The sequence below is a fragment of the Papaver somniferum genome, chromosome 4 (assembly GCF_003573695.1).
Source record: "Papaver somniferum cultivar HN1 chromosome 4, ASM357369v1, whole genome shotgun sequence".
Lineage (NCBI taxonomy): Eukaryota > Viridiplantae > Streptophyta > Magnoliopsida > Ranunculales > Papaveraceae > Papaver > Papaver somniferum.
The window spans coordinates 40,224,100-40,296,188 of record NC_039361.1 but is presented as its reverse complement, the minus strand read 5'-3'; the positions used below and the strand labels follow the sequence as shown (position 1 = coordinate 40,296,188).

The 72,089-nt window shown below is 37.2% G+C and overlaps 4 protein-coding genes and 2 pseudogenes across 4 annotated transcripts; all 6 read left to right on the top strand.

Moving 5' to 3' along the window:
* The first annotated feature begins 16,735 nt into the window (after positions 1-16,735).
* On the top strand, positions 16,736-20,450 carry LOC113275225. The gene is made up of 3 exons (XM_026524680.1): positions 16,736-16,878; positions 17,717-19,392; positions 19,980-20,450. The coding sequence occupies exons 2-3, from the start codon at positions 17,721-17,723 to the stop codon at positions 20,345-20,347; spliced, it is 2,040 nt and encodes a 679-aa protein (XP_026380465.1). The 5' UTR covers positions 16,736-16,878; positions 17,717-17,720; the 3' UTR covers positions 20,348-20,450.
* Positions 20,451-21,060: 610 nt separating this feature from the next.
* On the top strand, positions 21,061-23,468 carry LOC113275226 (flavonoid 3'-monooxygenase-like). The gene is made up of 3 exons (XM_026524681.1): positions 21,061-21,705; positions 22,073-22,507; positions 22,605-23,468. Exons 1-3 carry the CDS (start codon positions 21,172-21,174, stop codon positions 23,223-23,225), a joined length of 1,590 nt encoding a protein of 529 aa, XP_026380466.1. The 5' UTR covers positions 21,061-21,171; the 3' UTR covers positions 23,226-23,468.
* Positions 23,469-29,851: 6,383 nt separating this feature from the next.
* On the top strand, positions 29,852-32,370 carry LOC113275227 (annotated as a pseudogene).
* A 176-nt stretch (positions 32,371-32,546) lies between these two features.
* On the top strand, positions 32,547-33,818 carry LOC113275228. Its single transcript, XM_026524682.1, has 2 exons — positions 32,547-32,604; positions 33,217-33,818. The coding sequence occupies exon 2, from the start codon at positions 33,238-33,240 to the stop codon at positions 33,655-33,657; it is 420 nt and encodes a 139-aa protein (XP_026380467.1). The 5' UTR covers positions 32,547-32,604; positions 33,217-33,237; the 3' UTR covers positions 33,658-33,818.
* Positions 33,819-43,621: 9,803 nt separating this feature from the next.
* LOC113273765 (pentatricopeptide repeat-containing protein At1g62910-like) lies at positions 43,622-46,174 on the top strand. Its single transcript, XM_026523380.1, has 3 exons — positions 43,622-45,307; positions 45,387-45,751; positions 45,856-46,174. The coding sequence occupies exon 1, from the start codon at positions 43,832-43,834 to the stop codon at positions 45,245-45,247; it is 1,416 nt and encodes a 471-aa protein (XP_026379165.1). The 5' UTR covers positions 43,622-43,831; the 3' UTR covers positions 45,248-45,307; positions 45,387-45,751; positions 45,856-46,174.
* A 1,253-nt stretch (positions 46,175-47,427) lies between these two features.
* LOC113272396 lies at positions 47,428-50,219 on the top strand (annotated as a pseudogene).
* Positions 50,220-72,089: the final 21,870 nt, after the last annotated feature.

The following is a 72,089-nucleotide window of genomic DNA, read 5'->3' as shown; positions in this document are numbered from 1 at the left end:
TAGGTGCTCGAAATCAAATGCCACAAACTATTATTCAATTTGTTGAGGTTTTTGATGTATGGGGAATTGTTTTTATGGGCCCTTTGTCAATTCTAATGGGAATTATTATATCTTGCTTGTTTTTGATTATGTCTCGAAATGGGTGGAAGCTAAGGCCACCCCAACTAATGATTATAAAGTGGTTTCAGATTTTGTGCAAGCAAACGTTTTTGCAAGGTTTGGAATTCCAAGAGCCATAATTAGCGATGGGGGTTCACACTTCAAAAACAGGTTCTTTCAAAACTTGTTAAGGAAGTATAATGTATTGCATAGGATTGCAACACCTTACCATCCACAAACAAATGGACAAGCCGAGGTTTCCAACCGAGAGGTGAAATCCATTCTAGAGAAGACGGTGAATCCAACAAGGAATGATTGGAGTTTGAGACTCAATGATGCTTTGTGGGCTTATAGAACCGCATACAAGACACCTATCGGGATGTCTCCCTTTAGGCTTGTGTATGGTAAACCTTGTCACTTACCCGTGGAAATTGAGCATAAGTCGTTTTGGGCTATTAAGCAATGCAATATGGAGTTGGATGGTGATGGAAGGCAAAGGAAGTTACAACTTCAAGAGCTCGAAGAGATTCGTAATGATGCATTTGAAAGCTCGCGAATTTACAAAGAAAAGACGAAAGAATTTCATGATAGTATGATCACTAAGAAACAATTCTGCATTGGGCAGAAAGTGCTTTTGTTTAATTCCCGTTTGCAATTATTTCCGGATAAATTAAGGTCACGCTGGATTTGACCTTTTATTGTGACTAATGTGTTTTCTTATGGTGCAGTGGAAATTCGTAGTTAGATACAGGAAATGAGCTTAAAGTAAATGGGCACCGGTTGAAACCATATTATGAGAACTTCTCTTCGGAAGTCTTGGAAGGAGTTAACCTTGTGGAAGTACTCCCTCTGGAGGAGCCTTAGCATGCGAGGAGATAGTCGGGATGACAACTTTAAACCAAGTGCTAAGTGAGAGGCAACCCATCAGTTTTGTATCTTTATCTTTTTATTTTTAAGCATTATATCTTTGTTTTTGCATATCATTTGCGGAATTTCCCACCTTGAACTTTGTTTTGAATGACTAAATTTTACATTGAGGACAATGTAAAGTTTAAGTGTGGGGGAGCATTTATATGTTTGTATAGTTAGTTGATTTGATGCCTTTAGTGAAAAACAAAATTAGAAAAATAGGAAAAAGAATTTTTTTTTTATAAACTCCGAAATCTAGCAACGTGTGCCTTACACTAATGAAAACATAGGAGTTGAGGAACCCATTAGTAGAGTCTATTCATATGAAAACGAACAAAATATAAAAAAATAAATAACATGTTAGTTGTCACCATACCTAGGAGTCGTCACCATATCACGTTCTATTTTTACTTTTCCATATTTATCTATTGTTTCTCTAAGTGATTTGGTGTTGCTCCAGCATCGAATTGTTATCACTGCTAGGATGAAATAAAGTGATTGAGTTACTACAAAAAAAAAAAAGACCAGACCAATTTGACCAAACGGTGTACATAAAAAAAATGACACTTGGATAGCAATATGTGTGTGTTCTCCCTGTCTCCGTCGCCTAAACAAGCGTGGAATGCAGGATCCATGCGAATTACCATGTAATCTGCTGACAAGTATCATGCGCTTGGATTCAAAAAGATCCAATCATGTCGTCGATTTGATTAAAAAATAATAAAAAAAATTATTATTGTGTTGAATAAAATCGATCACTGGTTCCCTTGTATATGCCAGTGAATTTATCTAGAATTAAGTTTGTCGACGTTGGTTCCCTTGTAATGCCAGCTGTGTTGATATTAGAATTCAGACCATTAGCTCAATCCAATAGGATTTTTAGGTTTGTTTTGGCAGTGACCTTCAGACAGATATGGGAAATACCGTTCACCTTAGTCAACAGTCCGCCACCATCTACTTTCTATATCCATCTTTTTAATCTTTTCATGTGATTGTGGTTGATTTGATTCTGAGTATTGTGGTTGTGTTCAACTTTCTGATAAAGCTGTATTACTAATTTATGAATTGGATTTGAAAGTGGGTACTTCCTCCTGTAATCATTGATAGTATGCCAATTACAAAATGTTTACTGTCATTTTCAGACTTTTCACAGGTAGCTGGATTTTGGAAGTAAAGGTTTTGTAGGTACACCTCTTGTAAACCTCCACGAGACTAAAACTCGTCCACTAGGGACACCTAGAGGTTTAAAGGCTTGTTATTTATTCTAAGAGTAACTGTAGACTCTACGAGACGGAGTTGTATGTATGTTTTTAGAATTATTTTAGTTTGATTTGCTCGAGGACTAGCAAAGTCTAAGTGTGGGGGAATTTGATAGGTGTTTAAAACACCTTAATATCTATCTATTGTTTATACTTTCTTTGCTAAGTTTTCTTGTAAATTATGTATCTTATGTTTGCTTTTGAGTATTTAGGTACTTTGGAGTTATTTGGAACAAAAGAAGAAGAAACAGCGCAAAAATCTCATCTCATGTGCAACTTCTCTTGGAGGCGGATTATTTCTCACTATTTGCTTTTGTTTCTTCATCTCTGTCTGAAAAGCATATCAACTTTAGTGATGCAAATTATTGTCTGAAAAGCATGGCAGCTTTAGTGATGAATTGAAATTCAAGAGAAGAAGTGAATCTGAGAAGTAAGCGATGTATGCTGTGGGTGCAAGAATTAGAAGAAAAGAAAGCGCTCAATTGGGAGCATAAAGTGCAGAATCATCATTTCACAGGCGAGTGACATGGGAGTCGATCCAAGTCAACAAAAGGCTATTTATGAGTGCTTAGAATCATTCTGGGTACCCCTTATCTACCTCACCAGGGTGGATGTATCCAGTTCACTTACTACACAACCCTAAAATTCAGAGAGTAATCATTCTCTCTTATCATTAGCTTTTATTCCTATCTACCTGAAACCAATGGCGGCATCTAAAACCCAGAGAAATCGAGAAATTTTGAGATGAAATAGAGGAATTCAGAAGAACATGGAGCTTGTAAGAAGATTGATGGGGGTTTTCTGACTCCTGAATCTGAGAAGGACATGGAAGAATGAGAAGACGATGTTATCTAAAGATCGAGAAATCATTGTTCATTGTTGAAGATGGAAGCTAAATATGTATCTTGAGCTAAATGAAGAACAAGAGAAATTAGGGTTTGAAGATATGTGGGTTTGTACTCAAGATTGAAGTTCTGAGAAGATTTGATGAGTTTTGAAGCCAGGGAAGCTAGAAATGGAGATTTAGGGTTTGTAATCAAGGAAATGAATCTGCTGCTTCTGTTACTACGAATCGAAGATTGATTGAAATGATTTTTCCAGAGGTCAGGCGAGTGGAATTGAAAGGATGAGTGGTTGAGATGGTGAATTTGGGTTTGTCTTGAAGTTCTGAGTTTTAGCACTGAGAAGAGATAGAGAATCTGGTAAATGTATGAACCACAATAGATGTTGATACTTAATATGATGGAAGTAGAAGAATAAGAAGTCGAAAGAAACTGAGAATCAACAAAGGAAGAGATGAAGCCACTGCTATTGATTTTAAGAAGGTTATATTGGTAAAATTAAAGTCAAAACAAAGAATACATTGTGCTGGTGATTGAGAAGCTGAGAAGAAACTGAAATCTGGGGTTGTCTCTGCTGTTGAGTTGGTATAGTTGCAGGTGATGATCTTATGGTTGGTGGGTGCAGGACTGGAAGTTGAGTCTGTGTTGCAGCATTGAGACTGACCTAAAATGTGGATTGAGATTCTCTGGTGGTGCTGAGTTCAAATGGTGAAGCTGAACTGGAGTACAGTGGCTGAGATTGCAGGGTTTGGTGTAAGGATGGACTGGTGTTGAACTGGATGGTTCAGGTGCAGTCTGAATGATTGCAGATGGGTATGAAGTTGCTGTAATGGAGATGCTAGAAGTAGACTAGAGGGAATCTGAGTATTGTAGCAGTAAATTACGTTGCAGGTGGCCTGTAATGACACAAAGTCGCTGGTGTTAACTTAAGTGGTGATTGTGTTTCCATGGTCATAATGGCTGTGTTGGTGTTGATCATTGAGCTGAGCTGAGTTGCTGCTGTATATGAATGGTGACTGCTATTTAAATGGACTATGAAGGTTGTGCGGCTGAGACGAAGATGGTAAGGAGCTAATGATGCTGGTGCTGACTTAGTGGTAGCTGATAGCTATGGAGGTAGCTAATACAACTACGAGAAAGTAGTATCGGTCTGTCTTCACAATACCAATGAAGTCTTTAAGTCGTTAACCTGGTTTACAAGAAGAAACCTAAGGTTAAAGGAGAATCGACTCTAGATAATACAACTAGTATCACACAAGAGGTGTGGGGATTAGGTTTCCCAGTTGCTAGAGTTCTCCCTTATATAGTCTTTCAAATCAGGGGTTGCAATCAATGTTAGCTTGGTAACAAAGCATTCAATGTTCACCGTTAGATGAAAATCTGATTAGATTCAAACTAATATCTTTCAACCGTTGGATCGAAAACTTAGCTTGTTACACACAAATGAAATGCACTATTTTATGTTTGTGTAACCGTACCCAAACATGTATATTTGTTGGATCAAAACTAATTAACCAAATGGTTAGCCATATGAGCACTTTCATATCAACCATACTCTTCTTCACCAAAACTAGTTCAAATGACTCAAATGAACTAGTTAGAGAGTTGTCCAACTTCAAGGAAATCTTATGTAACTACGCAAGACACAATCGAAGCAAAAACGATTTGATTCACTCGAATCGGTTCATGAACTTTATAGCCACGGTTTGCATTTTACATTCCTTAATATAAATATAAGTTCACACACAATCGTTTTTAGATACAACCAACTTAAGTTCGCAGACTTAGTTCGCGGACTTAAGTTCCCGGAAGGACTACTCAAACTCCCGCAGATTTTCTCGGGTCGAGAACTTCCACCAGTTCGCGAACTGGTTTCGCGGACTGAGTTCACAACTCTTGTTACGGTTCTCTTGATCAACAAAGTTCACAAACTTCGGTTCAAGGAAAAAGGACTTATACATATATGTGTTACCATACAATGCTTATATCCATCACTGGTTATATAATCTAAACTCTCATTTCAATCATTGAAACATTCTTAGAGGACGTTATTATATAGTTGTTATTCACAAACTATTTTTCGTCAAAGTAAGCAATTTTCAAAGTGATTGAAACATAACATGACTTTCGTCACTAGGTAAAGATGAACTTGGCCAAAGCAAAAGCTTACCAACACATATTTCGAGAAATAGATAGGCGAGATTGAAAAAACGGGGGTCTAACAACACCAACCAATATTTCGCTTAGCAATCTATATGGACTAACTACGAAATACTTTGCTAGAGAATCAACTAGACAGTTAGACTCAATCTAGATTAAAGTATCTCAAGGAGTTAATATCTCTCTCTTGATTTTATTTTTACTCAAGCTAAAAACAATAGCGAGTCTTTATCAAATACAAGGAATAACTTGGACGGTAACAAAGAAAAATATCCAAGGATCAATCAATATCAATCAACAACCAAAGGTTGGATTTCCAATTTATGATCTTAACGCACAACCTGTATTATTTCAATTATATGAAATATAATGCGGAAAAGAAATAACACAGACACCAGAAGTTTTGTTAACGAGGAAACCGCAAATGCAGAAAAACCCCGGGACCTAGTCCAGATTGAATACGCACTGTATTAAGCCGCTGCAGACACTAGCCTACTACAAGCTAACTTCGGACTGGACTATAGTTGAACCCCAATCAGTCTCCCACTAATTCAAGGTACAGTTGTACTCCTACGCCTCTGATCCCAGCAGGATACTGCTCACTTGATTCCCTTAGCTGATCTCACCCACAACTAAGAGTTGTTGCAAACCAAAATCGCAGACTTGATAATAAACAAATCTGTCTCACACAGAAAAGTTTATCAAAGGATAAATCTGTCTCTCACAGGAAAACCCTAGGTTTTTGTTCCGTCTTAAGATATAAAATCAAGGTGAACAGGAACCAATTGATAATCCGGTCTTATATTCCCGAAGAACATCCTAGATTAATCAATCAACTCTCTATAATCCTTCCTGACTATACCGGCGGTTTGTCGAGGAATCACAAACAGTGAGACGAAGATGTTTGTGACTTCTTTATCTTTCCAATCGGAGAACTCTCACGATCTCAAGCCAATCAAAGATTGTATTCGTATGATAGAAGATGCAAGATCAGATCACACAACTATGATAAAAGTAGTATCGGTCTGGCTTCACAATCCCAATGAAGTATTTAAGTCGTTATCCTGGTTTTAGAGAAGAAAACCAAAGGTTAAAGGAGAATCGACTCTAGCGAGCGCACTAGTATCACACAGACGTGTGGGGATTATTTTTGCACAGTACTAGATGTCTCCTTTATATAGCCTTCAAATCAGGGTTTTTCTTTAGTTACAAAGAAATCCATATTCACCGTTAGATGAAAACCTGATTTAAATTCAAGATAATATTTCTCAATCGTTAGATCGAAAACTTAGCTTGTCACACACACTTGGGTAGACATTTACTGGGTTTTTGAAAACTATGCCCAAACGTGTACGTGTATGTTGGTTCAACATAGTAACCCAAAAGTTTAACCATATGATCAATTCATATTAACCTAGTTCTTCTTCACCATAACTAGTTCAATTGACTCAAATGAACTAGTTAGAGAGTTGTTCAATTGCTATGAGATCTTATGTGACTACACAGGACACAATTGAAACACAGATGATTCGATTTGATTGAATCGGCTCATGAACTTTATAGTCACGGTTTGCATAAAACATTCCTTAGTAATTTAAGTTTCATGTTCAGAGCACATCTTTAGATCATAACCACTTAAGCTCACAAACAAGTTCGCGGACTTAAGGCAACCGGCAGAGTTTTCCAAACTCAGCAGAAAATCTCGGCAAAGAGACTTCCGCCAGTTCGCGGGCTATGTTCGTGGACTGAGTTCGCGGACTAAACATGCAAAAGAGTTTTTGGAAAATCCCAGCAGAAATTCTCGGTAAGAGAACTTCCGTCAGTTCGCGGACTGAGTTCGCAAACTGAGTTCGCAAACTGAGTTCGCGGACTTGGCAAAGCCAATTCCTCCGGTTTCTCTCAATCAACAAAGTTCGAAAACTTAGGATTAAGGAATACATGGTTATGTAATCTAAACTCTCATTCCAATCATTGAGACATTATCAGAGGACGTTATATAGTCGTTATTCACAGACTGTTTCATGTCAGAGCAATTCTCAAAGTAATTGAAACTTTTCATGACTTTCGTCACTAGGTGAAGATAAACTTGATCAAAGCGAAACGCTTTACCAACACACGATTTCGAGAAAAAAGATAAGTAGTGGATACTTAGCTCGAAATGTCATATGTGTATGATCCAGTCTATATAGCATACGTCTCATAAGAAGTAGGAGATAAAATAGATTGACTTTTGAGTGATAGATAAGTTCAAGTCTCCACATACCTTTTTGTTGATGAAGTTCCACGGTTCCTTGAATAGATCTTCGTCGTTGTATGATGAATCGCCATGAATTCCTTGGGGTCAACTACACTTTTCTATCTTAGTCCGAGACTTAGCTATAATAGACTAGAAATCAAGACTCATAGTTTTGATCACTAACATTGACAAACATGCTTGATATAGCAACGCATGCGAGGTCGACCGATCTATGCTCTAACAATCTCCCCCTTTGTCAATTTTAATGACAAAACTATCAATACATATGGAATACAAAAAAGATAAACTTTAGTGGCTCCTATTCCATAGTCTAATCTTCAACGTTCCTTGAAATCTTCGTCCTTCCAAGTACTTCAATGATCCCAAAGGTTGTAAGTTTAGCACCACCGTTGTTGAAGATCCGTAGCTATAACAATGAGAGAAATCGAGATTCTTGATCATTATTATACAGTGTCATAGTATCATTATGTAACATCAAAGTCCAATTGCTTCACGACTTTAACAACAATACTATGGTGATATGTATCACTCCCCCTTAGTCAATACTTCATCTCGATCATGGAAACCACTCCCCCTACACAATGATCCGAAAACCATATGTATTTGTAGTGTGAACTACATTATTTCTCCCCCTTTTTGTCAATAAAATTGGCAAATGTAAAAGAACGGGATCATAATGAAATTTCCACAAGAGACATTTCATAGACTAAAATAAAAAAAATACATACCAACTTAATTTAGATGCAATCATAAAGCCGAAGCTAAATGCATTCATCAAGGAGTTTTAAGATACAAGATAACCCCTATAAAATTCCACAGCCGCACACCCCGCTAGATATTACCATTAATCACAAGTTCAAAAGAACTCTCCCCCATTTGATGTCATTCCCGAAAGAACAACAAGAGCGACCTTAATTTCGAAAGAAAAGAAGGATTTTTTAATTGGACACTAAAAACCATGGAAATGATTTTTATATCCAAAACTCAACCAAATTAATCACAAGTAAACCCATGATTAATTTAATCGGAAGACGCAACTAAATCAAACCACAAAAGTGATCAATTTAATTGATTGTGCTCAACATAAGAAAACTCACGGAGCTATGACTAAGATAACCACATGGAGATGACTACCTTAATCGTTCAAATACTTAACATAAGGAAAACCTTACGGAATATACGACTACATCAACCAAAAGAACATGATTAGTATAGCCGTTCATATACTCAACACAAGAACTTGTGGAATATATGAAAAACTCAACTAGATTAATTACAAGAGAACTTTTAATTAATCTAATTAGAATACACAACCAAACTAATCACTGAAGCAATCAATTTAATTGTCAAAAGATTTTGCTCGACAAAAGAAGACTTTCGGAGCAAATAACTAAATAACCAATCAAGATTATTAATTTAGTTCAAGAATGCTCAACATATATCATCTCATGGAACAACCAACAAGGCCAATATTAATCGACATGGTTGTAAGGTGCTCAACATAAGATACACAATGGAGCCTTCACGGTAAAACATAACAAAATGAATCAATGAAGATCAATACCGTGGATAACATACAAGGATCTATTCTATTTTCCATCACTATTTGCATAACGACATAATAGACTTTATCCTTGTCAAACAAAAGATTTCATCATATTTTCCATCAAATAAATGACTGCATAGGCATAAATTTTGTAATTGTCAAAAGTTCATTCGTCTTTTCATCAATACGAATATCAATTTATGAACGACTTTATTTTTGACACAATGTGGGACCTTCAAGTTCACGGACGCAAACAATACATATCCCATAAAAATATTGCAATACTTCAAAACATATTAATACTGCAATAATATCATCCTCCAAATATTGTTAGAATTTAAAACCAATAAACCTAAAAAAATAAACATAAGAAGATGAAAACAAAAATAGCTATGTGTAGTCACAATCTTCGCTATTCAAAACGCTAGTTATTCTTCCAACTAAACCAAAAAGAAGATGTACTAGGCATTAATGAACTTTTCCAAAGTTTCTTCAGAGAACTCCTTCTCGTTATTGAAGAGTCCATTGACAAAAGGATCATTCAACTCCTCCAAATCTTTTGAAAACACTGTCAACTTACTAAGTTCTTTTTCTAGTTTTCGTACAGTGTTTGTAGATTGAGACATCATTCGTTCATAGTGAATTATATCTTCTAAGGATGAAGTGATCCGAGATTTTAAGCTGTTTCTTTTGCTGATGAAATCTTTTACCAGGTTCCTGAAATTTTCATCACTTTGATAAGAAGACAAGAACCAGTTTAAGGAAAGATTTTTACCATTAATTGTAGCCTTCACTTTCTTCAAACTTGTGGAGGGAATTCCAGTACACCGACGTACATTAGCTGCCAGAGTTACATTCCTGCTTGTGCTGCATCTAGTAACAGGTGCCATGGAACAAAAACTTTTGAGACTCACCGTTTGCGAACGACTAAAAACCTGGACAAACAAAAGCTTTTGTGTTTTTAGAGATTTATATAGATAAAAACAAAAAATAACCAAAAATACACTCCTTGAGCCGAAAGACGCAAATCCCCATTTTTCTCAAGACAAACATGGGGACGCGAATGTCTAGGGTTAGGTAGAAACGATGGGACCAAAAAGATCCCCTTGTTTATCCCATAGTGACTTTCTAAGGTAAGACACATGAGCAGAGATTCTTCTTCTTTTGTTCCTGGAAGCGCTTGTCACATAGGACTTGCTATAGTTATAAGTAGGTTGAAAGGACAAGGAGAATTTCGTAGTAACAAACGTTTCTTTAGACTCAAATTCTTTAACTTGTGAGTGTCCTTGAGGAATGAGCCTGAGATTATCTCTGAAAATTTCTAAATAATCTTTCCTATTCCTGGATACACATATAGAACCAATATTATAGACCTTGAACTTGCACGGTACAAGATTCCACACAACGTGTCTATGAAGTTGATCTAACTCATCATTCATTGTCTTTTCCTAAGAGAGGTTGTTTAGAGTTATGTCAATATTTTCTGGTTCTAGTTGGGAAAAATAACAATCAAACGGAAGTTCTCCTCTTGTTCTGATTGGAGAGTCTTCTCCACTTTTAGAAACGATAGATGACACACAAAATTGAGAATCGCCTAGCACATGTAGAAAAGAACCACAATGACTGTCACTACATCATCGAAGGGAAGAGGAAGAACACAAGGCAAGATTACCCATATTGTCAGTACTTTTCTGTTTGGAATCTCCTGACAGAATTGTATGTCCTTTTTGAGTAACACAAGGTTGCAAAGTATTCTTGCAAGAATCACTCGCAACCTCCAGACTCTTTAAAGAATACATACAGGCTTGTTGAGGATGATTGGATGAGCATCCATTTAAGCCAGACCTTGGAATTTTTATGAGTGGTTCCTAGTCACATCAGTTTTCTCAACAAACAATCGTTGAACATTATCTGAATGGTGACAATTCTTTAGAAAGGAACAACTGGATTCTCTCAGATTCAACGAGAGATTCTTACTAGATATCAAATCCTTAAGAGTTGCAATTTCTGCAACAAGACCAGAATAGATCCAAATTTGTTCTTCCAATCTCTTTTGAAGAGTAACCAATTTATCAGACCTTTTCCTACGGTTGTTTTTTAAACCTGGTGAAGCGTTGGTTGAGACTTTATGGTCCATATAGTCAGATCGCCACAAAACACAGACTTTTGAGGTCTTTAAAAGTGTTTGCCTTCTCTGATACCAATTGAAAAAGCGGGGGGTCTAACAACACCACCCAATATTTCGCTTAGAAATCTGTATGGACTAACTCCGAAATACTTTGCTAGAGAATCAACTAGACAGTAAGACTCAATCTAGATTAAAGTATCTCAAGGAGTTAATATCTCTCTCTTGATTTGATTTTTACTCAAGCTAAAAACAATAGCGAGTCTTTATCAAATACAAGGAATAACTTGGACGGTACCAAAGACCAATATCCAAGGATCAACCAATATCAATCAACAACCAAAGGTTGGATTACCAATTGATGATCTTAACGCACAACCTGTATTATTTCAATTATATAAAATATAATGCGGAAAAGAAATAACACAGACACCAGAAGTTTTGTTAACGAGGAAACCGCAAATGCAGAAAAACCCGGGGACCTAGTCCAGATTGAATACACATTGTATTAAGCCGCTACAGACACTAGCCTACTACAAGCTAACTTCAGAATGGACTATAGTTGAACCTCAATCAGTCTCCTACTAATTCAAGGTACAACTGTACTCCTACGCCTCTGATCCCAGCAGGATACTGCGCACTTGATTCCCTTGGCTGATCTCACCCACAACTAAGAGTTGCTGCAACCCAAAATCGCAGACTTGATAATAAACAAATTTGTCTCACACAGAAAAGTCTATCAAAGGATAAATCTATCTCCCACAGAAAAACCCTAGGTTTTTGTTCCGTCTTAAGATATAAAATCAAGGTGAACAGGAACCAATTGATAATCCGGTTTTATAATCCCAAAGAGCATCCTAGATTAATTAATCACCTCTCAACAATCCTTCTTGACTACACAAGTGGTTTGTCGAGGAATCACAAACAGTGAGACGAAGATGTTTGTGACTTCTTTATCTTGCCTATCGGATAACTCTCACGATCTCAAGCCAATCAAAGATTGTACTCGTATGATAGAAGATGCAAGATCAGATCACACAACTACGATAAAAGTAGTATCGGTCTGGCTTCACAATCCCAATGAAGTCTTCAAGTCGTTAACCTGGTTTTAGAGAAGAAAACCAAAGGTTAAAGGAGAATCGACTCTAACGAGCGTGCTAGTATCACACAGACGTGTGGGGATTAGTTTTGCACAATGCTAGATGTCTCCTTTATATAGCCTTCAAATCAGGGTTTTGCATTAGTTACAAAGCAATCCATATTTGCCGTTAGATGAAAACCTGATTTAGATTCAAGCTAATATTTCTCAACCGTTAGATCAAAAACTTAGCTTGTCACACACACTTGGGTAGACGTTTACTGTTTGTGAAAACCATGCCCAAACGTGTACGTGTATGTTGGTTCAACATAGTAACCCAAAAGGTTAACCATATGAGCTTGAGTCCCATATCGGTTACGGAGGCTATTCCTATAATTGTAAAACCCATATGAGATACGGAAGAGTAGGCTATAACCTAGTTCTTCTTCACCATAACTAGTTCAATTGACTCAAATAAACTAGTTAGAGAGTTGTTCAATTGCTATGGGATCTTATGTAACTACACAAGACACAATTGAAACAAAGATGATTCAATTCGATTGAATCGGCTCATGAACTTTATAGCCACGGTTTTCATAAAGAATTCCTTAGTAATTTAAGTTTCATATTCGGAGCACATCTTTAGATCATAACCACTTAAGCTCACAAACAATTTCGCGGACTTAAGGCAACCGACAGAGTTTTCCAAACTCAGCAGAAAATCCCGGCAAAGAGACTTCCGCCAGTTCACGGACTAAACACGCAAACGAGTTTTTGGAAAATCCCAGCAGAAATTCTCGCTAAGAGAACTTCCGTCAGTTCGCGGACTGAGTTCGCAAACTGAGTTCGCGGACTTGGCAAAGCCAATTCCTCCGGTTTCTCTCAATCAACAAAGTTCGAAAACTTCGGATTAAGGAATACATGGTTATGTAATCTAAACTCTCATTCCAATCACTGAGACATTCTCAGAGGACGTTATATAGCCGTTATTCACAGACCGTTTCACGTCAGAGCAATTCTCAAAGTAATTGAAACTTTTCATGACTTTCGTCACTAGGTGAAGATAAACTTGATCAAAGCGAAACGCTTTACCAACACACGATTTCGAGAAAAAGATAAATAGTGAATACTCAACTCGAAATGTCAAATGTGTATGATCCAATCTATATAGCATACGACTTTTTGTCTCATAAGAAGTAGGAGATAGAATATATAGACTTTTGAGTGATAAATAAGTTCAAGTATCCACATACCTTTTTGTTGATGAAGTTCCACGGTTCCTTGAGTAGATCTTCGTCGTTGTATGATGAATCCCCATGAAGTCCTTGAGCTCAACTACACTTTTTTATCCTAGTCCGAGACTTAGCTATAATAGACTAGAAATCAACACTCATAGTTTTGATCACTAACATTGACAAACATGCTTGATATAGCAGCGCATGCGAGGTCGACCGAGCTATGCTCTAACAGAGATAAACTCGGCTCGAAATAACAAATGTGTATAATCAAAGTCTATATAGAAAAACGACTTTTGTCTCAAAGATAGGAGATAGAGTAGATAGACATTTGAGTGATAGATAAGTTCAAGTCTCCACATACCTTTTAGTCGATGAAGTTCCACCAGTTCCTTGAGTAGTTCTTCGTCTTTTATGATGATTTCTATGGAGTTCTTGAGCTCAACTACACTTTCTATCCTAGTCCGAGACTTAGCTATAGTAGACTAGAAATCAAGACTTATGGTTTTGATCACTAACATTGACAAACATGCTTGAGATAGCAATATATGCGAGTTCGACCGAGCAATGCTCTAACATAAACACCAAACATATTAGAGGTTTTGGTATGGGATCATTGCACATACTCAATAAAACCATGATTGCTAAACTCAGATGGAAATTTATGAATGATCCTAATTGCTAATAGAGTCAACTTATGAAAGCAAAATAGTTAAAGTTTGGTAGTTTTTGGGATGTCAAAAAACAAACAATCCGTTTATCCATTTGGGATGCTATGTTAAAGTGTAGGGTGAAGAATAAACATGGGGATTGCTGGGCAGTGGGAAATAATGACAATACAAATACATGGTCATATCCATGGATCCCTAGCATCGATAAGAAAATGTCAGAGCAAAATTCCAATGACGATACCTTCTTCACAACTAAAGTTAAGGACCTGATATTGACAAATCCAAATAATGGGATGAATCAAAGCTACAACAACTATTCTCCAATGTTGAAGTTGATAAAATCAAGGATCTTTACATCCCTCCAGAGGAGTAAAACAAGCAAGATAAGTTGATGTAGATTAATCATCCAAATTGTACTTTTTCAACCCAGAATTTTCTAGAAACTTTACAAGAAAAAATGCCTTCTACTTCAAACATTGACAACTTTTTTCCTTTGAAGAAATTCTGAAGAATAAGAATGCATCCTCTTAAGGACTTTTCTCCTATGAAGAAGCTTTTCTTGTGCAACCATAGTCAGAGATTTTAAGGACGTTTTTCCAGGGTTGTCAGACTGATACTTGTTGACTACTACTCCAATAGAAGCTGAATCTTATGGGGCCTTGTTTGGAATTGAGCTTGCACTTGACAAGGATTTCAAGGATGCTGAAGACTCCCTAATTGCCACAGCTAAAATTTAACCATTTAACTTTTCCTAGGCGTGTGTAGGATATCATCAACTACCAATTAGGATCTATGAGATTCTTTTGAGGCCTGGGTTGGATACTTTGGTCAAGCCCCACAATTAGGATTTATTTTCCAAGCTTGTGGACTTGGGGGCTGACCCAGGCTTAAGCCGGATTAGTTCCCCCATATGTCCGCCCCTGCCGTGGCATATGCCTTAGCAGCTCGTGTTGTTTCTAACCACATATCTGAAGAATATGGTACATCATCTATCCTCCATCTGATACTACTAGGGGTGTGCAACGGACGGATGCATATTAGAGGTCACCCGCGTCCAATTCGTTAAAGTTGCGGATTTAGAAAATCCAACCGTGTCAGGTCCAATCATCCGCGGATTTGACTTCCGCAGATCAACGGGTGATACGGGCGAATGCGAATTAACCGCAGATGTAGTAAAAAAAAAGAAGAAAAAAACTAACTGTTGGTGAGCAATGCAACCTTCATTTTGTCACACGACTCGTACCATGTAGTTGTTGGCCGTATCTCTTCCCATTTTCTAATTTTCTCTTGAATTTTAAGTACATTATGCAATCGTGGCATGTTGGCTGTATCCCCTACCATCTTTCGACTGATCAAACTCAAAACCTCAAACCATCCACTAAACCTCAAGATCATATATATCATTCAAAGAAGTATGAATCAAATAGACTTCTTAGAAGGCGAGTACGACTAAACGCAAAAATGTTACTTAAAAATCAGCACATTATACAACAAGAATAACTAAAGTAAACATATTGTGCAATACTGCGATATATATATATATATAACTTAATAGAATGGCAGGAGAGTCATTCGTATATCGGTGAATATGCAGAGTAATGTACATCAGCTATGGTACAGATGAATCCGTGGATTTCAAAGCCCAACCGCAACCAAATCGTTAAAAGTGCGGATTTGAGAATTTTATCCGTATCCGACCCATAGATCTTGCGGATTAGATTTCACCCACAATTTTGCGGACGGATACGGATGAAACACGCGGTTCCGGACTTTTTGCTCACCCCTAGATACTACCCACCTATTGCAAAGTAAGCTTTCTTTTCTTCTTTAATTTTCTTTGTTTGGGCCTTAAAGAAAACAAAAACAAGGAAGTCAGATTCAAGTAGGGGTGAGCATGGGCCGGTATGGACCGGTTTTTACCTCATCCGCATCCAATCCAATACATTACGGATTTCCAATTTAGCATCCGCATCCGATCCAGCATCCAATTGATGCATGGATGAACGGATTGGGTACAAATAATCCAATGGATTTGTTTTAATTAAAATTTATAATGAAAAAATAAAGCCAACATAGATGACTTTTTATAGTTATTGCACATTCTATATACGTATCTAAAATATAAAAGTGCCATGGACAACACTCCAAACAAACACCTTAAAAATTCCTAAACTATCTAATATATTTTCCAAGGATATATAAATGTCTTTAATCTAACTGGTATGGATGTCCAATGGATTTTCATGGTTGTATCCGTGCCAATCCATAATCCATTGGATTTCAAAAATTTCGTCCGCATCCAATCTCGTAGCGAACGATCCGGACATCCATCCACAAAAATACGGTTGGTCTCGGTTAAATCCACGGATTACGGGCCAAATGCTCACACCTAGATTCAAGACCCAAATGTAGTCCATTGGAAATGCGCCCATCGTGTTGTCATGCTCACGCTAGCACCACTTTACCCTCCTCCACAATCACGCGCACGTGACATACAAGTACGATTATACTACTCTTGAGTCTGGTTTTCCATTAATATCGCCGTGGTTTTCAATTTCCTCGCCTCATCGTCTTCCACCTGAGAGTTTCAGACAATCTTCCCTGAGCTTCTCTTTACTCTCTCATCAGCTTCTTCAAGAAGAAACTCAGAATTCCATCAACAACCTCGTCACGCATTTCCGTCTCTCTCAAAATCAGGTAAAATCTCTCTCTTTCATTTCCCCCTTTATTTCTAGGGTTTTGGAGATGCCATGTTAAAATCGTTAATACAGTACTACAACAGGGTAAAATATAAAAATGCCACTGATTTTGCATTTACCATTAAATCTAGTTTTGATCTCAAGTGTAAATTTGAAGAAGTTTTACACGATTTAACTCATCTTTCACTGAGTATGACATTTTTCTTTTGAATATTAGGCATAATTAAAAAGTTCTTCATTTGTTTTTTTAGTTTGAAATTCATTTTCATAGGTTAGGTCACTGTAAACAAGTTTTAGTGGGGGGAAATGTGAGTGTTGATACTAAAACATTGGGAGTAAGTTGTTGTAATGGCTTCAATGCTTCAAAATATATCCCCTAAGGGTCTAATAAGCTCAACTAGAAATCCTGTGGCTGATTCTTTCTATACCTAGGATGGGTCATGGAGCAATAAGTTAATGAGTGAGAATACTTGTACAAGAAAGCGACTTTGGAAAGTCGAATTGTGTTTCTAATTTTAAACTTTCCTTGTTTCCTAGTCGTTGAAGGAATTACCAGTTCCCCTTGCAAGTAGTACTATTGTTCTCCTTAGTAGTATATAAACGTACCTGCTAAAATGACCCGTTAAAATAAATGGTGTAAGAGTAAATTCTTCCACTTGTGAAGAATGAAAATGCAGATAGACTGATAGAGTGGTAGACTATTTTTCGCAATTGCTAATTATTGCACAAATAAAGGTAGATTAGTCAAAGGGTGCACTTATTCCTCCATGGGTGTAGTTGTTTATCTTGTTTTGCTGCAAAAGTTTGATCAAGCTAAATGTCATTAATTATTGCAGGACTATGGTCAGAGGAAGAGATGCGTGTTGGGAGCACTGTGTTTTGATTGATGCAGCAAAACAGAAAGTTAGATGTAACTATTGTCAAAGAGAATATAGTGGAGGTGTTTATCGCATGAAATTTCATTTGGCACAAATCAAGAACAAAGACATAGTGCCCTGCACCGAGGTTGCAGATAATGTGAGGGATGCGATACGACAAATCGTAGGAACTCCTAAGAAACAGAAAAATCCGAAAAAATCTAAGGTAGATGATTATGCAATCAATAATGCTCCAGAAAATAGCTCTTCAGATAGTGATGGTTTCCGCCCCAATCCTGCATCCAGTGGGCAAAATGGTAGCACGTGTCCTCCTTTGATATTTCCACGCCCTTCACCTAGTGCCCATCCCGACGTCGAGGATGCTGAAAAGAAAAAGCATGACTACGCTGATAAAAAGATCGCTTTGTTTTTCTTTCATAACTCTATTCCTTTTAGTGCTTCTAAATCAATGTATTATCAGGAAATGGTGAATGCTGTAGCGGATTGTGGAGTAGGGTACAAGGGCCCAAGTTATGAGAATTTGAGATCCTCCCTCTTGGAGAAGGCGAAATGTGAAATCGCTGATAGCTGTAAGAACTTTAGGGATGCGTTAACAGAAACTGGTTGTACAATTTTGTCTGATAGCTGGTCAGACGGCAGCACCAAATCCCTTGTAGTATTTTCTGTTACATGTCCAAAAGGCACGTTCTTTCTTAAATCGGTTGATATTTCAGCCCATGCCGATGATGCTCAGTTCTTGTTTGGGCTGCTGGAGTCAGTTGTTTTGGAGATAGGGGTGGAAAATGTTGTTCAAGTAATTACAGATAGTGCAGCTAGTTATCTTTATGCTGGACGACTTCTCATGTCCAAATACACTTCATTATTTTGGTCTCCTTGTGCTTCTCAGTGCATCGATAAAATGCTTGAAGATATCAGTAAGCTAGAATGGGTGAGTGAGGTATTGGAGGAAGCAGGGACTATCACCAGATACATATATAGCCATGCATGGGTACTGAACATGATGAGAAAGTTTACTGGTGGAAGAGAGTTGCTTAGACCAAGAATAACTAGATTTGTGACCCATTTCTTGTCGTTAAGATCGATTGTGGTTGAAGAGGACAATTTAAAGCATATGTTCTCACATACAGACTGGTCATCATCTGCGTACAGTAGAAGACACGATGCCCAAGCGATTAAGTCACTTTTGTATTTGGATAAGTTTTGGAAGTTGGCACATGAAGCCTTGAATGTGTCAGATCCACTTGTTAAAGTTTTGAGGATTGTAGATGGGGATATGCCTGCTATGGGTTACATATACGAGGGTATTGACAGGGCAAAAGTTCAAATCAAGGCTTATTATAATGGCCTTGAAGGAAAATATAAACCAATTTGGGATATTATTGACGAAAGATGGAATATACAGTTCCAGTCTCCCTTGCATGCAGCCGCAGCTTTTCTTAATCCCTCTATATTTTATAACCCAAGTTTTAAGATTGATTTGAAGATGAGGAACGGTTTTCAAGAGGCCATGATGAAGATGGTTATTGGAGATAAAGATAAAACTGAATTCACTAGGGAACACCCTATGTATATCAATGCACAAGGAGCTCTCGGAAGTGAATTTGCAGTTCTGGGAAGGACTCTCAATTCCCCAGGTTTGTTTCATAACTATTGAACTCTGAAGGTTTTTTTCTATTAGCTTTTCATCTCCTAGGAAGAATTCTAATTTTAATGGTGAAGGCTGGGAAGACAAATTTTTTTGATATGCTGTTACACAGTTTTGGTGCACACGTTATTGTGATTTCATCAAGGATGTCCACAGATTGTTACAATTGAATGTTTAGATAGTTAAAGAAATGGGAAACTTCGACCATATTATGTTATACCCTAAATAACAACTGCCAATTATGGTAGGTTTCCATGCCTTACATTAAACATGGGTAATTTTGCATTTAACACTCTTAAATCATGCTCCTATTCACCAGCATGCACAAGTAACTTACCCTGACTAGAAATTATATGGTTGGGGGTGCGCATGGCATATACTTCCACATCTCAGATCAATATGCTTTTTTTTTTTTGTGTGTGTGTGTGTGTGTGTGTCAGTCTAGAGACTCTAGACCTCCCATGATGACCCCATCTATTGTTTTGGTGGCAAGCACGTCTTGTTTTTGGCATCCTTCCTGATTTCAGTGTCTCCTTGAATTCTTGAATTATAAGCTATTTTGATTTCCATTCTCAGGTGACTGGTGGGCAGGGTATGGTTATGAAGTCCCTACGTTGCAAAAAGCTGCATTACGGATACTTTGTCAGCCTTGCAGTTCTTACTGGTGCAGATGGAATTGGAGCACCTTCGAGAACATACATACCAAAAAGAGAAACAGGATGGAGCAAGAGAAGTTCAATGACTTGGTTTTTGTGCACTGCAATTTGCAGTTGCAGGCTATTACTCAAACTAGGGGTGGAAAATCTAAACCAGTCATTTATGATGAGATAGATGTTAGTTCTGAATGGCCAACAGAGTCAGAATCTTCATCTCTTCTCTTAGATGATTCATGGTTAGAGAATTTGTCTTTTGAATGCGTGGATTGCCCTTCAGATTATGATTAAATTCAGAAATATTCATATTCAATCATGATTTTGTACCAATTGTTGTACTATTGAATGTAAGACTTGTGTCACTTATGTAATGCCAATACCATATGGTTTCCCAGAAATATTAACCTTCCTCGCACAGTTCATTATTGTTTTCTGTCAGATGGACAGGTTCCCATCCCATTTAAGGTATTTCAGTGGCTGGCTTATCATCTTACCATCTTAGGCCACGAGTGGTCCATTGCGAAACAGGTAAGTCCTTCCAACTCCAGGTATTGCTTTTACTATAATGAATTTGTTTGGAAGCATATTAAAAAATAATATCTTTAAGAAGTTCAACACCACACCAGCATTATCTTTTATTATATGAACAGCATTTTGAATCTGAAAAATATGAATAAATAAACATAGCCCTGTGTTGTCTTCTTTTGTCATTATACAAGTTTTGATACCTTTGTATACCTTAAAGAAATTCTCGTCTGACTCCCTTTCAACAAATGCGATGCCGTCCATACACCACCGTCCATCTAGGTGTCGGCAAGTCCTGATGAAATAGAATTTCAGTTTACCATCAAGACAAAAATATAGGTCCGGCTTCTATTGCCAAAAAGATTCCTCTGTATGCAATAAAGTCCAAAAACTTACTTTTAGATGTTTCCATTGGCAAGATGATTCTCTCTAGTTGCAATAAAGTTAAAAACCTCCGCTTTGTCTCCTTGCAGCATTCCTCATCTAGTCAAACTCATCTCTTTTCCAGTACACATTTAGAGAGAACTCAGAAAAGAGATAAAAGAAAGATCACTTCTCTATTTCTCTCAAAACCCATAGGAGAAAAAATTATGATCAAAACAAGAGCATCCAGCTTCCTCCAGATTACAACTTACACATCTAGTCTAATTCATCATGATAATCCAAACATCAGGTCAACTTTCTATCTCTCAATACCCATTTTAGTTTTCTCTATTCTTCTTAGCATCAGATGGATACTCAAAAAGAAGAAACCAGACCAACAATTACCACCAGGTCCTCGTGGCGTACCGTTACTGGGCAGCTTACCCTTTTTAGATCCTGAGCTACATACTTATTTTGCTGATTTAGCTCAGAAATTTGGTCCAATTTATAAGCTTCAACTTGGTAATAAATTGGGTATTGTAATTAGTTCACCATCTCTAGCTAAAGAAGTATTGAAAGATCACGATACGATATTTGCCAATCGTGATGTTCCTGTGGCTGGTAGAGCTGTTACTTATGGTGGTCAAGATATTGTATGGACACCTTATGGACTGGAATGGAGAATGTTGAGAAAAGTTTGTGTTCGGGAAATGCTTAGTAATCATTCTATGGATGCAGTTCATTCACTTCGTCATAAAGAGGTAAATTCAGCTAGAAATTTTCTACATCTTGAATTTGTTTCCTTTCAAAATGTAAACCCAGTTTTTGGTAGTGGTAGAGAATTTGGTAGTTTCTGAAATTTTCTACATCTTGAATTCTGTAAGGATCTGAGGACAAGGTGAGGATAAACAGTATATTTGATCCCACGGTTTGGTGTAAATAGGGTATGAGAATAAAAATACAAGGAAAATGGGATGTTGATCAGTATAATACAGTGATTTTACTGATCACACAATGATTTCACTGTTGGTATGATCACCCAATATTTTACTGTTTTACTATAATTATTCTTATGTCGGGTGTTTTGAAAAAAATGTCGAGCTTATCTTCTTTGATCGATTTTGATAGGTAAGAAGATTGGTGCAACATATTCATAGCAAGATTGGGTCTCCAGTTGATGTTGGTGAACAAATGTTTTTGACTATACTTAACGTGATTACGAGCATGATGTGGGGAGGTACATTAAAGGGTGATGGTCGAACTAAAATAGGTGCAGAGTTTAGACAAGTTGTTTCCGAGATGACTGCACTTCTGGGTGCACCTAATGTTTCAGACTTTTTTCCAAGTTTGGCTCGGTTTGATGTACAGGGAATTGAAAAGAAGATACATGTACAGTTTTTAAGGTTTGATAAAATATTTGATTCGTTGATAGAGCAACGCCTAAAAACTGAAGAAGGTGAAGAAGAGAGTAGCAAAGATTTTCTGCAACTTCTGTTGAAGTTGAAGGATGACGAAGATTCCAAAGTGCCATTCACAATGAATCACCTCAAGTCCCTACTAATGGTATGGTGCTCCATATAAATTGGTTCAAAAACTGATTAGTTAAGTTATATTTCTAGAATGATATTGACTCATTTCATTTCATTTATACTTTGAACAGGATATGGTTGTGGGTGGAACTGAAACAACGTCAAACACTGTTGAATGGGGTATAGCCGAGCTAATGAACAAACCGGAAACAATGAGGAAAGCTCAAGAGGAATTGGATAGAGTTGTAGGTAAAGATAAGAGTGTAGAAGAATCACACCTCCCTCAACTTCACTACTTGCAGTCTGTAATGAAAGAGGTGTTACGTTTACATCCAGCGCTCCCACTCTTGGTCCCTCATTGTCCGAGCTCATCTTGCACCGTGGGCGGTTATTTCATCCCGAAAGGGTCAAGGGTTTTCGTTAACGTATGGGAGATACATAGAGATCCTTCAATTTGGGTGAACCCAACAGAGTTCAACCCAGATAGATTTTTCAATGGAGAATGTGATTTCAGTGGTAACGATTTCAAGTATTTCCCGTTCGGATCAGGCCGAAGGATATGTGCAGGAATAACTATGGCCGAGAGAATGGTTATGTTTGAACTAGCAACCCTTGTGCATTTGTTTGAATGGAATATACCGAGCTCTGGTAAGTTAAATCTCGACGAAAAGTTTGGAATTGTATTGAAGAAAGCAGAACCACTGGTAGCTGTCCCTACTCCACGTCTATCTGACCCGTCTCTCTATGCTTAGGAAATCTTGTCTGGCCATTTGATAATGCATAGTAGTTTTTGGTGGTTGTAATTAATTTGATGTTGTGCAAATCATTTCATTCCCACGTTAATACCCTATATTCAGAAAGAATGCATTTTGTTTCCTTCTCATTTACTGAAGTTTGAATTTAACTGCACCGCTTTTGCGCAATTTGTGGCTGATTGTCTGATTGTCGTTCCGGGTTTCTATACAGAGCCGGCCTCACGGCTGGGAACTTTCAAATTGGTCTCTCTGACTGGCAATTCTTCCCGAGCTGCTGGCATCAAATTGTAATACCATTCTGACAGACTTTAAACCTTTTCCCCTGTGAATTAAGTCAGATTACGGGTTCTTTTTGTTTGTTGAAATTTTAATGACTGCAATGAAAGATCCGACCTGCGGTTCACCTGTGTGAGATTTTTTTTTTTTTGATAAGTCAAAAATTGTATTGAAAATAAAAATATTTAAAAGATAGTTAGTGAGAAAAGAGGTCACAACAACCCAAAAACTCACAAAACTATTTAAATCGAAAATGAAATACATTTGGTAATTCAATTGAATTTAGAAAAGTTGGACGGCCGACATAATTTATCCTTACACCGTAGTCCAATAAACATCCACTCTTCGCCATTTTATCAGCCGCAAAATTTGCTTCACGATAAGTGTGCACAAACATAATAGAATCGTAAAGACTCTTGGCATTAGCCCATCTTTGCTGTGCAAACCAGGGCACCTTATCTTCCTCCAATGCTATTATCACACTAGACGAATCAGACCGAATCAAAATATTTCTATAACCCCACTGAACTGCCCATTCAAGCCCAAGAAGGATCCCATACAGCTCTGCCATATAATTTGAAATAACTCCAAGACCAATGCACATCGCGCCAACCACTTCACAATTTGCATTCCTAGCAACGACTCCTGCCCCTGCAACCCCCGGATTACCCTTGGAAGCACCGTCGCAGCACAACAAAAGTTTGTTATGCACAGGAGGATACCGACGGCACTCCACAGGTTCCACAAAATTCACTCTTCGGCATTTAACTCTGAAAAATTCAGAATCTGCAAATCCTCAACAATATTGAACATAAACCCCTTCATTCTTGACGAGTAATCATGGATGAGATTGAAAACTCGCTTTTTGAAAAAATTCCAGCATGGATTTTTCTTCTCATACACCATCTTGTTTCGTTGATACCACAATTCAGAACGCATCACCAAAATTGAAACCAACCACAGGTCCTTAACCATTAGGGAGGCTTCTACTTGTTTTATAAGGTTTATAAACATGAAATCTTTTCTCTTTCTTCTTGTTATGAACTCCATGAACATGAGCTAGATATTTTATTGGTTAAAGATGTAGTTGGATTTTGAAAACAAGTTATGGATTTTATGAATTAGTTTTCTCTCAATATTATTGTTTGATTTCTACTGCGTATAATGATTTCATGATTGATGTATTGCAATATGATTGAATGTTTGTTTAGTTAAGTCTAGAATTGATTGAACATGCATCCATATCTATAGCTATTTTAGGGTTTATCATCGAGCGATCACCTTGAATACGAGTAGCATGATATGATTACGGTTTGTAGTGATACACTCTTGTAATCATATGTAGAAATTGACCTTTCCCCGAATTGTCATGCGCAATGTATGACAATTGCATCGATTAGTCTATTTCTTAAACTTAATGCTCATAGGAATTGAACTTAATTAGCGCAAGGCGTTAGGTTACTCTTTAGGTAGAATTAACATACGCAACTCTAATGTGTGTGTTGATGACTTGGAAATTTACAGAGTACTCTTGCAATAAGGTATTTTAGGGCTTTTGATGATAACGGGATTAAATACGAATTCTAATCATACATTCAAAACTTGTTTGCTAATGAAGATGAAACCTTTATCCAACATTTTCACATCCTTGCTTTGCGTGATTTATTTCTTTGCTTTTATTTTATTTTAGTTTATAAAAATCTGAAAAAGCCCTTGTTACTTATAAGATACCGAAACATATTGACAACCTAGTCCCCTTTGTGGGAACGATCCTTTCTTGCCATTGCTTCATTATATATTTTGAGTAGTAAGAAAGTGTAATTATTTTTGACGCCTACGACAACGATCAAATTTTGGCGCCGCTGCCGGGGAGGCAGCGGGTTGTCATTTGTTTTTGGTTTCTTATTTTTGTTTTTAGTCTTGTTTTGTATTTGTTTTTGTTTTTATTTTCTGGTTTTTAACCTTGTTTTGAGAACTCTTGTTTCAGGTACCAATTACTATGGACGGAGCATATTGGAACAATGGGTACGGTTATCAACCTCAACGACAACATGACAACTATCACCCTTATGGGGAGTACCATCAAAACCAATCCTTTGGTTATGATCAATACTCCACGTACCCTTTTAGTTATTCTCATACATTCCAACCTTCTTATGGTGGGTATGTAAGTGAGCAACCACAAAGAGGGGATGATACTTGTATTCCTATTCATATTCCTTCGAGTTTGGTAGATGAGATGCAACAATTTATGCTCAGCATGGAGTCAGTTTGTAGACAACCGAGCATGGAACCAATTTCATCGACCGAATGTGCTCATAGTATGTTTGGCCCAATTTCTGATCTTAGTCATGATCATTCGCCCATTCAAAGGGAAGATAATTGGCCTAGCAATACTGAGGTAAGTCTACTTTTTCCTTGTCGAACGAGCTTTACCAACAAATGGAACACTATTTTCAAAATTTGGATGGATCACTCCAAGAGCTTCAAAAAGATATTTCCATTTTAAGACAAGGCATTAAAGAATACAAAGAGGACATGCAAAATTCTGCGAAAGACCAATCTTTGGGAAGTGGTAGCCAATCTTATTTTAACTATGGTAGTGACGATAACTATGAAAGTACATCGCTTGAACCAATTTATGGTGACATCCCTGAGGAGTGTACAATGGAGTCTTTTTGCGATCAAGGTGAAGATGAAAAGGAATATGATGACACTAGTATAGCTTACTGGAGCATTGATCTTTATAACGATCAAGAACCTATTCAAAAGGTAGAGCTTGAGGATGATGCAATGAGTGTTCTAAAAAAGTTCCTTATGGTGAGACTTGAATCCCCAGTGGAGTATGTACCTTACAACAAAGAGGAGTATGTTGAGAATGAGACCGTTATGACCAATATTGTGGGAGACCCAATTGAGCTTGCAAAGAATTGTAATGAAGATGTTAATGCCGAGATTTTGGTTAAGGTAGAAACGGACGAATAATGGTTGCAAGGTTTGATAGAGGACCATGATATACAAGAGGTGAATAATTCACTTGAGTTTTTCAAGGATGAAGAGGATTCCGTGATACAAGAGATTGTGAAAGGTTTGTCTAACCCTTTGCATATTGTTTCTTCTCCTTTACCTCTTATTGGTTTGAATGTATGTTCTTCGAGAGTATTGTTGAATGACTTTATTTCTCGATATCCTCCATTAGAGATGCTTGATTCTCAAACTATGCAGGTTTTCAAAGAAGAAACCATACAAGTTCCTGATTTTTATGTTCTTTATACACTTCCAAGTGTGGACAAGAATAAGTGTGGGGGAAACTTCTATTGGGAAATAGCTTCACTTTTGCTTTATTGTACCAATGTTTGTGTGAAGTTATTATTTGCAAAACAGGTTCTATGGGTGGATCCCCAACTTTTCAGATTATTGGTGTATGGGGAATTCAACTTGCAAGTCGGGCTGACGACTTTAAACCAAGCGCTAAATGGGAGGCAACCCACTGGTTTTGTGTATCTATCTCTATCTTTTTATTTCTCAAGTCTTTTATCTTTATTTTCTTATTTTGGATATTTGCATATCAAAACTCCAATTTTTAGAGATTTTTGAACAATTTAGAATAAACACTAGCCTTTCTAAGTAGATGGAATTTTTTTTTCTTGACGATGAGGTATATATATTGGCTGAGTTGGGATTAGATGCCAACTAAATAGCTTGTTTAGTGTTTATCCTCTATTGTTCAGAAATAGTTATGAGTTGGAGTATGAGTTTTTATTATGCATTTTATTTTCTTATTGTGTGTATATATATCATGTTATGAATTTCCCATCTTGAACTTTACTTTGATTGACTAAATTTTACATTGAGGACAATGTAAAGTTTAAGTGTGGGGGAGTGTTCTCATATAGAGTTTTTAGCCTTGTTAGTTTTCCCTTGCTAGAAAAGTTCACCTGTGTGAGAAAATGACTGAAAGTGGGCCCGACATAATCTTGTTACGTACGGCATAATACACACCCATTTTTCAGATTTTTACACTGTCAAACCCACCGTTGGAAAAGTTCATGGGCGCACCCATTTCTTCGTGAAAAATTATCAGCAAACCCATTTTTTGGAAAATTATTTTCTTCGTGAAAAGTTATTCTTCTTTATTCTTCTCTTTCCATGTTCTTCATCTGCTAGGGATTCTGCGAGATGAGTGTCCGAAAGTGAATAGATTTTATTGATGAAGCTGTATAAACAATGAAGGAGATGATGTACATCAGCAATTGGTTTTAAAAGGACAAACCCTTTTCTTAACTCTTCTCTTTACTTTGAGCTTTCAGATCTGGTGTTTTTTAAACGAAACTTTTGGCAAATTTTTCATAAAAACTTTGATTGTTCTTCGATAAGAGTCTGATTTCATTCTTAAAACTTTGATTCGAAGAAAGTTTTGGTTGATAAATTTAATGTTTACGGATTGTTGTTCACAAACCCATTTAATCAAAAGATTCTTCAGTATATTTGGAAATTCCTCATTGAAGTTATATGAATTGCTAACGATGGGAATACTAGATCTCATGTTTTAAGAATTAAAGGGTTGACGGAAATCTTTACAGATGGATACTGAAATGCTATCTGAGGGTGGGAGAATGACTGCTAAATTGTTTTCTTAGAAATTGTAGTGTACTTCCTATTCTATTAAAGCTTCGATATCGATTATAGACTGTCTCTCGAGAAAAAAATCAGGAACTTTGTTAAGGTGACGGAGGATGGAACTCAAGGTTTTCATTTAACTTATATGAAAACAAGGGCGTGAAGATATGTCCACTGGTGGTTTGAGGTTCAAGAGTTTGCGACAAAGGAATAGCTCACTCCTCGCAAAGTGGTTCTGGGGATTCCACGAATAGAGAATCTTTTTGGCATCAGATTATTCAAGACAAATGCAGAGATTCTGCCTCTTTTTGGCTTCCACAATCCACAACCTATCATCTCCACCTACGATATGGTATTGTGACTGCAAGTGTGTCTGTCTCTTGTATGTGCATCTCTATTCTACCTTGTTGGTGGGTGACCACTGGCTAACCAACTCCTGATCTAAAACTGTTGCTCCATGAATTTACAAACTCGCATCTACAAGCTTGCAACCGTCCCACTCATTTTGCAAACATTTCTTTAGGCTGTGAGCTCCAGTTCTATCATGTATATGCAGGTGGTTAGATTCCACCTATGAATTATGGAGTCATGTTTTTCTATTCATATATAACTAGATATATATGCTTTCAACTGTTATAAGGTTATGTATGGGTGGCGCTAAATGCTTTGGTTGATGTTTGAAATACTAAATTTAATTAAGTTAGCTATGTTGGACTTATTGGTTAAGAAGTGTATGCATCCTTCCCTATGCATTCTCGAAATTGGTTGCATAACACGTTCTGCAGTTTTTTTTCATAACTTATTATGCAGTCCAGAAAACGGTTCCATAACACGTTATGCAGCTACTTTTTTCTTAGTATTGAAACCAACAAAAAAATAAGGTTGCATAACTTGTCACGCACCTACAATAATATCTACATAACATGTTATGCAGTCGTGAAAATATGACTACAATGCATTATGCATCGAGAAAATTGTTGCACAATCTTTTATGCATCAAGAAAATAGATGCATAACCTGATATGCATCCGTAAATATGGATGCATACTGTATTATGCATCATTTTTTATGTACACACTAAAATCAACCAAAACAATGGTTACATAACTTGTTATAGATGCATAACTTTGTTATGCAGTCGAGAAAATGGTTGCATAATTCGTTATGCGTCTGCAGAATGTGTTATGCATCTTTTTTGGTGGCTGCATAATGGTTATGTAGTCAGTTTTCGAAATTTTGCCTGAAATGATGATCACCTCCGATTTTTCCGTGAAAAACAAAAATTTGATATTGTTGTTTGTACTCGTTGCGTAGCTCTCTTAAAAAGATTTCCAACGATATAAAATTTGTAAAATTCCAAAGTGCGGACTTTTAGATATGTTATATCCAAGTTACGTTACCAATTATCCCCTGATGCATAACCCGTCATGCGGATGCATAATCCGTCATGCAGACATTTTTAATAATTTCATATAATTATGGGTATCACGAAAATAATTATGCGTGTCACAGTACCTAAAATTAATTGTGGACCTGACAATGAAAATATTATTTTTTTTGGGCATGTGCCTAATTTTTCCCTAATCAAAAACCTCCACTCATCTGGCCAAACTCATCCATATTCCTAAACACATTCCATATTCCTAAACACATGTAGAGAGAAGAGATAAAAACTACGTATACGGCATAATCACTTGCCCATTCCTCTTTGAAACCCATAGGAGCAAAAATTATGATCAAAACAAGCGCATCCAACTTCCCACGCGCAATTGCAACTTTTACGTCTAATCAAACTTTCTTCCTCTCAGTACTCATTTTAGTTTTCTCCATCTTTTTTATCATCAAATGGATGATCAAAAAGAAGAACCCAAACCAACAGTTACCACCGGGTGACGGGTCCTCGTGGCTTCCCGATACTCGGCAGCTTACCTTTTCTAGATCCTGAGCTACATACTTACTATACTGAGTTAGCTCAGAAATTTGGGCCAATTTTTAAACTTCAACTCGGTAATAAGTTGGGTATTGTAATTAGTTCACCATCTCTGGCTAAGGAAGTATTGAAAGATCACGACACGACATTTGCCAACCATGATGTTCCTGTGGCTGGTAGAACTATCACTTAAAGATATTGCATGGTTACCGTGAGGACCAGAGTGGAGAATGTTAAGAAAAGTTTGCGTACGAGAAATGCTTAGTAATCATTCTATGGATGCAGTTCATTCACTTCGTCATAAAGAGGTAGGTAACTTTGATTTGATTTATTTTCTAAATTTTTGTGCTTTTTTCCCTTTAATATGTAAACCAAGTTTTACAACAAGAATTATGGGATAGACAGTTTTAGAGTTTATTCCTTTCAAAATGAAAAAGAGAAATCCACCGTGGAGCAGAGGGATGATAAGGCAACATAATTTCATAAGGCAACATAATTTTTTTTTTTTCCTAAGGCAAAACATTTGCCGTTTTCTTTTCATTTTAATTTCATAAGGCAACATAATTGTTTGCCGTTTTCGTACACTCACTCCTTTAACCGAAAGAGAAGGTAAATAGTATGATCAAATTTGATCAAATTTTTCATTTTGAAAGGAGGCTCTCAACCCCAATAATCCTTGCTCTTAGTGATAGAGAATTTGATACAACGTTCTGTGAGAAATTGAGAAGAAAAAAATCTGATCCCAATATAAATAAGGTGTAAGAATAAGTGTAGAAGTAAAATGTTTGAATCCACATTGTGAATGACATATAACCCAAAAATTTAAATCCAAGCCTCCAAAAGCTTCTTTGTCACTATGCGATTTCCCAAGGTTTGTTTAGAATTTTTGGAACACGTAAGTGCTATAATGATTCCGTTCCTGGGCTCCTGAGAAGTATGCTAGAAATTTAATATTTTGATCGATTTTGATAGGTAAGAAGATTGGTGCAACATGTTCATAGCAAGACTGGATCTCCAGTTGATGTTGGTGAACAAATGTTTTTGACTATACTTAACGTGATTACGAGCATGATGTGGGGTGGCACTTTAAAGGGTGACGACCGTACTAAAATCGGTGGAGAATTTAAACAAGTTGTTTCTGAGATGACTGCACTTATAGGAGCACCTAATGTTTCAGACTTTTTTCCAAGTTTGGCTCGGTTCGATATACAAGGAATTAAAAAAAAGATACATGTTCGGTTTTTAAGGTTTGATAGAATATTTGATTCAATGATAGAGCAATGCCTAAAAATGGAACAAGGTAAAGAAGAGAGTCATGATAGTAAGGATTTTCTGCAGCTTTTGTTGAAGTTGAAGGATGAAGAAAATTCTAAAGTGCCATTTACAATGAATCATCTCAAGGCCTTACTAATGGTATGATGCTCCTTATAAATTGGTTCAAAAACTTTATTTCAGTTTTATTTCTAGAACAATATCAGCTCATTTCAAATTCATTTGTATTTTGATCAGGATATGGTTGTGGGTGGAACGGAAACAACGTCAAACACAGTCGAATGGGGGATTGCCGAGTTGATGAACAATCCCGAAACAATAAGAAAAGCTCAAGAGAAATTGGATAGAGTTGCAGGTAAAGATAAGAATGTAGAAGAATCGCACCTCCCTCAACTTCATTACTTGCAGTCTGTAATGAAAGAGGTGTTACGTCTGCACCCAGCGCTCCCACTCCTGATCCCTCACTGTCCAAGCTCATCTTGCACCGTGGGCGGTTATTTCATCCCAAAAGGGGCAAGGGTTTTCGTAAATGTGTGGGCAATACATAGAGATCCTTCAATTTGGGTAAACCCGACTGAGTTCAACCCCGATAGATTTTTCAACGGAAAATTTGATTTCAGTGGTAACGACTTCAAGTATTTTCCGTTCGGATCAGGCCGAAGAATATGTGCGGGAATAGCTATGGCCGAAAGAATGGTTATGTATGAATCAGCGACCCTTCTGCATTTGTTCGAATGGAATATGCCCGACTCTGCTAAGTTAAATCTTGACGAGAAGTTTGGAATTGGTTTGAAGAACAATCCTGTTAAAGGGGCGGGTGGTTCCATTGGAGGGGCGGCAAACCTAAAAAGACAAAAAGGGTCATTAGGTGGTAATTCAAGTGTCCCTTATCGAAAAAATATGGAAATGACCAATTAATCCTTATTATTAATAATCAAGATTAGTGTTGTTAATTAATTTTCACTTATAATAACTCTAAAATCAGATTTTTAGAGTTATAAAACAAAATTAGAAGAGAAGAAAAAGAAAACTTATGTGATATTTGTGAAACCCTAGATTTTGATTCCCTCAACCAAAATGAGTTATTCTAGTGGCAAATTTGAGATGGGTGAATCTCTATACGATAGAGAAAACAAATACTACATACCCCTTGATGGAGATCCTGATATGGAGTATTTCTTAGATGGTAGAGATGTTTTAACCCATAGTGAAGGTCAATCTCAACCAATTGAAGAAATTAGCCAACAAAGTGAAGAACCAGCAACTGAAAATGACCAGGTATACTTCTAAACTAGTTCTCATTGGCTTTTTGTTGCTTAAAATTCTTTAAAGTACGTAAAAAAATCAAATTTTAAAAAATTTCAGAAGAACTTACGGTTGGTAATTAGCTAGTTATCAACCGTAATTGCATGTTACGGTTCGTAAAGTTTCCAATACCAACCGTAATTGGTTCAATTTGGGGAAAAACTCAATCGTAATACAAGTTACGGTTAGTATAAAATTTTCGAGTCGAACCGCAATTTCAGTACGGTTGGTTATGTTCTTCAGTAGTTACCAACCGTAACTCATCACGTGCATGGAAGTATTTACTGCACTTCTTACGATTGGTAATATGTAAATAGCTACCAGCCGTAATTGTGTTACAGTTTGTGATCTGTGTTTTTTACCGATCATATAATGATCTGTATGTTTTCATTTTCATTTCACCCTATTTACGGTTTGTTACGGGAGGACTACTACCAACCGTAGTTGTGTTACAGTTTGTAAGTGATTGTAATTACGAACCGTATCTCTGTTACGGTTTGTATTTCCTTGTCGTGTCCAACCATAACTTTATATATATTTTCGTTTTGTTCTTGTTTAGACTAATGTGGGTGTATTGTTGTCCAGATCGTGAGTGTACCTCCCCTAATGGATGAACAACCTTTAGAAAATCAACTTCTCACCCAAGATTCTAGCTCTCACTATTTAACCGAGGAGACAGGGGAGGAAAAAGATGATGCAAAGCATTGGGCTAGAGAACGAGGCAAGTTGATTATGTGTATCATAGTTTGTAATGGTACCACTAGTGAAAGTGCCTTTCAAATGGTTTGCGAGTGTAGTGGACAACATAGAAGTCATGCAAAAAAGGGTACCGTGCAAGTAGCAAAGGCAAAGAGGAAGCAAACTACGTTCACTAAGAAGACCCGATGCCCCTTCAAGCTTCAATTTAAAAAGAACGCGGCAAAAAGGTGGTTTTTGGATAAAGTTGTATGTGGTAGTCATAACCACCATATACCGGAGAGTTTGCTATCACATTCGTATGCTGGACGCCTTACCGAAGAAGAATAGAAGATCGTAGAGTCACTGACACAAATTCGTATGAATCCCGTTGATATCCTCGCTCACTTAAAGGAAAAAAACCCACAAAATGCTTCTTCTTTGGCTAACATCTACAACACAAGAACAAAATTGAAGGCTAAGAAATGGGAACAAAGGAACGAAATGCAACAATTAAGGCATTTGGGGGAGGCGAATAATTACTCGGTTTTCCACGATGATGATGAGAAAGGACGAATAAGACATCTTTTGTTGGCTAATCCTGAGTTTGTGAAGTTGGCACGGTGCTCTCATCAAATCCTTCTAATGGATTGCACATACAAAACCAACAAGTTTGAGATGCCGTTGTTGAACTTTGTCGGGCAAACTTCTACCAATGCTCCTTTTAGTGTTGCTTTTTGCTTCTTGAAAGATGAGCTCGAAGAGAGCTATGTGTGGGCATTAAACCAAGTGAAGCTATTCTACGTAGAGGGATATACTCCAAAGGTGATTATTACCGACAAGGAACAAGCTTTGTTGAATGCAATAAGGAGGGTTTTCCCGGAAGCTCATAACCTTCTTTGCACGTTCCACTTGTGGAAAAGTATTGAAACTAAGTGCATGCGCCTTGTCCGTCCAACCAAAAAAAGCGAAATGGATAGAATAAAGAAACTACCGTTACATCAACAAAAGTATGCCAAAGAGAAATTTAAGAAGGATGACAAGTTGGCGGAACTAAAATGGGAAAGTTTCAAAACGGAGTGGAGAGCCTTGACCTATTCTATCACCGTGGATGAACATGAGGATAGAGCTCGTATGTTAGTGGCTCATTGGAAATAGGTTATCCAAGTGTTGTGAAGTATTTGTTGGATAATTGGTTGGATCCGCACAAATAGAAGTTCGTATCGGTGTTCACTAACAAATATAGGCACTATGACAACCAATCTACAAGTACGACGAGTCATCTCACAACCGGTTGAAGAAGAAACTTATAGTTGTAATGGTGGGTTAGTTACGCTATTCGAAGCCATGGATTCGTATTTCCGTCGTGATCACGATAGAGTTACGGAGTCTTTTGAAAAAAGCCGAAGTAAATAACACACCAAATGGTTAGACAATAAGTGGCTAAGGGGAATTACACATCAAGTTTCGCACCGCGCTATTGGTAAGATAATGTATGAAGTACAACATTATGAATTTGGGGATTATGAAGAAGAGTGTGTTTGTCCAAACATGACAAGTTTGGGACTCCCATGTCGGCATGTTATAGCCACATACCAAGACAAAGTGATCCCGATTCAAGATGTTGATCCCTTTTGGAAACAATTATCATTCCGTGAAACAATTTTTGATCAACAATTTGGAGGAACGTTTGCCGATACCGAGATTGGTCAGGCTCTAGCCGAGAAATATGCTACACTAAGCCAAGGCCAAAGGAAAATATGGTTGAGCCTCACCTCCAAGAGAGTTTCTACTCCTCTTTAAGCCTCTTTCGTCCGTGACCAACCCCTCATACATTTCTGCCATGTTTGGATTATGCATGTTCCTTATTTGGTCTTGCAAGATCTTTTGTTCACGAGCTTTAAGCACACCATTACGACGGATGCATGAAGTCATGCTATTTGCCAAAGCTTGTCCTCGCTCTTTCTATTCACATATCAAAAAGAGTGTTAAGAGATTATTTCATAATAATCATTAATCTTAAAATCCAAAGTCATGAGGATAAAAAAATTATGTACCGACATGAAATATAGCTTCTTCCAAGTCAAACCAAATAGACCTTTTTTCTCTTTAGTCTCGTCGACCGCCTTCCTTTGGGACATAGCCTCTTGAATATATGGTTGGGCCTCCGGATCATTATTGATCACATATGGGTGACCAAAATGAGAATACCAACCCATGTAATCAGCAGTGGCTTCTTTCGTGTTGTTATAAGGAATTGCCTCTCCCACTGCGAATTGGTATCTTTCTTCATGGCGGTTGTTCCAAGCATCAACCGTTGGAGTTGGCATGTAGTTGAGCACAATGGTGGGGCCTTTTGTCTCGGATCCTTGCTTGGATAATTTGAAGTTTTCCTCTACAACCCTTTGTTGAATATGAGCAATTTGGCGTAGAGTTCGACGAGGATTGGTTATAACGTAACCTTTGGGATGATACAATGGTCCATTGTAACCTGCGGTCTCTGTGAACCTAGGAACATCAACTCCGTTTTCAATCCTCAAATAAGGGTCAAAGATAACATCTTCAACAGTGAAAGCATCTATTTTCTCCCTCATTTGAATGAGCTTCTCCTCTTTGTTCCTTAGTTGTCTGCCAGTGAACTTGAACTTCTTTCCCGTAGGGCCATAATCATGTTCTTCCCACTCAGTAGGAGGTCTCAGGCTCGGAAAGTGGTCATATACCCATGCCTAAAAAATAATTTAATTATAAACAATTGACACATGACTAAAAATATAAAAAACAAAGAAAAATGTAACCAAACTTACCATTAGAAGCGCAACATTCCCGGCAATTTCAGTAGCTCCAACCCTAGAGGCCTTTCTTAGGCTGTCAAGTAAATATGCAAGGGTTGCAGTGTCCCACGAATAGTTTTTGATGTTGTCCAAATTCTTCAACAGTTGTAGGTAATGAACATTGACCCTATTTCCCGAGTTATCGGGAAAGAATACGGTCCCAAGAGAATACAACAAATACGTTGTGGTTGTACGCCTAACTGTTGTTTCATCCATCACCTGACCTTCCCTTTCCTTTGCTGCTGTTCCTTCAAACTTGGTCCTCAGATTCTTCAACAATAGCTTTTTGATGATTTTTGGTTTATGTGGTTCAACAGGGTCATAACCACCAGCCAACTGAAACTCCATCTCAATTTCATCTTTCTCCCACCCAAGTGTTTCTTGAACAAGGATATAAAGGTCAGTCCAAGACATGTTGTTGTCGAAACCTTCAAACACAGATTGTCCTTCAACTTCAAGGTCAGTAATTTGCTTCACATCGTCCGGTGTTATTGTCATCTCTCCAAATGGAAGATGAAACGTATCGGTTTCAAGCCAATATCGTTCCCTGAAGGCATAGACCACAACACTATCATAATCCGATTGAAGGTGAAGAATTCCAGGTCCTAGTCTTGTACTAGCCACTAGATTGCGAACCAAAGCACATTCTTGACTTAATGGCCAATGTTTACCCCTTTGACGCTTGAGCAATTTAATGCATCTTGCGTGGTCCTAAGAAAACAAATATACAAAAATATAAGCATATTATGGTGAACTGAAATAAACAAACAAAATGTATCAAAATAATGAATGTTTTAATAAAAGTAACAAAATACATACCCTTATCTGACAGACTTTTGCGGACCAGGAACCGGTATAACTAAATAAGATTGAAGACTTATCTGGGGCCTCGCCCCAAGGTCTTTTATTCTTCTTCGGTGGAAATAACAAATCTTTTCCTTTAGGAATATGCATCCCTTCCGGTGCGGGCTCCTTTCTCGTCTTCTTTTCTTTCTTTTGCCTTGGAGGTGCAGCTACAACTACCTCTTTTCCCTTGGTATTTTCTACCTCTTCATCATTTTCTACCTCTTCATTATTTTCTTCCTCTTCCTTTTCTTCATCATTTTCTTCATCTTCCTTTTCTTCATCATTTTCTTCATCGACCTCCTTTTCATCATTTTCTTTATCTTCCTCCTCTTCATCATTTGCTTCCTCTTCTTCCCCTCCATCATCGTCGGTTCCTTTAAATCCTTCTTCATCTTAATCATTATTAGTTTCTTTCTCCACAATTTCATTTTCGTTGCCTTCACGGTCAGTTTCGACTCCGACCTCTTCTTGATCATTATGTTCCACTCCTTCTAGCTCAACTCCAGATTCAGCCAAAGGTTTTTCCCTCAACTTAATTTCAAACCTATTCTTCTTCTTCTTCTTCTTCTTCTTCTCATTCTTGTGGATGCCTCTATTATCTACACCTAAATGCTTGTCACCGCGAGGGGTAGGCGTATGATCAATCAGGGTTAAGTCATTTCCTCTCTTTTTCTTCACCCTATCAGGATTCCTACACAAGCATTACAATTGATTGATTTACTAATTGTAGAACAAATAATATAGAAAACAAAACACTCAAAAAAATGGTGATTAGGTTTAATTACGATTCGTAATAAGACATAAATTACAAACCGCAAAAAATTACGGTTCGTAAATAAGGAATCGAGATCAACCGTAACAAAACCACGGTTGGTAATTCAGCTATAGTTACCAACCGTACTCACTACTTCAAAAAATCCTAACATACAAAAAGATGTACGGTTGGTAACTTTCATTAAGTTACAAACCGAAACTCAAGTACGGTTCGTAAGTGAGATGCAAATATGAACCTTACAAAGTATTTGAAACATACAGAAGAATGTACGGTTCGTAACTAATGTTTCGTTACCAACCGAACATTAACAAATTTCTCAAAAAAAAATAAAGTACGGTCCGTATTTGGGTAGTTACCAACCGTAAGTTCTTCAAATTATGCAGGTACGGTTGGTATCTGGGTTATTTGCAACCGTAACTCACATGCAAAAATCATTTTCCAGTTTCAATTTCGATCCAAAACCCTAATTTTTCATACAAAACTAACTTAAATCAAACAATAGACTAAACCCTAACTGGGTTTTTCGAAACATACCTCAAATAAGTCATTGTGCTTGATTTTGACGGTTGAGGAGTTTCAAATTGATGTTCTTGACCTTATGGAGGATTTGGTTCATTAGAACGGCTACAATCTTCGTCAACCTTCTTCTTCGGCATCTCTAATATAGTTTCAAATCAACGATTATCAATTTTTCAACTCGCCGATTAATCGAAGAGGACGATGAAAAATCAGTTTTAATGGCGGTGGAGAGGAGGAGAAAGAGAAGATGAAGGAAAGTTGAAAAAAAACTGTTTTGATTTTCAGTTTCAATTGGGTTAATAATGGGAAGGACAATTCAATCTTTTCAACCACAAAAACAAGTGTAAATTAGTCCATTTGAGGTGAAAAGGGTAATCTAGTCAATTAACACTCCCCTATAGGACACCCCCTAACCAATAATAGGGATATTTCTATCACCCTTGCCGCCCCTCCAATGGAACCACCCGCCCCTTTAACAGGATTGTTGAAGAAAGCAGAGCCACTTGTCGCTGTCCCTACTCTCGGGCTATCCGACCCTTCTCTATGCTTAAGAGCGCTTTTTTTCTTGCGATTTGATAATGCCTGGTAATTTAGTGATTGAAATTACTTTAATGTTGTGCAACTTATTTAATTCCCATGTTAATAACCTTTTTTCACAAACAATACCATGTGGTTCCTTCTCATTTTATCAAGAATACAAAACAGAGCGCTTGGCTAAGTTAGGCTAAATAAAGAGCCGCCGAGATTTGTCTAGGAGGGATAAATCTACGGCCGTAGTTTTTTCAAATAACCATTATAAATACTTTATTCATTAGTGTCCTATTAATTACTCATGATGAATGATTAATTAATTTTTTATGATAAATGTTCATTTAATCAATCTAATAAATACATATTTTTATTAATAAATAAGTTTATTAAAAACTACATATATATATATATTGATCGGTAAAGAATTTGGTGCTGGCGAGTTTCGAACTCAGTACCTGGTATCATCACCCAATGACTTTGCCGTTGTATTACAATGATCCCGGTTAAAAATTATATTAATAATTTTAATGGTGGTAGTGAAAGAAGCAGTGGGTGGTGGAAACAGTGGCAGGTATTTGTTAGTGGTGGAGGTGTTAACATTGCTGGTGGTGGAAAAAATAGTGTGTGTGGCTGGTTTTTACGTACGGTGGTGGATGTTACTGAACAGTAGTAGACAATAATAGTTTTGTGTCTTTACAAAATGGGCAACATTTTATTATGATAGATGTAGTTGGCTGTTTTTAGCACAACTGGTAAGTACAAAACACAAGAGGATACTAAATCATATAAGACAATATGATCATGACAGTTGGATCACCCAAATGGGATCCCAGCTATTTATAGTACCCGATCGAATAAATCACGGTTTTTAGTATTAAAATAAAATTTATTACATTTCCAGAATACAAAACAAAGTTTGGACAAGTTAGGCTAGATAAAGAACGATCAAATTTATACTTGCAGAACATAAATCTACCGTCATTTAATAATAAGTGTTCAGTCAAAATTTCACCATAAATGTTTCTTTAATTAATCAAATGAATATATTTTTGTTGATACATAATAAATTATTTGATATTAACCATATCAGTAAACATTAATGGTGGTTGTGATGGCGGGAAGTGGTGGGGATAATGGTGGTCGGTATTAGTGAGACTGGTGGAGTGGTGACGATAATGTGGTGTTGGAAGAAGTATTAGCAGTAGGGTGAGAAAAGGTGTCCTGAGATAGGTAAATTATTTAGTCACCCTTGGTTAATTTTTCTTTGTTTTGTTTTAATTTGATTTTAGTTTTCAAATTACTTTTTTTTTAAATTAAAACAATTTAAAAGGCCAGATTTTTCCAAAAAAAGAAGATGTTGTGATTTTAAGGTTTGCCGGGTAGGGGGCAGGAAGAAAAATGAAACCTATAAAAAAATTGACCAAATACAAGGCTACGCGCGAATTAATTGTAGTCGATTCAGTTTCTCACATCTCTCTTTATTCCCCTTTTTTGTCATGGCTTCTGTTTCTGTCATTATTTCTCCCCTACTTCATGGGATTATGCAAGGCTACGCGTGAATTAATTGTAATCGATTCAGTTTCTCACATCTCTCTTGATTCCCCTTTTTTGTCATGATTTTTTTTTTGTCATTTCTCCCCAACTTCGTGTAGTTATGCATGCTTGAGAAATAGTTCATGATAATAGGTAAAGAGACAAGAAAAGAAATGGATCAAGAATTAAATATTATTATAAATTTTAGGAAAATGAATAAACACAAATCTATGTATATTGGGAACCCAACAATTTATATCAAAGAGAAAAATCAAACTCTAATGCTAACAGATTTTGCAATTGATTTTAAAGTAAATTTAGGTGTTTTTAGTTTTGTTACAAGTTTGGTGAATGACCTTTGATGATATTTTTTTGAAGTAGTGAACGAAATAATGTTCTACTGCCCATAGGATTTGCTCTAACGATTAACTATGTTTGTCCCAAAGAGTTGTATGACTTGCATACACAATATTAAAAGATTCGAAGACAAGAACATGTTTATTAACCAACTCCTCAAAACATTTAGACCTGGATCGATTGGTTCGATTCTTCTCAGACAATTACGACATGTATGAATTGATGGATACATCTGAAACACATATCCTTTCCCGTGCCGTTACGGCACGGGTTGAGACCTAGTATTCTATAAAAAAAGCAGTTCCTCTTAAAGTTTGCTTGTAACTTGTAACACATGCTGTACCGCGGTGCCAAAATTCGATCCTTCATATTGAATATATCATTACAGGGCTGGAAAGCACATACACGAGACACAAACACGACACAATGCACATGGACCTGCAAATTTCAAAATCATCAGGACGCGGACACACACATATATATACTAATTAAATAATTTTTATATACGAAGATCATAGTGTTATAATACATCAAATACATTAGTCACACAAATACATTTAAAAACTCAATTTTATGTTGTTAAGTTATCCCACAATTAGAAATATCAACTATTGTATTAATTTCCTAACATACTGGATTACCCAACTAGTAAAATGGAGTACATATTTCTACACTCGCATCGTATCGGTATCCAATGCCCGTTCTGTATCAATACATGTCTGATGCGGATACGGCGTCAATACTGGCATGTCGGTATTTCACAGTAATAGGGGGCCTCACGGCTGGGAGAAGAATGAATAACTTGGATGACCAAGATTTTCAATAGTATCTTCCAGACAAACCGGATACCGGATGAATGACGAAGAAGCGTCATTGTACCAATTTATAAGAGCAAAGGGGATATCCAAAGGTATACTAACTACAGGGGTATCAAACTAATGAGTCACACAATGAAGTTGTGGGAACGTATAATCGACCGTCGACTTCGTGGGTAAACCTGTGTCACGAAGAATCAGTTTGGTTTTATGCCCGGAAGATCGACTATGGAAGCGATCTTCCTGGTTAGACAACTAATGGAGTGCTACATGGAGCAAATGCGGGAATTTCACATGGTATTCATCGACCTGGAGAAAGCCTAAGACAAAGTCCCGCGGGAAGTGATGTGGTGAGCACTCGAACAGAAGAGGGTATCTCCGAAGTATATAACCTTAATCAAGGATATGTACGAGGGAGCTGTCACTGTTTTTCGGACGTGTGATGGAGTCTCGGACGATTTAGTCATCAACATTGGGCTACACCAGGGATCAACCTTGTGTCCTTATTTATTTGGGCTAGTAATAGATCAAGTAACGAGGGACATACATGGGGAGATACCTTGGTGTATGCTTTTCGCAGACGATGTGGCGCTAATTGGGAAACCAAAAGAGAGGTAGAGGAGAAACTTGAGTGGTGGAGGCACACCCTAGAATCGAAGGGCTTCAGACTCAGTAGGTCCAAGATGGAATATCTGAGGTGCGATTTCGACGACACAAGGCCTGATGATGGGGACGTCCTGCTTGACGGGCAGATAGTTCTAAGGAATGAATCATTCCGTTATCTAGGATCTATGATCCAAAATGATGGTGATATCGGTGAAGTCATTCGACATAGAAACCAAGCAGGATGGGCGAAATGGAGAATGACGTCAGGAGTCCTCTGTTATCGTAAGGTCTCAGCTAAATAGAAAGGAAGGTTATATAAAAACGGCGACACGACCAACGATGCTGTATGGATCGGAATTCTAGGCGGCTAAAAACCCATACATAAGAGCACTGCATGCAACTGAGATGCGGATGCTGAGGTGGGCCTGTGGACATAGAGGCTCGACAAAATCAGAAATGAATTTATCCACAACAAACTTGGGGTAGCACCAATCGAGAATGTACTCGCCCAACATCGACTTAGTTGGTTCGGGCATCTCCAGCGAAGACCACTCGATGCTCCGATTCGCTTAGGACGCATCTTGCGCCAGGAAGGAAGGATGAAACGTAGAGGCCGATCGAAACTGACGTGAGATGAATTGATTAAACTGGACCCGAGCCGGAAGAACCTATAGAAAGAGCTGGCGCTTGACAGGAATGCATGGAGAGCAACAATCCATGTGACCGAGACATGTACACGAGGTACGTAAACTGACCCTCCTATTTTTAAATGTCTCTTTTGTAGGACCAGGTAGAACCAAGTGGCTGGTCAAAAGGGGCCACAACCGACGGAACTTACAGAAAGAGCTGGCATCCGACTGAAGTGCGCGGAGAGCAAGCGAGGTATGTGCACAAGGTACGTGAACTGACCCTCTAACTCGCGACTTTCCTTTCTCTATTTTGGATTATACGACCCGTAAACTTATCAACATGGCAGAATTGTGAAGGGGGGCTCCCCATGTAGCTCTGCAGCTAGCAGGATCGTGAAGGGGGAATCCCCCCGTAGCCCTGCGGCAGGGACATGGTGTGAGCAAATACGTTACTTTGATGGTCGCGAATGCGTAAACCCACTGAAGTAGTGACTACTTCACCCTCTGTGCCAAAAATGAACAAGGCACTGATTGTGCCAAGGACTGTCCTGCCTTATGGTGGGTTGTGTTTAGGCAGGCAAGCCGGCGTAAATTTTTTTGCCACACTTTTACGAGACGATTCTTCACAAGATAGTCTCTAGTCCTACCCAGGACTTGTTCCTGGACAAAAGGACTTCTGGTTTCTGTTTCTCAGGGGGCCTCACGGCTAGGAATGAAATTTGTAAATTGGTCTTTCTGACTCCGGCGATTTTACCCGAGCAATTTTTTTGGCTCGTTTTAAATTGCAATAGTACTGACCGACCTTAGGCCTTTTTCACTGTAAATACTCTTCATGTAAACCTAAAACCCTAAACCCAGAGAATGATTCTCTTTGTCAGAAGGCTAATCTCCATATTGATTAACCCTCCACTTCGTCTGCACAATAATACCACCCACTTCTTCTCAGTTTCCCCTTCCATTGCAATCGCACCTGGCAGAAGTTATGCTTCGTGTCATAAAACCCAAAGCAAAATTCTAGTGCCTGATCAGTGCAAGACCCGGCAAATAGAAAAACTTGATGATGCATTAGGCCACTTTGATTATATGATTTCTTTGAACCCATTTCCATCAATTGAAGCATTCAATAATCTATTAACTTCAATCTCTAAACTAAGATGTTATACCTCAGTGTTTCCATTGTATCAGAGGATGAGATTGATTGGAATCGAACCTAATATCTTTACATATAACAGTTTGATTAACTGTTGTTGTCAGTTAAGGCAAGTTGATTATGGGTTCTGTTTGTTTAGCGAAATTTTGAAGAGGGGTTATCATCCTACTGTTGTAACTTTCACTTCTTTGATTAAAGGGCTATGTCTGCAAGGAAACATCCGACCTGCGGTTCATCTGTTTGAGATAATGACTGTTAGTGGAGTTCGACCTAATGTTGTTACGTACGGTGTGATCATAGATACTCTATGCAAAAATGGGTTAGTGGATGAAGCTGTAAATATGTTTGACCAAATGATCAATGTTCGGAAAATTGTCCCGAATGTTGTTGTTTATAGTTCTTTGATTAGTGGGTTATGTAAATCAGATAGGTTAACTGAGGCTATAGAACTTTTTCATAACATGTCTGCTCGAGGAATTCCTGCAAATGCAATCACTTATGGTTCTCTAATTCATGGTTTTAGCCAATGTGGACAGTGGAAGGAAGCGCAGAGATATTTTGATGAAATGGTGGACAAAGGGATATCACCCACAGTAGTTGTATATAATATGCAAATAGATTCTCTGTCCAAAGAGGGGAAGATCGGAAAAGCTGGGGAGTTGTTTGAGGAAATGATGAAGTTAGGCAAGGAACCTGATGTAGTTACTTATAACTCGATGATAGATGGATACTGCAAGAACTCTAGGTTGGATGATGCTTTGCAGCTGTACAAGAAAATGAAGCGAAAGGGTCTAAAGCTAGCAAATGTTACATACAGTACACTTGTTTCCGGACTATGTCGTGCTGGAAGAGTTACAACCGCACGAAGCCTATTAATCGAGATGCAAACAATTGGTGTATCTCCAGACATAGTTACATATGGTGCCATGTTAGATGGACTTTTCAAGAATGGACACATTGATGAGGCGATAGAATTGTTTCAGTCTATGGAAGGTAAGGGGTTTAAAATTGACATTCAGATTTATAGTTTAGTTATTGCTGGGTTGTGCAATGCCAAAAACTTCGAGTATGCAAGGAATATATTTTACGGAATCACACATAAAGGATTAGTTCCCAATGTCGTAACATATACCATAATGATCAATGGCATGTGCAAAGAAGGCATGTTTGTTGAGGCCGAGAGATTGATGTTTGAAATGGAAAAGAATGGTTGCATTCCAAATGTTATCACATACGATACCATTATCAAGGGCCTTCTTAAAGGAGGAGATATTAAGAAAGCTAGGAAGTTTCTTCAAAGAATGCGCGATAGCAGCTCCCACTCAGCAACGCCACCATCTGCATGTTAACTAATGCCCTAACTGTGGATCAACTTAAAAACTTTGGATCTTTTCGATAGCTGGTCAGAGGTAGGTCCAATCCCTGGTTGTATATTTCTGTTACTTGCCCCAAAAGGACGTTGTTTCTTGATTCTGTTGTTATTTTCAGTGGCCATGCAGATGATGCTCTTTTCTTGTTTGAGCTATTGGAGTCGGTGGTTTTGGAGATTGGGTTGGGAACTTCTACTCAAGTAACAACAGCTACTTCAAATATTAATCATTATGCTTGAAGGTTTCTCATATCCAGACACACTTCAATATGAAGGGGTGACAGCATGAGTGAGGTACTAAGAGCAAGGAACCATCACAAAGTACAGATATATGTAGGCATATGCATGGGTTCCAAATACGATGAAGAGGAAGCTTTTTGTCTTGAGTTAAGAGGAAGACTTTAAAGCATGTGTTCTCACCTACAGACTGGTCATCATCGTGGCACCGAATTTGCAGTTATGGGAAGGACACTCAATTCCCCAGGTTTGTTTCATAACCTGTTGACTGCTTAAGCTTTCTTTGAGTAGTAGCTTGCACCTTATAGTAGAATTCTAACTCTTAAATGAATGGCTTGTGCTTTTATACAGTTGATTTTGCAAGCACGTCTACATCTTGTACTGGGGGAATGTGTTGGATAGTTGAAAAATTGAGGAACTTTGGTCTTGGCATTTCATACACCCCGGCAAAAAATAACAACAGTCAATTTCACGGTGCATCTTGTTGACACCATTAATGGGCTCAGTAACACACTCTTGAAGTGTGGTTCTATCAACCAGCACAATAGGTCATTTTCACTGGCTAGAAAATATATGGGTGAAGGCCCAGTTGAAGATTCCACATATCAGATGAATGGACTGTACGTGGTTACGTCAATCAGTCTTGACGAACTATTGTAATTTTTTGGTTGCAGGCATTTCTTCTTCCCATCATCCATCTCTGGCTTAAATAATTGTGTTTTAATCTCCTATAATAGGTTTTTGAGACCTTCAAAATTTTGCTTAATATTTCTTTATCTATTCTCAGGAGACTAGTGGGCCCTAGTAACTATTGGAGATGTTGAGAAAGCTGCCAAGTTTCTTACCAAAATGTGCTAAAGAAACGTTCACCAGACTAGTAACAGTTAAAATCGCTCAACAAATAATAGACAGAGTTGCAGGTAAAGTAAACACTGAACAATTCTCAATTTTCAAACAGTTAGTAATTACAAAGGTGCTATGCACTTATGCTTGCATCCTTCAGCAGCAGGAAATTAAAAGTCTTGCTTTGTAAGGCAATACATAGAGATCTTTTACTCACATTTTGCATGGGGTCTATGAATATCTGCACAAGATTATCAACTGTAGAGAGGATGGGTTGTATAAATTAACACCTCCTTTTTACTTGTTTCAGGGGAAGTGCTCCCTCCAGCAAAGCTTGACCTTACACATAAGTTTTGGAGGAACGCAGAATCTCATCCTTGAGCCTTAGGCTTAGTCCTATGGGCTAGATATCTAGTTGTTAGATTGGTCATCCACGTCAGATTGGACAACCTCCCGAATCCTATGGTATGTCTAATCTAGCAGAGAAACGCTGAATAGAACAACGCTGGGCGCTGAATGATTCAGCGTCAACACATTTCCACTTTTCACCTCGTGAAAAAGCTTGTCGGAGTTTATAAAAAATGTTTACAAAAAATGTTTACGTGTCTGACCAATTTATGATTCTGTTCATCAAAAGTCTACGTGCCCTATCTTTAATTTATGGATTCTGTTCATCACGTCATGAAAAAGCAATATGCATCAGTTAGTTTATTAATTTATGGGACCAAAGTCCACGTCTCCGAACAGTTCGGCGTTCACATCACTTTTTCAACGCTGAATGATTCAGCGTTTCAATCTCGCTGATAGTTGAACTGCGAGCAGTTGTTAGGACAGACAATTATCAACTAGCAGTGTAAAAAATTTTCCCACCCTTTTTTTTATGATTTGCAACACTTTTTTGGCCAATCTAGCAGTTCAATCTAGCCCATAGGGTTAGCCTTATATAATCCAACTGGGTTGTGTCAAACCATTTCGGTTATTTGATTGTAGTGTAGTAGAGAATTGCGATTGTTATTAATTTTACAGATTTTACTATAAGAATATCTCAATCTAGTCTTAACTGTAAATTTGCGGGTAGGGATGTCACCAGCTAAACCGATTAGCAGGGAGGTTGGCAAGGTTTGCACCTTCATTATGTGTAATTTTCCTGTAACGCAAGTCGTAATTTTCTTTGGAAATGTACAAATATGGTAGATAGCCCCAAGGGCCAAAATCAAACTGAAATATCAGAACCAGAGAAAATGGCGACCCTTCCGATTGAGGAGCGGCAGCAATGACTGGCCCTACATATCAAATATGCTTAAATATGAATCATTTTTCGGGAACCATGGGTTTTTTGAGGGGACCATGATTTGATTAGGACACCTTCCTTATAATTATAAGGGGTGTCCTAAAAGGTGGAGATGACTAGTTTACCCTTTTACCTATTAAAATTATAACTAATCTACAACTTCTTCTTCCTCTATTCTATAATTTTTCTTCTTCTCTTCTTCATCAATATATGATCATCTAAACCTGATCGTATACAAATCTAATCAAAATCATCAAATTTTCATCGTCGTCGATTCATTGAGTTTTCATCGTCGATTAATCAATCTTTGATAAACAAACCTATCCATAAATATTTTCCCACAAACCCATTACTTCTAATTCGTTTTTGATTGAAATTTTGAGCCGTAGTCATCAAAATATGTTGAATTTGGAGGTTACAGTAGTAAGTTCGATTAGGATAATTTTGAAAAAAACCTACAACCGAACTTTTAAAAATGAAGAACACGAAGAACACTTTGGCTAAATTTTTTTTTTGCCTAACCGAACACCTGAGTTCGGTTGAGTCGCAAAAATAATTTCAAAACCGAACTCTTCTCTATATAGCCAAATGTTGAGTTCGGTTTAATCGCAAAAAAAATCCTAACCGAACTTTACTCAGAAAACCTATATAATGAGTTCGGTTAACTCGCAAAAATAATTTCAAAACCGAACTCATCTCTGTATAGGCAAATGTTGAGTTCGGTTTAATCACAACTTTTTTTTTTGCGAACTTACCGAACTCTGTTGTTTAAAGTTCGTTACAACGTGGTCGAGTGGACTGAACCGAACAAACTCTGTAAACTCAAGCATAGTAGTTCGGTTACATTTGATTTTTCATCAGCTAGCCGAACAAACAAAACTCCATTAAAGCTCTGGTTCGGTTTCCCGTGATTTTGGATTTATTAACCGAACTAAATTTGCAGAAAGTTCGGTTACATGTTCTTAATATAATCGCGATTTCGTGGTACATCTGGGTTTACAAGAAGCAAGTTCATAAGTTACCACCTGGTCCTCCAGGGTTTCCTATAGTCGGAAACATCCCATTCATTGAACCGGAGTTACACAAGTACTTTGCCAAATTAACAAACAAATATGGACCCATATTTAAGCTCAAATTAGGCAGCAGGCTTCTCATTGTTTTGGGTTCACCGGAATTAGCAGCGGTTGTCATGAAAGAACTCGACTCCACATTTCCAAACCGGGCTCCTACAGTAGCAGGAAAGACCATCGGCTATAATGGTTCAGACATGGTATTTGCTGACTACGGTCCACACTTGCGCAACGTACGTGCCTTGTGCGTTCGAGAGATTCTGAGTAAAAACGCTCTCGATTCATTCTCAACTCTTCGCCAGCAGGAAGTTAGAAAATGCGTCAGAAGTTTGTACGCGAAGGTTAACACTCCGGTAAACATGAGATTCTGAGTCTAATATGTTTCTCATAATGCTTAATGTGATAACGAACATGATGTGGGGCGGTACATTTAATGATGAAGAGAAGATTAAAATTGGCTTGGAATTTCGGAAACGAGCCGAAGAAGTCTTCGATTATTTAGGGAGAACCAATATTTCTGATTTTCTTTCTGTTCTAGCGAGGTTTGATCTTCAAGGTGTAGAACGACGTCTGAAAGAGCTAATTTCGTGGTTAGACCCATTCTTCGAATCCATGATTGATAAGAGGATGAAACTTGATCAGGATATAAAACTAAATGGAAATCAAGATGGTAAGGAGAACAAAGTCAAGGATTTCTTACAAGTCTTTCAACAACTTCAAGACCAAGGAGATTCCAAAGTTCCTTTTACCTTTACCAACCTCAAGGCCTTGTTCATGGTATTTATTTTCTGTCTTTCCTTTCATGCGTTTCGTCCTCTGCTCTTGTTTTAAAATTTTATTTTATGACTAATAGGATCTAAAATTTTTGGACAGAATTTGGTGGTCGGAGGCACATATACAACAGGAGGGGCAGTAGAATGGGCGATGGTCGAGTTGATAAAAGAACCCAAGATCATGAAAAGAGCCTTAGAAGAGTTGGAAAATGTTCTAGGGAAAAACAACATTGTAGAAGAATCTCATATACCCAATTTACCTTATTTGGGTGCAATCATAAAAGAAACATATCGCTTGCATCCGGAGTACCGCTATTGGTTTCTAGGTGTCCAAGTTCAACGTGTAAAGTGGGAGGTTATGTGATCCCTAAAGGATCTCAAGTTCTTATGAATGCATGGGCAATCCAAAGAGACCCCAAATATTGGGATGATCCATTAGAATTCCATCCAGAGAGGTTCTTGCAAACAACTAGCAAGTTCGATTTTATTGGGACGGATTTCCGATATATTCCATTTGGTTCTGGCAGGAGGAGATGTATAGGTGTTCCTTTAGTGGAAAGGATCGTTCATTATGCATTAGCTTCTTTTTTGCACTCATTTGAATGGAGAATGCCAGAAGGTGCAGAGGTTGATCTTTCAGAGAAATTTGGTATTGTTTTGAAGACAAGTAGCCCGTTAACTGCAATTCCGTTGCCAAGGTTATCTGATCCAAACCTCTATGCCAAGAAAGAGTACTAGATTCTTTCGAGTTTCATAAGTACTAGATGTGTTATTATGTTGTAGAGTTGTAATCCGAAAGTCCACATGCTTCATTTTGAAGCAAAAGTTTATTTTTGATTGAAGCCCATTCTTGTGGAGTTATATGCATCAATAACTTATACTCCGTGGCACCAATTTCTGCAACCATGTCGTGCAGATGCAGGAGATATAAAAATGGGTTGTAAATTTGGTTTATTTGGCTGTATAATAGATATCTCAATCTAGTCTTCAGACTTTACTCAAATTTGTGGATGTCACCAGTGGATCCAATTAGCTTTGCTAAAGACGCTTTTGACTAACAGTAAATAAATAAATAAAATCAAATTTAATTTAATTAGAAACGCTCTACTCCGTCATCTTTTGAATCGGTAGTTTCTATGAATCCTTCTCAAATTCAGTTCATTAACAGTTTAATCAGCAGCTTGTTAACCCTATTTCTCAATTACTTAACAGATTTACAAACCCAATCATCCAAGTTTTCAATATTTTCAAAGTCAAACATCAAAGGATTCTTAGCAACAATAACTATAAATTCATTAACAGAACACTTCTTCTTACATCCAGTTCAGTCCAAGAAAAACATCAGAACACTTATTTCAACTCCAATTGCTAATTTGATACCTAAGTTCAACATCCATAGAACAACTAACCAAAATACAAAAAATGTGGATCAAACAAACACAAAGCAAACCCATATTTACATCATAACCATCAGAAACACTTCTACTACTCATTAACTTCCGACTGACCGTTACCATCAACTTCCAAATCAGTATTCTGCTGCTTATCTTTTTCAACAAACCCAAAAAAACTTCAAAAACCCACACTCAGTTTCAAAAGATGATGGAAAATGAATGACTAATTACCTCCGCCAAGTTCAACAACAATAAGCACCACCGGAACCCCTGTAATTTTTCACGAAGCAGCACAAGAAATCTATACGAACTTAATCTCCACAATTACTCCTCTAGAGGTTCTTCCGATGCTTTTAAGGTGATCACTATTGGTCACCATCACTGCCAATGCCGAATTCATCATCCTCGTAGTAAAAGTCACAGCCAATTTCTCTGTTTGAAGAAGCCACAGTACCATAACTTTACTTCCTCATTATATTCTTATGTCTCCTCATCATCTTCTTCCATATTACTCTTTCTCTATTCCCCTACAACTGGATTACCATCAACATCTAAACCAAGGATTTCCTCATAATTAGAATCCACATTTAGGGGTTATGACACGGTATGAGTAAACAATCCTAGGCATTCTATTCCCTGCTAGATAACATCGGTAAATCATGTTTTTAACACGCTTCTACCTTTATATCTCTCATGCTGCCTCTTCTAGATCAATTGATGATTTAACGGTTGCTTCCTTTCATCTTCATTTCAAACAACTTTTTCCTTTTCCCTTTCTTCACTATCACTCTCAGTTGCATTTTTTATCTTCTTACATCTTTTATTTCTAGTCTTTCTTGTCTCTCCCTTGGTTTCCTTGCACCTCTTGCATCACTCTTTCTTACCCAGAATTGATACTCTTCATTGTTCTCAATTCTCTGACGATCAAATTCCTTTTGATCTCTCTTTCTCTCTAACTCTTGGTTAAGAAAAGGTCTCAATCTCCAGACTTGATAATGCCTCAACTGCTCTTTTTGCATTCTCAAATATCGGTGAAGCAATTGGTGGACCTTCAACATTTTCATTTCATGCATTGTTGCCTAATTCAGCCATCTATAGAGAACTCTTTTCCTTTTGGGGTATAATTAGCGCTAGTGGTGAGATTATCTCTCTATCTCTCTCAATAATAAAATATGTCCATTTAAGATGCATGTTTAAACTTCTCGTCCCTTGGCAAACCATGTTAATTCAATTTCAAACGTAATTTTTCAAAAATCATCATTACTCTTTATAATACCATCTCTCAATGTGTATCCAGACGCTTCCTATCGTGTAGATTTCCATGATACTTCCATTAAGAGGAGTTTTAGTTTGGTTACCTACTTGCATGGCCTTAAATGTAGCAGTAATGCATCTTAATTTATTTTTTGCAGATTTAAAGAAGGCATCACCTTTTGAGAGGCCTTATGGTTTTCCATGGTTTACACGTCTGGTACATGCAATATGACATTGTTAAAAACCCTCTCCATATGTCATAATTTCCAATGCACCATAGTACACCCGACTAAGTTTATGTAATTCAGCATATACTTTACCAAACCTTATCACTACTGCTTTCTCCCTTTACCGCTTCTATTACATTTATGAATGTTGTCTTGAGCAGTTCAATTATTTGGCCATACAAAAACAACCATAATAAATGTTCATCTACCATGTGTGGCGTGCACCGCAGTTCCCCTGGCACAAAAATAATCTCTATTTCTACTACTAAGTCACCCAGTTTAAAGACAGAGAGACATGCCTTCATCAGAAATAGATTTGGACCTCTCATACTTGACCCATGTGCCCTATTCAGGGACAATTCTCATCATATCCAAAGCAATGCTACTTGCAGGAAGGTGTAGGATTAGAATCTCGAGACGACAATATTTCATCGAAAGTATCAACAACACAATACAACAGCGTCGCAGAACAGTTTCAGGAATAATATAATAAATGACATCAGCTAAGATCACGATAAAGATATGATAGTCCTGCGAAAATTAGAGAGCTTGCGAAATTAATATTTGTAAGGTTGCGAGAATGTCGCAAATCATACCCGAAAATAAAGGACAGATTAGCTGTCATCCATTATGTATTTCCCTATAAATAGTCGTTCAAGTTGTAAAGAAAGGGAGAGATCTTTTTTGAGTAAGAAACAAGTAAATAGGAGAGAGAAAGTCTAGAGCAGAGGTGATTCTTGATTTCTTTATCTTTTCTTGTAAGAACATTCAAAGGTTGATCAATAAAATTAAGAGTGTAAACCTAAAAATGAGTTGATTAATAATGAAATCATATGAGGGGTGTAGTGTAGGATTTACTGCAACTACATAATGGCGCTAGAAACAGGGACGTTGAAGATTGTTGTTGAGAACCAGTTAAAAGAAAGATGAATAGAATTAATGAAGATGACAAAAGATTGGAGTCTAATATGATAACAAAAACGATGGTTAATGAATTCCATGAAAATATCAAAGGAAGAATACATAAACGAAATTTTGAAGGAAGGAAGGTTATGGCGGTAGAAAAGACATCACCCTTGAAAGATTGGGAAAAGCAAAAAGTTACATTCATGGCGGCAGAAATACCAAAAGAAAATTTGAACCACACATCTCCATTGGTTATCACAGTGCCTATTATGCGAAAAGAGAAGGAGATAACGACAAAATCCACAGGAGAATGGATATTGAACAGAACTTTAATCGATACAGGAAGTTCAGTGGATATAATATTTTATCACGCGTTCCGGGGAATGGGATTTAAAGATGAAGAAATGTCCAGTTCAACATATATTCTGTTCACGGCTTTGGAAAATCCACAACAAAACCTAAAGGGGAGATAGTGGTACGAATTCCACTTGGAGAAATCGAAACACATGTAACGTTGTGCGTGGTGGATATGGAATCGCCATATAATATGTTATTAGGAAGACCATGGATACATGCGATAAAATCTGTAGTATCAACGTTTCATCAATGTATTAAATTCCCCACACCAAATAGAATAGGTGAAATCAGAGGAGATGTTGACAATGCGAAATTATGTCATCAAATTGAAGTAAAGCATTATGAAGGACAAGCAAAAAAGAAACAATTTCTCAGAAAGTTGGCAAAGGAAGCAAAGAAAGAAGAAGAATTTAGAGTATATATGATAAGGGAAAAAGAAGGCAAAGGAATACCCAGCGAAATTTCGGAAGAAGGAGAAGGACCTATGAAAACAATAAAAGAACCAACACCAATGGGAGAAGCTAAACCCAGTTACACTGCCGCAGAACCAACAAAAGAAATAAACGTTGGGACTATAAAAGAACCTTTAATATTGAGAATTGGAACCAAAATGGATGTGAAAGAAGAAGAAAGAACTGTTAACTTGTTGCGAGAATATAAATATGTTTTCGCAGGAAGCATGGATGAGATACCAGGAATAGATCCATCAATTGCATGCCACAAGTTGGAGATTAACAAAAATGTGAGACCATTTAAACAGAGAATAAGAAAAATTGCAACAACTTACCATTCCCAAATAGAAGAAGAACTACAGAAAATGCTTGATGCGGGAATCATAAGAGAAGCTAAATACCCAGAATGGATAGCGAATATGGTCATTGTCCCAAAGAAAAACAAAGGAATCAGGATTTGCATAGATTTCACTGATTTTAACAAAGCTTGCCCCAAAGATAGTTTTCCGTTACCAGATATTCCTCGAATGGTGGAATCCGCAGCGGGAAACGATAGAGTATCGTCTTTAGATGGGTACAAAGGATATAACCAAATCCCTCTCGTTGAAGAAGATCAAGAACATACTGCTTTCTTTGCTCCTAGAGGTTTATATTATTATACGAAAATGCCATTTGGTTTGCGAAATACGGGAGCGACATACCAAAGGATGGTAGAGAAGGTGTTCGCAAAATGGATACACAAAACATTAGAAGTATACGTGGATGACATGTTCGTAAAAAAGTAAAGAATCTAAAGACCATGTACAAGACCTGAGGGAGATTTTTGAACAAATGCGGCAGTATAACATTAAATTGAATCCTCAGAAGTGTACTATTGGAGTTGCATCGGGAAAATTTTTAGGCTACATTGTATCAAAGGAAGGAATACAGGTTGATCCAGAAAAAGTGCAAGCAGTTCGTGACATGCCAACACCAGCAACAATAAAAGATGTACAGAAGTTGAATGGGCTTCTAGCTTCGCTGGGGAGATTCATTTCGCGATCATCAGACAAATGCAAATATTTTTTCGATATACTCAAGAAGGGTGCGAAATTTAAATGGACTGATGAATGTGAAAAAACTTTTCAAGGGATCAAAGAACATCTTATGAATACAACTATTTTACAAAATGCAGAATCAGGAGAAGAATTATTGATCTATCTTGCGACGACGTCACATGCATTAAGTGTTGTGTTATTGCGAGTAGACACATGAGTGGAGAAAACCATTTATTACATTAGAAAAACTTTTAATACTGCCGAGAAGAATTACTCAAAGATTGAGAAGTTAATCTTAGCATTAGTTAATGCATCATTTAAGCTACGTATATACTTTCAAGCACACAAGATAAAGGTATTAACAAAAGTACCAATTGAATCAGTGATGAAGAATTCTAAAAGATCAGGAAGAGTGGAGATATGGAATGCACAAGTAAGCCACTTTGATATTAAATATGAAATTTTGTCTTCACCAAAATCACAAGTTGTTGCAGATTTCTTGGCAGAATTTCCTTTAGAAGAAGATGAAGCAGTAGAAGAAATGATGGATGTAGAAGAAGAACACGGAGATCCAAAAGATTTATTAACAGAACCAAATAGATGGGAGATATTGGTAGATGGATCATCAAATGGAGAAGGAAATGGAGTTGGAATTGTTTTAATTTCGCCAGAAGGAATAAAGATGGCTTTTTCATTCAGATTGGAATTTGCATCCACTAATAATGAAACAGAATATGAAGCTGTGATACATGCCTTAAAATTCGAAATAGAAATGAAACTAGAAAATGCCAGGATCACTAATGATTCGCAGCTAGTTATTCGCCAAATAAAGGGAGAGTATACTATAAATGAACCATCCTTGAAGAAATACAAGAAACTGGTTGAAGAATTGTTAGCGAAAATCCCAAAAACAAAATGGAGGCACATTTCAAGAAAGGATAACAGACTCGCAGACGCTTTTGCTTTCATCTCAAGCATGATGACAGATCCAACTGCGAAATGCATAAAAATACAAACACTTCTGTCACCATCAATCAATAAAGAAGAAGAAGACGTGGATGTGATGATAATAGACAATGAAGAAGAAGAACAAATGAACAATATCGCAGACTGGAGAATGGAACTTCATGCATATTTGGAGAAAGGAGAAACACCAAGAAATAGATTGGAAACACACAAGTTAAAAATCCGTGCAACGAATTTTGAATTAAGAGATGGGTTGCTATACCGAAAATCCTTTAACGGACCATCACTCAAATGTTTGACACGAGAGGAAGGAGAAAAAGTGCTAAAAATGTTACATAGTGGGGATGCTGACAATCATAGCGGAGGAAGATCTTTGGCACATAGAGCAAAAACGCAAGGTTATTACTGGCCATACATGCACGAAGATGCAAAACGAATATCAAGACGTTGCGAAGATTGTCAGCGGCATGGAAAGAAAATACATGCACCTGGATCACCACTATCATCTTCAACCAGTGTGTGGCCTTTTGGAAAGTGGGGCTTAGATATCGTGGGACCATTTTTACCAGGTTCTGGACAAAGAAGATATTTAGTAGTCGCAACAGATTATTTCACAAAATGGACAGAAGTGAAGGCAGTACAGCATATTCGCGACAAAGATATCTTTACATTCATATTCGAAAATATCATTTGCAGATTCGGAATTCCTGCACAGTTAGTATCTGATAATGTGAAACAATTTGAAGGACAGAATATAGAAATGCTACTTAATGCATTCAAGATAAAATGTGGAAAGTCTACTCCTTAGTATCCACAAGCTAATGGGCAGGTAGAAGCAACAAACAAAACAATTGCAGATATATTAAAGAAGAAATTGGAAAGACATCACAGAGCATGGTGCGAACAAGTACATAATGCAGTATGGGCGTATAATACAACTAGAAGAGAAGCTACTGGAATGTCACCTTTTTGTTTAACATACGGAGTTGAAGCGGTGTTACCAGCAGAAGGTGTTATTCCGACAACAAAAAGAGAAGCTTGGGAGAAAAATCTTAGTGCGGGCTTGATTTTAAATAAACTTGATGAATTAGAAGAAAGAAGAGAAAAAGCTTTACAACATATGGAGAATTATCAGCGAAGATTAGCCCGAGAATATAATAAACGTGTCAAAATACGCGAATTTCAACCAGGAGATTTAGTTCTGCGAGAAACACCAATATATCAACGAGAAAATGGTGGAAAATTAGCGAAAAAATGGGATGGACCTTACATCATTAAGGAGATAGTTGGAACAGGAGCTTATAGATTAATGGATCCAGAAGGAAGAGATGTTGGTCATAGATTAGATAGACCATGGAACAGGTTGTACTTAAAAAGATATTATCAGTAAGAATCTTTGAGAAGTTATGGATTCTGAAAGAATAATTGCAAGATTACTCATATCAAAACAAGATCATGATGTGCCAAATTTTCGCAGAGATAATCACAGAACAATGACATAAAAGAAAGGGGCGAACCTTTATGGCGTACACCCTAGTTCGCGAATAAAATTTCGCAAGAGGCAAATGTAAGACCTAAAGTACGTCATATTAGGGGGTACCTGTTGCATGGCTCAGGGAAAGGCTACACCGCCACCGGAACCTGAGTCATGGAGATTTGGGGTCAATAAAGCCCATACGGGAGAGACACCTTGGATTCTTAGCTTAAGCATATGACTTGGGTTGGGCGACTAGGTAATAAGGACTCTTCCAATGAGTGCAGATCTGATCAAGGCGCTGAGGTACACGGTTGAGTCAAGAGTGCCAGGGAAGTTTGAAGCGTACTTTGCCATTCTTGACAAGTCTTGGCTTATACTGCACTCGGCCCGAAGAAAACCCCACTTAGGGTGCAGTCTCGTAACCATAAACCCTATAGTTAAAAGGGATAAGAGGCTGCGAAAACAACTGGTTGTTGTTAAGACTTGATGGGAGGAGCTAACCTTGTATGATAGAAGTACGCCTCCTTGAAGGGGCAACCAGGGGGAAGATAAGGGCGGCACCCTCCATTAGGGAGCTGATAAGTGTCTTAAGACGCAAATGTCATGAGTCTTTATATTCGCAAGAATATTAAGGCTTTTAATATTTGTGCAACAATCCTGAAGATGCAATAATACAAAAGAAAAAGATAAGACGAGATCAATGGGTTTTCGCATGAAAGTGCGAAGACGTCCTGCGATTTCGTCGCAAGATGGCAATGTCATGGGGCTTTATTTTCGCAAGAATATTTAGGCCTGTCATATTGTCGCAACATTCCTGAAGAGGCCATAATACAAAAGAAAAAGTTAAGGCAAGATCAATGGGTTTTTGCATGAAAGTGCAAGGACGTCCTACGATTTTGTCGCAATGACAAGAGGTGGCATAATAAGACCTTTAATTAGGAAGGAAAAATAAGACCACATGATAAACAAAATATTTATAAGTATTCGTAAAAGATTATTTTTTGCAAGAAAGATAATGAGAGGCAAGTATGGGAATCAATACACAAGAAGCATTATCTTTCTCGTCAACAAAATATTAAAAGGAAAAGTTGATTTCAAAGTTGGTTGAAAAGTGTAACTCGCAGAAGTGATAAAAATAAGACAGTTCAAGAAGAAAAAGCTAGATAAGAAGCTCAAGATTCAGTATTAATCTCAGTAACAGGAGATAACAGAAATTCTTCACTAATATTCTCATTATCGCAAGCTTCTCCTTCATTTCGGTTCTGATCTTCGCCTTGACTAACATCTTGATTATCGCCATCAATTACTTCTTCAGGAGAGATTTCTTTCTCATTTTGATTAACACCAACAGATGCTTCTTTAGAAGGAATTTCTTCTTCATCTTCCAAGAAATTATCCTTTGCACCTCTTTCGTAATCATAATCACTATCAGTAGGGCGAGGAACTTCATCATCATCTACTTCTAAAGGTTCAATTGATGTAGGAGGAAGAGATTTGGACAATAAAATGTCATTTACAAGGACTTCATCCCGGAGATGAACTTGACGAAGAAGTGCTCTCTGATGATTCCTATCTTGAATATCCTTAAAATAAGCAAGATAATCAAGTCTTCTTTCTGCTCGGTCGCGGGAACCAGTAAGGGTAGAGACGAGCAATGCATAATCTTTGCGAATCTTGGCATATTTAGCCTCCAAAACAGAAATAGAAGAATGAAGATTCTTCTCATACTCTGCGAAAGATAGAATTCAAAATTTCCTTGCGAATCTTGAATATCCTTAATTAAGGAAGTCAAACTATTATGACTACCTTCCTTTTGCGAAATAAGGTGTTGAATCAAGGACAGACAACTATCCTCCCAACGTACCATTGCGTCATCAAATTTATCTCCCACTAAACCTCTAAGTCGAGATTGAAGATTTTTCTCTTTAGAAATAAGAAAGACATTTTTCTTCGCAAGAGAAGAATATGATTCTTCTAATTTGGAATATTGTTCTTTAAGCTGATTCTCCTTTACACTTAAATCTATTCTACCTTGAATGAGTGTATCTCTTTCAGCGATAGATGACTATGTTACTTCTTTAAGTTCATTTCTCAAAGAGCGAAGAGATTGCTCTTGGTCATCACATACTTTTTGAAGAATTCTAAGTTGTTGCGAAGATATCGCCATCTTGTTTAAATAAGTTCGCTTCTCCTGAGATAAGGTTTTATTCTCATCTGATAAAGTTTTCATCCCTAAATTAGCTTTAGTCAAAGAATAAGAAAGGCGAGATACTTCATTACTTAATAAATCTTGTCTTTGAACTAATTGGGTATTTTCATTGGTAAGATTATTTATATGATCAAGAGAATATGAATAGAGGTTATCTAATTGGTTATATTGATCCATCAAAATTTCTTTACCAATATGGGCTTCTTCAACAGCAAATTCAAATTGATATCTCTCCATTATTCGTTTCTGGTTTAAAGCTTAACATGCGAAAGAGGGATTTTAAGGATAATTAAATATGGGAAGGATAAAACCATTAAAAAGGCAAATTAAAGACACGGATAAGAAAATCATACCTCCTAATTCATCATTCTTCTTGCGAAGATTGTCACGATCTAGCAAAACATTCTGAAGCTTTTGATTTTCGAGACGAAGAGCATTACATTCTTTTTCCAAAGCTGTCTGCGAAGAAGCTCTGTCAGAACCTAAATGCTTGCTCAGAATTTCGCAAACATTAGACTTGATAGGATCAATAGAAGACTTCTTGACATCATCCAGGACTTCAGATAAAACTTTGAAGGCAATATGTATCCCTTCTACGGTTTCTTTCGAAAGAGGAAGAGACTTAGGTAGAGAATTGGTAGTGATAGAAGGTTGAGAAACATTCTCAATGGGAAGAGAAGAGGTTTCATTCACAAAAGGATCAATAAGGGGGGTTTCAATCATTGAAAAATCAGCTGAAGAAATGAAGTCTGAGACAGCTTTTTCGCGAATTGGAGATAAAGGTTTATCTTGCGAAGATGTCGCAGGAGATTTAGAAGAGATGAGTAAGTGGAAGGGAACCGAAGTTGGAACAGTTTTAAGGTGGCGAGATTTGTTGAGAGGTTTATTGACATCTTTATTACCCTGCGAATTATAATCCAGATAAGAAACAGAGGCAACAATATTGTTATTAGAAAAGGATAGTGTTTCTTACTATCTTCTCGTTCACAGATTTTCTTTTATGCGCAACAACTTTATGCTGCGATTTGGGAATGTTAGGGTTCTGAACTGTAAATCTAGTGTTGGAGGCGCTTTTGCTGAAATAACAAGAGTATGGGAATCACATAAACAACATCAAATAAGGCAATAAACAAGATCAATTTCAACAAAACCCATAAAGAAGAAAAAAGACAGCTAACCTTGATGAATCCATGGAAAACAATAGCAGGGAGATTGTTTCGAAGAAAATTACGAACGATGAAGATCTGCAGAAGAAATAGTATGAAGATGAAGAAGAACTTAAAAAGATTGAAGAAGAAAGAAGAAAAGTTGCAATAATGGAGTTTGCAGAAGAACGATGAAGTTGCAGAGAAAATAAAAAGAAAAAAAAAAGAGTGAGAAGGAATATATACAGAGGGAATTTCTCCTCGAGAAAATAAACACGATTAATACGGAAAGATATAAGCGGTTAAAAAGCAACGGTTACAAAAGACGTGTCAAGAAATAGATGGAAGAAAGAGTACGTGTGATAAATGCAGAATATGAAGAGGAGAACAGGTGCGACATTTCTCACATCATTTTCTACTTCGCAGAAAAGATATGAGAAGAGGCAAGATGTAGGATCAGAATCTCGCAACGACAATATTTCAGCAAAATTATCAACAACACAATACAACAGCATCGTAGAACATTTTCAGGAAGAATATAATAAATGACGTCAGCTAAGATCACGATAAAGATATGATAGTCCTGCGAAAATTAGAGAGCTTGCGAAATTAATATTTTTAAGGTTGCGAGAATGTCGCAATTCATACCCGAAAATAAAGGAAAGATTAGCTGTCATCCATTATGTATTTCCCTATAAATAGTCGTTCAAGTTGTAAAAAAAAGATCTTTTTTGAGTAAGAAACAAGTAAATAGGAGAGAGAAAGTCTAGAGCAGAGGTGATTCTTGATTTCTTTATCTTTTGTTGTAAGAACATTCAAAGATTGATCAATAAAATTAAGAGTGTAAACCTAAAAATGAGTTGATTAATAATGAAATCATATGAGGGGTGTAGTGTAGGATTTCCTGCAACTACATAAGGAACCAGCTATTCTCTTAAGCTCCAGTTATCATATCATACAAAAAAAAATCGCCTTATACCTTTTCATAACATCCCCTTTTTAGTTATCTCTGCGGTAAGTCTAATTTTAAGGATGGCATAACTATCTCTGATTCGACCATTTTGATAGATTTCTTCTTGGAAAAGAGATACTCCTATGACATAAGAGTGATTTGCCCAAAAATTCTTCATGTGCAACGACTAACCCGAAACTCTAGGTCTATTTTTCTGATGAAGAAAAACTTGATCTTCACCCGTGCCGAATCACCGATGTACTTTTATCAAGAAAATCAAACACGAACAAATTGTTAGAAAGAAACACTATAAAAGTGTAGATAAAATCGCCCAAATAGAAAAGATAAAAATCGCTCTAATAGCGAAGACATTATTGAAAAACAACAAAAATAACTCCTAAATCGAACTCAATTATATCTAATATTACTTAAAACATGAAATCTTTGCTCAAATATAGCCCCTAAAGAACTAGATCTGAGCAAAGGAAGAAGAAGAAGTTGATGAGTTTTTCCCTAGTTTTTGAGAAGAAATGAGAGAAAAAAAAAGGTTAGATACTTAATTGACATACATTGAACAATGAAGCAAAGCGGGAAATTAAATGAATCTTTGAAAATTTTAACATTATACGGTATTTAGAAAATAATTATTTGATAATAAATTTGTCTATAAGTTAATAAAATATTAAGATTAATATTGTTGTAGGGCTTTTGGCCCATGTGCGCGGCCCATCTATATGTAACCAGGATTAACACCCTAGCCTATAAATAGAGGCTTATTCCTATGTCATACTATATTGATATCTAATGGATAAGATCTCTTTCTTCTCCGTATTTCTCCTTCAACACGTTATCAGCACAACTCTACCACTTTGTGCAATTTTTTTCTATTAGTTTTGTCGCTCGAGGTCAATCATGGATTCCTTCACAAAGATATTAGCATGGTTCTTATCAAGATTAATTTTTATTATGGATGCGTTACCGGGTATTCTCGTTCCACTAAAGAATCTCGTTTTCATAGTATTCTCTAAGGTTCCACGAATATATGATTGTCAAACATAGAGATTTCACTTTTATATTTTCATGAAATTTTAAAATGTTCAACCCAATCAGATATTACTTACTCGTTTAAAATTTCAATCAAACTGGAATATGATACGATCTCCAAAACTGGATTTTAATGAATCTGTGTACGTTCAGGAAAAATCTAAGTTTTAGGAATTCCAACCATTAGATTATGTTGTATTTTTGGTATGTGTTACATATTATTCTTTTTGAGACACTGTAAAAATTTCATAATGATCCAACCATAGAAAGTACTTCAAAGTATGTGATATTAACAGTTGTATCCACAAAAGCGTTAATTGTAACAGTCATACACGACTTCATGAATATCATTTTATTCATCCGTTAGATTATCTTGAAATTATATTATGTTTGGAAAAATGTTATGATGAATCTTCTCTAAAATTTTCGTCATCATCAGATACGTTTACATATATTTCCTGATTACTAAAGTTGGATGATGAAATTTCTAATTCTAGGGTTAACAATATATTTGGGCCTATATGCTAATAGTTTCAAGTTTATTATCAATGGGTCTGAGTACTTCATATATATGTGCAATTTTGTTAACCATGACCTAGTCAACCCAATGGACCGTGCCTTGACCAAACAATTAACCGGGTTTTGACTAAACCAACTCGATTTTAATTTGACCTTTTGGACTCAGAAGTACTTGAGCGCCATTAAAGAGTCTCTAATACAAAAGTCATTTATGTCTTTAAGGACTATAGTTCCATCATAAAAACCTTCAACCGATGACGATGTATTGTTCAAAAGATGAAGCCATAACTTTTATGTTTTCAAGGCAGCATATTGACTTCAGGCGATGAACTGCTCTGAAATTTTTTTTTGAAACATTCATGAAATTTTTCCACGAAAATTTGAATGTTCGTTGGGATGGATTCCAATTGTTATATTATAAAAGTGTCAATAACTTGAACAAAGATATGTTGCAAATTAGCACCTAAACATTTATGGAAATAAATTCACAAAAGATGACATGAGTCAGAAAAATCTTTCCATTTTTATCTTTTCAACTTCATCCATTATACTAGAGTAACAGTAGACGTTAAAGTATGTTAACAGGAGATTCACGGTCTTTATGAAGCTATTCAACCTGATGTAAGTGGTTGGGAGGCATGTGATACTAGACATGATTTCAGATAAGAGTAGGGCTGTCAACGGTAGCTATCGAAACGGATAATTGCTATACCGTATCCGTTACCGTTAATTTTATCGGATATCCGTTATCCGGTAAAATCCGACGGATATTGAAATTTTTATTCGCTATCCATTCCGTTAAGAGTAACGTATATTCGATAATATCCTTTAATTATCCGTTCCCGATAATAAATTAAAAAACAGGTAAAATGTTGAAATGAATCGGGAAAAAATCAAATCTTCTTTGAGACTCAGAATGGAAACCAGTCGCTCTACTCTCTGTCTCTGAGTTAGAGTCTCAGTCTTAGACTCTTAGTTTCTAGAATTTCTTTTAGTTTACCCTAATAGTCAATAGGGTTACGGGTATATGTATATTACATATATACCCTCGCTGTCGGATACAGATAATTATCCGTCGGATACTAACACAACCGAATCCGTTACATTAATAGGTGATTATCCGATATGATTATCCGACACCGATACCGATATCCGAAACTTCGGATAATATCCTAACGATTCAAACGAACTCGAACGGATAGCGGATATTCGGGTATCCATTGACAGCCCTAGCTGAGAGGGATCGCCATGGAGTTTGAACGTTAGCCACTTTAGATTCTCCATTTAACAATTTGTAAGTATTTTTGTGGTTTATTTTACGTAATCCATGTTGTTTTATCTCCCAATTAAACACCACTAACTAAGTAAGTTTGTGTTGTGTTTTTGTAGCACGAAGTCGTGAAAGCGCGCTACTTGGAGGAAAAGGGGGAAGCATTCACATTCGATGCAAGCTATCACTTCATGGTTTCCAAACTTCCAGAGTATGCCCCGGAGATGATGATGGTGGGTGAATCGGACTCGGATTCCTCCGACGAAGATTGATGGTTTTAGAAGTTTTTGTGTAGGTTTTGTGGGTAGATCTCTATGTAAACCCTCACGAGACTATAACTCGTCTACTAGGATCGCCTAGGGGTTTAAAGGCTTGATGCAAGGTTTGCTAAAATTAATTGTCAACTTCAGTGGAAGCAAGGTTTGCTAAAATATGACCAGAGATGTAATTCTGGCTCAAGTAATAACGATACAAAGTATATGTATCTACTGAGCATGAGACAAAGATGTAATTCTGACTCATTTAAATAAGGGTTGGAAACTTGGTATAAACATTTTACTAACAATGGTACAAACAATGGAATGCATGTATCATACAGTAGCAACCAACTACAAGATATATAGAGAGTTTAAAGGACAACAAACTCATCATATGTTAAAATAAGGTCATACCCCTGCTTGTCAACTTCAGTGGAAATAAGAAATTTTCCCAATTAATAAGAACTAAATTCATTGTTTGTGCTTATGGAATGAAAAGTATATCATTTTCATGAGATTGAAATACTCTAACGCACTTGAGATATACTCAAAAGTACTTGGGTTATAAGGATAATTCGTAAATTATGATGAAAATTATATCATCTTCATGAACGGAAACACTCCAAAGTAATTGAGATAGATTTTCTTTTGGTACGCAATAAGGCCACAACACTTACTACACGATACTCTTAAGGAAATATACTAAACTGATTGTTGAATTGTTTCCTTACATAATAACATGCGATGGTTGGATCATTACAGGTAATATCCAAGCGAAGAAATGCTCAATCTTTGTTTCCTAATTTGTATAAAGATTAAAAGTTACATGATCTCTAAAAGAACTAAGAGCTAATCACACCTTGTTAAGTTTCTATGAAGTCTGCACAAACAGTTATTGTATGAAAACTAACTGTGAGAATGAGAATTCATCTACAAATTTCCTCCAATGAATGTGAAACATATCACATTTTAGAGAAAATAATGAGCCAATTAGTCTATTGAACTGTAATCACTAATACTTGGATAATTGAATCCACATCGTCACCGACAATGTTTGGTTGTGATATGATGTTTTGTTTTCAAATAACTCAAATGGACATCATTTTATTTGAGTGAACAAGAAAATGAGAATTACAAAGATTGAAAGGATGCAAAGTGATGACATCTATCACACTCAACGCTTTCTAAGGTACTAGAAACACCACCTCCCCTCTCATTATGCTTATAAAGTAATAGAGCATGTCAGTCATTTTACAAAACCTTTCTTTAGTGAACATGATTGAGACCATCCTATGATGCAAACGATAAACAACCCATTCTTTCAAAAAAAAAAAAACAAGGTGATATTTGTGAAAATATCCATGCAGAATGCGGACCATTCAAGTAACTTATGACTCCAGTGAATGATTCGAAGTGTTGAATTAATTATTGTTCACGCGAAATTATGCGTTATTGAAAATATCATAGCACAGTATACAATTTAAGGGCTCACCAACCTTGTCAATGCTAGATATTTACGTCAAAGGATTTGATGCATATTGCATGTTTAATAGGATTAGTGTAGAACATCGTACACCCCATGTTTAATACGAAAATAATTTTCTAAGGGAACGACATGAATTGTTGTGGTGTGTTCTCATACTGTCTCATATTAATTCTTGTACTCCACAATTGTAAATGTGAAATAAAAAGAATAATCGATTTTCAAAATGTACACTGATATCGCTAAAGTGACAAGATCACATATACCAGCTGCAAATATGCCTGCAAGGTTATAAATCCTCAGTTTGGGGTACACCATATACTAAGGTGTTTTAACTACATTTGGTGGAAGTATAGCTGAAGCCGTGGCTCAATAAAGGAATATATATAGACCATCACTTTCGATCAGTGCTCACCTAGAAAGGAACTAGGCGAACAAGACACAACCTAATTTATATCGTTAATTAAATCATCTCATTATATTGTCTCTGATTATGTCCAAGAATCAAACTGGAGGACTCTCCGAAGTTTAATGATTCCAAAGCAATGAAATCCTAAAGGATTATGAACACAGGCGAGTCAATGGAAGGATCGTGCAAAAAAATTAATGATTATTATTTTTATATACAGCTGCTCAAGTAAATAGAGCAAGATGAGATCGAACCATGCTTCTTACTGTTTAAATGTCAACAAATTATATAGCCAACGCGATCTAGGTAAAATTTGGTTCTTTAACAAATACACATGTATTTGGTGTGGTAGTGCTAACCAACCAAGTGTAAAGCCTATGGGACATACATGATTATTTGTCACCAAGCACAATGAGAAGAATGAAGTCTTAAAGTATAAAGACTCGCCTTGTGGCGCGAGGTATATCACGAGCACTAGAATTGTTTACTATGTTGTAATGAACATTATAGCATTTTTCTACTTAGTTAGCTTGGTAGTTTCAAAACGACTTGAAATGCAACATTTTTTATGTGGTTATTACTTGTTGTCGTCGGAACAAGGAGAAGCCCCACCCCTATTGCTATAGCATCTCTGTAAGGATGAAGGGATAAATATATTTACAGATGTCTGAAAAATTTTCTGTCTCCCAAATCAAATGACTCTAAACCACGGAGTGCGTTTGAAATTAGGTTGAAACGCTCATTTACGGATTAAAACAATCAAGCGGATTTGGTATACCCTCCTAGGTGACTATTTGATTGGGAAGGGATAAATAAGTAAGGTATTATACGCTGCGTACTCATAAAGAAATTTCCTTAATTAGAATTGTAGTTATCTATCTCGATAATATGGACATGGTATCTACTCTTAATGAAATAAGAGATTACACAAGATACTTGAAATTCGAATTTGAGATGAAATTCTTGGAAAAGCTTGATCGAACACCGAGCTTTTGGTATATTAATCCACCATTTTGCGTATGTCCAAAGTTATCAAGCAGTTTAACAAGTACATGCATCCTAATGGCACTCCCATTATTAGTTGAGGTTCAAATGTAAGTAAATGACCATTTCGTTTAAAGGAAGATTTCGAAGATGTGTTGGGAGATGAAATTCCCCTATCTAAGTGCAATAGACGCATTATTGTACTTAGCATAATGTACTCGACCAAAGATTTCATCCTCAGTGAACTTGTTATCTAGATATAGCTTAGCGCCAAATGGTTTGATGAATGTAACCATATACTTAAAAGGAACTATTGACATGAGTTTGTTGTATCCATGCAAAGACATAAAGAGGACTGCGAAAGGAAATGCAATCTAAAAATTATTGATTATGAAGGTGTTGATGGTGGATTTTCGACAAAGATCAAAATTACAAAATCATGATGCTGCATGTTTCTGACCCGGTTTCAGGAACGCATGTGACGATTCATGATTTACGATCCATGAACCGTTTCACGATCTCTAACTGAGTGAGCATTCCTCTCAGAGCCATGATGAATATGTTTCTCGAAAGGCCTCCCACTAGCTGAGCTTTTGATGCTACGCATTTCATCGTTCCCTCTATGTAGAATAACATGATTGGTCGGTCCTCTGGACATAATTGTTTGTCAGAGGGCTCAACGCCTTCAGGACGTCGGCGATACTCGTTGTTCCCTGACTACATAGAGAGACCCCGTCCCCTCTACATAGAAGAACGATTGGGCGGTTCTCTGGACATAATTATTTGTCGGGGGGATTACGCCTTCAGGACGTCGGCGATACTTACTGTTCCCTGACTATGTAGAGAGACCGTGTATAGATTCAGGCGGATCTCTAGACATAATTATTTGCTGGAGGTCAAAACGCCTTCAGGACACCAACGCTGCACATTGTTTCCTGACTATGCACTTTTCAGAACGAATATGATGCTTCAACTATCTCATATCTCGATTCTACATTGGATTAATTCTACCGCGACATTCACCGACTGAATTCCTAGAAAATAATCTATTTTATCTCATTACTCCGTTCCATGGCTATCCCCGGCTGATTCCATGGATTAGTAATAAATAACCATTTTATCTCATTACTCAGTTCCCTGAATTCCCCGGCTGGATTCATGGATTAGTAATAGATACTCAATTCATTGTTATTGCTCCGTTTCATGAATCATTCTCCGCTTAATTTCATGAATTAGTAATAATTACTCAACAATCGGGCATCTGGACTATCGCGGAGTAAGCCCCAAGAAAATGGTGCAAGTGTACTCAACGATGATGCACGAACGAGCACCCAAATGCACGAACGAGCATTCGAAAATATGGAAAAACGAGGAATCCTACACAAAATAAGAGAGAGAAAATAATAATAAAAAATTTAAAAGAGGCGCCTAGGGACCGGGCCCACCAGCCGGCCGGTCATGCTGCCGGGGCCGGTCCCCCATGCCTCTTCTTTTATTTTTCTTATTTTGTTATTTTCATGAACTCATAAAGACTCCTTCATTCGAGCAACTTTCCTTGTTTGAGCAAAACTCACGGTTTCTCCATATTTTCACGGTTTCATGAAAAATAATAAAAATAGGGAAAGTGTCGTGGGACCGGGCTACCTAGCCGGCCGTCCATGCCCAAGCCATGGCCGGTCCCACACCTTACAATCCCTTGTTTTCATAATTATTATTTCCCTCATCTCATGAAACTCCTCCGTTTGAGCGAAAATCATGGTTTCTTCATATTTTCTCAAATATTGCTCAAACCATGAAAAAGCCAAAAAGTCAAATGGTCACGTGACCGACTAGGTTATTCACGAAAATAATAAAATATTATTATTTTAATATTCTCAAGATTTTGATCAAACGAGCAAGGTTCTACTTGCTCATTCAAGCAAAATCGAGAATTTCAGTCAAAGATCAAACTCTTCTGAAAATCCAAGATATTGCTCAAACGCACACCAAAAAATACCAAAACTCTCAGGACTGAGACACGGACATTATGATGACACGTGCATGCTTCCTTGACCGACCAAGGACGGATCTAGGGCTTGGAAGATGCCGGTCCCACACATCTTTATGATTTTGACCTAATTTGCTAAATTGCTCATATTGGGTCCAAACTCTTTCCAACCGACTTGAAATTTGCTTAAACGACCATCAGTTGGTCCCACGACCACTAAGGGCTAGTCTCATGCCCTCTTGGTCGGTCCCTCACTTCTCCATAATTAGGTTTTATTACCTAGTGCTCAATTGAGCACTATTTCAATAAATGATTAAACCTGCATTTAATCATCATTCCACCAACCAGTTAACAAAGGACTCTGGTGCGCGCTCATTCGAGCACTTGGGAACCACATGGCCATCCATCATCCTATGTGGTCGGTCCCTCTTTCACTCAGTGACCTATTTTCAGTAATTTATCAATTGACGAACAATTGATCAAAAATTAGGGTTTCGAACAAATGCTCGGCAAACACGACTTTGAGCAATTTCAAACACTAATAAATTTATGTTGACTCGGAAATCAACATCTAGATTAATTATATAATATTTGGTAGGCACCAATATTTTAGTTAATATTTTATTGGGTCACATTACCAATAATTCATCGAATTGAGCAATACTTGCTCAGTTGCTCGAATATTGATCCTACTGTCAGTATTCAGTAATTTGTCGAATTGAGCAATACTTGCTCAGTTATTCGAATATTGATCCTACTTTCAATATTCAATATTAAGTAATTGGTCGAATTTATAATATTTGCTAAGACGAGCAATATCAATATCATTCAAGAACTATAACATGTTCAATCCATGAATCACTGAGCATTCGTTAATCATGCTCAATTCAACAAAACTTAGACTTACTTTCTAATCAATTCAACGACTGACTAATCAAATACACGTTTGATTTGCATACTCCACGTTCGTGAGACATCAATCACGTCACATGGGGGATAACAATTAAGTTTTTGGTATGACGGTCTACAACACGTGGGTTCATCCACGATGAGAAATGTGAGTAAGTCGTGCAAACGGTTGAGGGAGTTAGCAAAGTAGTGGATGGACGATCGACCAAGTCTCCACACGACATGGAACTGATTTTACCACGATCTCCCACTTTCCCACGCTTTCACTGAAGAAACCGTCACACTTACTGGGATCAATGTGTTTAATATTTTGACAATATAAATACGTTCTGAATCGATGACTGAGAACAACATTCGTATACAAACAATTCTCTCGATCAAAACTTATTTACACAGTTCACATACTTGCATAAACCTTCAACAGATCCATAATCCTTGATCATCATTGATCCCAAAATTCTCAACTTCCATCCTACAGATCAACCCATCTCCCTCTTTGTGACCGAATTGACTCTGGAACGACCATTAACTTGGTTAAGGCCGGAGTCCTACAGATTGATCTCTCGAACTCAAAGCACTCTCGTGCAGTGCATCTGTGTGAGGTTAAGCAGTTTGCTCGGTTGAGGAGTCTCGTCCGAACGATCGTCTCTTCACTTTCCTAAAAAACCAGCAAATCGTTTTTCCCCATCTACAGAAGGTAAAATAAACTTTTCTCCCGAGAAAGTAATCAGGGGGAGACATGACTTACTAAGTCATTACCTTTATCCACTTTCGGAAAGTACATGACTAAATAAACTATCTGGAAACTCCTCCGAATGGAATCAGGGGGAGATGCCGACATCATGGGAGGATCCAAGGATATGATGTCAACATATTTGACTATGAAATGTGAAGCTGTGTTGTACTCTTTTTCCCTTTGATCGAGATTAGTTTTTCCCACAAGGTTTTTATTACTCGGCAAGGTTTTTAGTGAGGCAACCATAACTACACCAATTACATGATAAATGATGAAGACATGAAAATCACATTGATATAATTGATGAACAATATCTGAATAAAGGAAATAAAACCCGATAGTTTGTCAAGTGAAAAGCACTGCCATAATCAACACAGCAAAGGGATTGCATCGCAACAGTTTTCGGCACAAGTCAACTAGTAGTATTGATACTACTATTGCGTATCAATACTAGGTTTTCATCAATTACCTATAAAACATAGAAAGGATGTTATGTATACGTATTCGGCAAAGACATACTTCTAGACTTATCGTGTTGTATTCTTTTCCATTCGTCAAGGTTTTATCCCTCTAGGTTTTCCCTTGTCACGGTTTTAACAAGGAAACATCTGCGATTCCAACGCTGTTCAAAGTT

Coding starts and splice junctions, on each gene's coding strand:
- LOC113275225 (XM_026524680.1), top strand. CDS start 17,721: ATGGTCAGAGGAAGAGATGCGTGTTGGGAGCACTGTGTTTTGATTGAT. Junction 19,393..19,979: donor AAGGACTCTCAATTCCCCAG/GTTTGTTTCATA, acceptor TTCCATTCTCAG/GTGACTGGTGGGCAGGGTAT.
- LOC113275226 (XM_026524681.1), top strand. CDS start 21,172: ATGATCAAAACAAGAGCATCCAGCTTCCTCCAGATTACAACTTACACA. Junction 21,706..22,072: donor ATTCACTTCGTCATAAAGAG/GTAAATTCAGCT, acceptor CGATTTTGATAG/GTAAGAAGATTGGTGCAACA. Junction 22,508..22,604: donor ACCTCAAGTCCCTACTAATG/GTATGGTGCTCC, acceptor TACTTTGAACAG/GATATGGTTGTGGGTGGAAC.
- LOC113275228 (XM_026524682.1), top strand. CDS start 33,238: ATGGATGAACAACCTTTAGAAAATCAACTTCTCACCCAAGATTCTAGC.
- LOC113273765 (XM_026523380.1), top strand. CDS start 43,832: ATGATTTCTTTGAACCCATTTCCATCAATTGAAGCATTCAATAATCTA.